A 72,089-nucleotide genomic window follows, 5' to 3' on the forward strand; every position below is an offset into this window, starting at 1 on the left:
TTCTCTGATCCAGCCACAGGAGTGGGAGCGGCTGCAGGAGCTGGAGCAGCTGCAGGGGCTGGAACGGCTGCGGGAGCTGGAGCTGGAACGGCTGCAGGATCTGTCACTAGGTTGATAGTAGCATCAATTGCAGCTCGATAGGCACAAGCCAGACCCCAGCATGCCACAGTGATTTGTGTCACTTTGGAACTGCCAGAGTCATGACACCTTTTTTTCAAGCATTCTACCAGTTTTTTAGGATTTTGCAGTTGTTCAGGGGTGAATGTCCAAAACACTGGAGGTGCCCACTGCCCTAGAAACCTGCCCATATCCTCCCACACTCCCTGCCACTCGCAAATATCCCGCCTCAAGACAGATCTCCGGATGAGATTCCTAAGTAGTTGTTTAACCTTAAACAAAACCTGAAGCGCATTCAGGAGACATAACAACAAGAACATGCTGGTCTGAGTATCCCAAGGATATTGAACATCTTGGAGAGCTACCGTAACTAGCTCGGGGGATAAGAGGGTGGTGAAGGAGGAAGGGAGAGTGAACAGGTAGGAAAAAATATCTTCCCCTGTTCCCTCCACAGATTGACTCCCTGATGAAAAAAGGCAATAGGTGTAATTGCTAATAGTTTCTGAGATATGGTTTCCGAAGTATAGAGTCGACGACAGTGCTGAGTACAAATACCAGGTTAGAGTCATGACCAGAAATCTCATCATTTCATAAGCCATCGTTACACCACACAGTACCATAACAATCTTAAACCAGGGCCCGGAAAGGATAAACAGCGCGACAGGGAGCACATACAGAAAGTAACTTGCTATAACACTCAATTTGGGAAACAGGCACAGCAGACTTGAGATTAAGGCAATCAACATTGTGACTAGCAACTATTAAGCAGGTCGAATACTTATACCAATTTTAGTTTAACACACTCTGGTCAAATCTGTCCATATCTCAACCCTTCATGCCCCACGTTGGGCGCCAAATGGACTGTTGTGGTTTAGCCCGGCTGGCAGCCAAACACCACACAGCCGTTCGCTCACCCTCCCCCCTCCCTCTCCGGGATGGGGGAGAGAAACGGGAAAGTGAAGCCTGTGAGTTGAGGTAAAGAGAGTTTATTAAGACAGGAAAAATAATAACAATAACAATAACAATAACAATAATAATAATAATAATAATAATAGTATTAATAGTAATAATGTGTACGAAATAAGCGATGCACAATGCAATTGCTCACCACCCGTTGACCGATGCCCAGCCTATCCCCGAGCAGCTGGCCCCCCGCCCACCCCGGCTAGCCACCCCTATATATTGTTCAGCATGACGTCAGATGGTATGGAATACCCCTTTGGCCAGTTTGGGTCAGCTGTCCTGGGTCTGTCCCCTCCCAGCTCCTGCTGCATCCCTAGCCTGCTCGCTAGCAGGACAGAGCGAGAAGCTGAAAAGTCCTTGGCTTGGTGTAAGCACTGCTCTACAACAATTAAAACATCAGCATGTTATCAGCGCTCTTCTCATCCTAATCCAAAACATAGCACCCTGCCAGCTACTAGGAGGAAAATTAACTCTGTCCTAACTGAAACCAGGACACTTAATCAAGTTTTCTTTCAGGGCCAGCAGGCAGAAATGCTTTTTCTATAAATGTCTTGGCATGTCTTTACGGATACACTGCCCATAAGCAATTTTCATGAGGTTTATATTCTTGTGTTGTTTCTAAATTGGGAAAAACTAGGTAAGAGAAATAAAACTAGGCTTTTAAGATAAAACTATAAAATCAATGGACCTGTATAATCCATTCAAAATAGCAAGAGAATATGGCCCAACTTTTATAGCTGTTATACTGAAAAAAATACAACTGACCCCAACAAGCTTCCTAGAGATGTATCAAGATGTTTGAGGTAAATATTTAGTCACTTTAAACACATGCAACTTCGGTAACTGGGGAAGGGCACAAATCCAAACATTGTACCTTCAAATACTGGAATCCTTTAGATTATACACAGGTTTATCTCCACCCAGCATTAGGGAACTTTTTTTTTTTCCTCCCCTCAAACATCTATATACATTTTTCATTATGTGTATATGTGTTGAAAGTACACAGATCTGGGCTTTAATATCTTTCTGGAGATTAAAATAGTTTGAGGGATTATAAGTAAATAAGAGATTTTAAATTCACTGCTAAAAAAAATAATAATAAAAAATGTGCACACCTCCTCCACCACAGTCTGCAGTTGCTTTCATAAGAGAGGTAACTCCTCACCCAGAATATACAGGCATCGTGTGTCTAGTGATGTTGAACTTCTACTTTAGCTTTTGCCTGGTCTGTGCTCTAGAAACAATGCAGGTGCCTGCAGTGGTTCTGGCAGCATTTTAATCTGCTTTATTCCAGAATTACATGTATGAAGGAAAGAAGTTCTGTCTTCCTAATCCTGATCTGACGGGCTCAGGAACAGCCTAGGACTGTTCCTTGTGGCAATAGTTTTAAACAGTCCTTTCCTGAAATATTTCTGGAGCTTTTGTGCTACTAGTAGCACTGAGATTACTAAGTAGCATCCTGGCCCAAGTTGTTCACCTCAGCATCTGATTTCTGTGATGGAGTTTTCTCATGTCAGCAGATTGTATTTAATGAACTGACCAGTTTGTATCCATTGCTATTATCAAATACATTTTGTTTCCTCTCTCATTTGTTCTCTGTCAAGAGCTAGTAAAAAGTTGTATGCTTTCATATAACTGATACATTTGTACAAGGATCACTTCTTTGTATTATGAAGTGTGGGCTGTTGCCAGTGCCACCAGCTGTGTGGTGGTCAGTGACATGATGGTACCATTATGCTTGAGCCATCCATCCGTGCATTCCCCTTGCTGGCCTGAGAAAGCACGTGCTTCACCCTCTGTGGCCTTCATGACCATGGGAGCAGGTCTGGCACTTGTGGTGCAGTCAGAAAAACAGGTCTCTTTCGTTGTCCTGCTCCAGTGGCAGTGGTCATGCCCAGGACTGCTGACAGGTACCTCCAGACAGGACCAGCACATGAGTTGCATGCATTGCTATCCCTTTTTTTTTGTTTCTTGACATTGATTTTCACCTTCATGCCTCTTCCTCCACCCCAGTCTCATTGCAGCTGAGCAACCTGCTCTGTTTATTCTTTGCGCCATTGTTTCCAGCTTTGCTGCAACCGTACTCGTATTTGGTTTTCATGATACAGTTACCTTGGTAATCTCATCCTTGTATGGAATTGCTGCTATGGTTACCTGGGTGCTGCTGGCCTTGGAAGACTGCTCCTCAAAATGTGTGGTCCCCTCCAACTATCTGTGAGGTTGAGCCGCTTCTCATCTAGCCCTCTCTTTGCCACCTGTGCCACCCAGCTGTCCCTCGCAGCAGTACCTGTAACTTTTGTCAGCTTCTCACACGGTTTTCTGTCACTTCCATCAATTTATCATGCCATGCTCTGTAGCCTTCCATGCCCTTGCCAGTTAGATGAACCTCTCTTAGAGTAGTCATTCGCCTGCAACCCTAACACTTTGGATTCTGTGTTATTAAAGAGTTTAGGTACTTAAACTTGTATGAATTCAGAGATGCTGGAGGAACTGCATTTATAGTGTAGGAACATACTATGTATTAGGTAAACAGTTGATGTTGCCACCTGTGGCTCCCAGTGAGCAAACTGTATTTCTAAAGCGTCATTACATATCAAATACCCAGAACAGTTTTTCATAAATATGTAAGTTGTAAGATGACACCCTTTGTTAAACTTCTTTTCACAGCTAAATGTTAGAGGAACCCCCTCTTTTACTGCCTTGTTGGTACCTCTTTTTCCAAAAAAGTGGGATGGGGAGCATCCTGGGATGTAGAGGTTACTGAATGCCATAGGTCTAGGAATTTGCATGGGGCAGCCGAGTGCTTCCAAGCTGCAGGAGGCAGCTGGCAGCATCTCCAGCTAGTGGAAGGATGCCTGTCTTGACAAGCACTAGCCATAGCCAGATGTTAAACAACAGAAAAATGGGAAGAGGGCCTGAAATTCAAGCACCTCTCTGAACATGTGGCAATTATACACACTCTTAAAAATAATGATGGAATTGCTGTAATCATATGTGACAACTGTGTAACCCCCACCAACTCTTATCCTTTAGAAAACAGAGCCATCTCTTACTACTGTCATTTATATTTTGACAAAAGAGATTCACTGTTATGAAAACAGCATGAATACTTAAAACAGAATGTAAGAAATGGTGATTTATGAAACTGTGCAAGAGGGGCAGTGCCCAGAAGCATTTTCTGTTCTCTATTATCAGGCATCATGGTGGTGTCTTTTCCCTTTAGCACAATGCATATCACTTGTTTGCTTTGGTTAAAAGTGAAAGAACTCAAGCCTTCATTATCCTTAGCAGTAGGCTTGCAGAAATATATCTCAGTGATTTTTTTTATGAATCTAAACTGTAATATAATATGCAATGAAGACAATGCACTTTGCAAGAAGCAACTACTAAACAAAGCAGTGAGAGTTTTCTCAAATAATGATCCCTAGAAAAGTGTAATTCTAATTGATACATTGTTCAGAATGTCAGAAGAGGTGACAAAAAATGCACATGTAATCACTCACTAGTGTAAAAAGACAGCATAATTCAGTGTTTCAGTTTAAAAACAAAACTGGTCTAGAATTATCTGCTCAAAAGATTCTTAGAAGAAAAAGTTGGTTTGCCCCAAAATAAAATTGTATGTGGAAAAACGTTTGAATTTATTATCAATAGAATTCAAAACAAAGAACTGAACTTCAAATTATTGTAACTAAATCATTATTGTTTTAATTATGCAGATGCATTCATTTTGACTGTATTTAATAAAGCATTAAACTGGATTTCCCTATCTCTTTTTACAGGTGTTGCAGCTTTGCCCTTCACCTATTCTTTCCACTACACAGGGCTACCTGGAAAACCACTTCAGACACATTTTGTCTTCCATCTGGTTCAGCTGCACAGAGCCTCATAAGAGTAACAGGACTGTTGGTGAGTTCTGGGAAGTGAAGTTGTTTCATAAATCTTTTTAAAGAAAATCAGATCTAGGAGTCTCCGGTCCTGGGAATTCCTAGGGATTTCTACAGGATGGCCTGAACCATCTAGGAATGGTTATTCCTTAGGCCAAAGACTCATGGCAAGAAAATGGGTCTGACTGAAATGACACGCCTCTGCCCTCCAATAAATAAAAAGGGAAGAAGAAACTGAAATGAGATGATCATGAGTATTCAATATATAAAATAACCATCATAACATGGGATTATCTGGCATGATCTAACCAAAAGTCCATCTTGCCCAATGTTTTATCTCTAGCACTGGTTAACAATTGATGCTCTTGAAAGCAAATGAGATTGGGGAAGTATATACAGACATTGTAAACACCCAGCTGACACAATCTGTCATGCAGAGACTTCCTAAGGAAAAACTAATCTCTTATGTTTACTAGTCTTTGATATTTTAGTTTCCATTAACTGTTTAGTCACAATATGAGTCTACATAAATTTCAACATATGTAAAATCCTGGTGCAGTAGTTTCCATAGTTTAACCATCTGTTGTTCAAAGAAAAGTCCCAGTCTGCTTTCTTTTTCCTTTTAACCCGTCTCTGAGTGTTTCTTTTAGTGTTTCATTGTATATATGAAACTGAGCAGCAATCCCTTCTTTGGATTTTCCATGCCATTCATGATTTTATAGCTATCTGTCATGATTCAATTCAGCAGTCTCTTTCTAGGCATAATCAGTGAAGACTTGTACAGTAGCACGATTGCATTATTTTTTTCTCCATTCTTTCAGAAGTCTGATTTTTTTTTTCCTGTTTACAAACTGCATTGCTTTTGTAAATGCCTGATAACCTAATGTTAAGAGACACTTCTGCAGCTCTTCATAATCAGCTTTAACTTTTAATACTGTGAAAAAGTAAGTAATAGCAATTAAAAATGTAAAAATGAAACGTTTACATTCAAAAACTTTTTACTTTTACCTTTTTCTGGGGAAAAAAATTCTATCACACTGATTTTGGAAAGACATTATGCCATTTTTTTTTTTCACAGAAAGGAAATTATGAAACTTTCTCAGCTATTATAACTAAGAAACAAGGATTATGAGATTTTTTATAATATACATATGTATGTACAGGGTGTATATATTCTATATATAAATATAGGAGGCAGGAACCCAAATGTTGAAGGATGACAAGAGCTATGAGGTCTGTCTGCACTATTATTTTATTGCGAACATATGCATTAACTAAAACTATCATTGAATCAAGTTAATAATGAGTAAATCTTATCTAAAAATAATGGATTGGAGTTTTTTTTTTTTTTAATGGGAGTGAAGAAAGGACAAATTTAATAAATCAGAATTTAAGAAATACAAAGTATTTGGATATTGGTTTTACTAATCATTTTGTCTCATTAAAATAAAATATAAACAAAAAGCCCTCAGATTAGAAATAGTTTAAATCTGTGGGTACGGATATCAGGATATATAGTTTAAAACTCATGTTTTTTCCTGATTATCTTGGTTAAATTTAGCTATTTAGGATTATGCAGAGATGTCTTGAGGTTCATTTCAGAAAGAGAAAGCATCTAAGAAGATGAGTGTGTGTTTTAGTAAATAGAAGATTTACAGTCACTGGAGGACTGACATAGAACTTGGTGACTTTTTTAATTAACTGAAAAATAGTTTCAGAAGGATTTAAATTAGGTCAGATGCATCTTTGGTATGGTATTATAAGAAAGAATAGAAAGTAATGAAAATGTAAAAGCATTATACTTTGAATTATTATAACAGAATTATTTATTTTAGAATGTTTTAAAGTCTTTCATTTTTAAAATAAATCATTGTTCATTTTGAGAAAGAATGTATTATTTAAATTGGTATTTTCTTATAAAGAGACAGTTTGCTGGTCACATTTCAGATCACATGAATCATTTTGGTGTAACCTTAAAGGTTTTAAAAACACTTTTAAAAACAGTATTTTAGCTTGGTCTGAAATAATTTCTTTTCTGCAGTTTTTTTAAGTTGCCCATCAAACTTAAAAATCCACTTTTCTCCAAACTTGTGTTGCAGTGCTAGCTGGGGGGGAAACATCTGATGAGTTTTAAAATAATAACTGCAGTATAAGTTTAAACATAGGTTCAGAGGAGATTTTAAATATTTGATTATAGATTTTATGCAATTTTCATGCTCTGAAGCCATGGTACAGATTTCTGTTTTCACATATTCTTTCTTTCATGCATCAGACATATCCATCCTGTCTTGTCATCAGTACTTTTCACAGATTCTTAGAACCCTTATTGATAATCACATTCAGATGCAGAAAGTATATAGCAGAAAGTGCAGAAACTGACAGACTGCATACCGTACTTCTCTAGATGGATAGCATATGCTGTTTGTCATTAACCAAAATAGCTGTGTTCCTTGACACCTGATGAACCATAAAGAAGATGTGGAGCTCTTCCTATATTTCATAGTCAAAAAATACCATCTTTAACATGAACATCCTTTCATTTTTTATCTTTGAATAACAATTTGCCAAAAAATATAACAATTAGCAGCTGGCTAGAATACTGCTACATGCAGGTAGAATATGAACACACAAAATTAAAAGAAAATTTTAAAAAGTATAAAGTTGCTTGAGCTAAACTTCTGACAGTATTCAGGTACATGGGAGTATTTATACTTTTCTTTCATTTCTTCCTGCAAGACCTGAAGAGGTCTATTTTAATTGCATAGAATTACATTCACAGAATTTTAAGAACTGTAAAACAAAGCTTGTAAGTAACAGAAAAGGGTATATGCATGTGAAATCTTCAAAGAATATCATATAATTTTTTTTTTATTACCTCCAAAAGCTATATGTTAATAATGGATTCTAGAGACAAAGATCATATCAGTAGTAAAGTGTTTAACTACTTGAGTTGCAACTCTATTTAGGGATTGATTTCCCTAAAATAATGTGTCCAATTTTCCCATGTATTTATTAGTGTGTCATCCAACTTCAGCCCTTGAATTTCCACTCAATTTCTATCACAGACTTTACGCTAAAGAAAAATTAAACTACCATAGCATGTTGAAATCAAGGCTTTAAAGGAGGAATGGGTATAGATACTACAGGAGCAAGACCACAATTACCAACTACATAAGAATTATATAGATGGATTTATGGTTTAGTTCGTAGATTTGGATTGGAAAATAGATACTAAATAACTAAAATTGTAAGTAAGTAATGCCAAACTTTGTTGGGGAATCTAAACTTAAAAGAACATGGCTTTTTGAAAGGTTACAGGGAATAGCTAGATAGCTGTAAGACAGTTGCCCGTATTAAATCAAAATTCTGTGTAGAGTCACGGATATTGCTCATGTTTACACAGCTTCCATCTTCACAGTCCACAGAATGAATGACATTCATTTTGGCTGCAGAGGGAAGGGACTTCAAACACTTTGAACCTTTCAAAACATCTGCCTCAGTTTGTAAGGTAAATTCAGATTCTGCCTTATAGACAAGGCCTGGAGGGATTACAGAAGTGATGTTGTGCTTCCTTTCTTCCTCATTAGTTCCTGTCTGTCCATGACCCAGACTGAGAAACTAGTTTAGAGCCGTTACAGCCAAACGTTGTAAGGTGCTTTTGCTCACCTGGTAGCTGAAGTTCACTGGTTGCCATCAACATACTAAAGCAGACTTTACAGGTTTGAACTGGATTCCCCAAGGGGGAGATGCCATATCCCTGCAAATATCTTCACTCATCAGATGACAGTAACAAAATTTGAAATTTTAATTCAATTTTAATCGAGCAAAAGGTTTGTTATATACCTTTATTAATCCAAAGACATTTTTAGAAGTATTGATTTGCAAGAATGCTTGGGTAAATATCAACGATATATTTTTCTCCTCGTTTCTTGAAAGTATATTTCCTTTTTTTCTTTCCCATTTGTGAGGCTCTGAAGTTAAAGCTGAATTAGGTATTGCATTATTTTCTTTTCTTCTGGTATTTTGGAAAATGTAATGGTGTGCATAGACATTATTCTTCATGGAAATTGTTTAGGTTTTTCTCTTAAACATATTTACCCAGTAAAAATATGTATTTTATATTAAAGTGAAATAACGCTATTGTATCTATGTATTTCAGATCAGATCATTAACTCTGTCTTACTTCACTGTTTCAAAATATACTTTTACTATTCTTTTCTTCTCCCATGTCTTTGATTATCCAAGCAGGCAGTTTCTGCTCTTAAGTAACCAAAATACTTTTGACGTAAATTGAGAGATGTACAGTTAAAGAATATATAAGTAAATGTTTTAGGGACAAAATATTCTCCTCTCTTTTTATAATTATATGAAAATCTCATTTTTTTTCCTTAAGACAAGATGGTAGCTATATGGGTACCAAAGCTACAAATTTGGTGGTACTGCAGGTACAGATGTATGGAGTACAGAGTGCTTGTCTAATCTATAACAAGTTCTTCACCAACCATTTAGTTCCTGACTGTTCACTCATATCTATGCATTTTGCTGCCACTGCACTCTGGGATATGAAACATTTAACCAAGAATTAATTCTGTCTGAAAATCTCCTCTCAGAATCTCTAGTACTGTTAAAAAAACAAAACAAAACAAAACAAAACAAAACAAAACAAAAACAACTGCAAAGAATGTTACATTTATATTTTTATTTTTTATTTTCCCACTCACATTTTTCTCCATGGAAGTGTTTAAAACCAAATCCTTTACAGATCAGCAGTTTTTCTGCTGTTGATGTCTTTTTTTTCCCTGTATTTTAAACCATTTAATGACGATATATTACATTTGAACTTATCTGTCTCCTTCTCATTCCCTAGTGTTGGATAATTGCTCATTTGTAAATTATTAGCTAACTATGCATGCAATCTGGTACATGGTAAGAAACAAGCATAACTATATTCTGTTAATAGTAATTATGTGTTTAATTTAATTTCTTATTGGCATTTCTTTTAACTATGTAGTCTATTTTTAAATGTGTTGGAATGAAGTCCAAAAAAAAGATTTTGATTTGGGAATGTTGTTTATTAAAGGTACTAATATCCTACACTAATTACTGTGGAATGAATGGTATTAGCTATTTTCATTCTAGAAGATCTGGATTCTTTGTGAACTTGGTTAATAGATGAGCCTGTAGGGACAGTTCATGTGATGAGGCCCTCAAGATGTTGATGCAGAAGATCAACTTCCACCTTTTGTGAAGTCCTGTAAGCGCTGGCAGAGATGAAAGTTAAGCACATGTGTAGGTGCTTTGCTGGACTGAGATCAAAGTACTTCGTTCCAGATATGTTGTAAAGGTCAAGGAAGACCACTTAGAACTGTGTGGCTGTACATTTACCTCCATTTCCTTGAATACATTATCTAGTCCTCAATAATAATTAGAATCCTAAACAAACAAACAAAAAACAAAAGCAAACAAACAAAAACTTGAAAACCAAACCAAACCAACCCTCTTCCCCCATCCCCCCAAAACCAACCAACCTCCAACCTAGCTTCTGACCTAGTTCATTACTGTTGTCAACACTTCATCACAGAGATCAGTGGAATGGCAATGATACCATATCCTTACAGGCAGGCTTGTGGAGCTTATGATAGAATCAGTGCTATTATCCTGCTTAACAGCAGTGTAAATAAGAGCCCTACAGAAAAAATAGCATGTTGACTAGGTTCCCTAAAAAATCAGTAGTGTGCTAACTAAAAATTATAGTCAGATTTCTTGGAATGTTTGAATCAAGGAACAGATTAAATAAGTTTCAATACCTTCAATTATTACTGCAACAGAAAATTGTCAGGGCTTATTACTGACTGGATAACAACACTGATATCTTTTCAAGTGACACGATATTTTTTACTATGAGCCAATATTTACATCATTAAGCACGTGAAAGGCTTTTATTAATTAATGAAGGAAACAATAATCTACTTTACTTGACATTGGTGAAGGAAATATGTAGGAGACTGTCATTAAAATATTGGTCCAGCTGATTTTAACCTCCAGAGCATTTTCATTTAAATGAAATCAGTATTTTACTCCTAAGCCAACGATGAATTTAAGTGCTAGGAGATTCATTTAGGATTTGTGCTTAAATATCTTTTTGGAATAAGGATTAGAAAAGTTTACAAATCTTAAATAATATAATAATTTGAAAGAGTAGTTGTTTAGGCTAAATAATGCTTAAGGAATATTATTAAAAAAAAAAAAAAACTCTATTATGACTATTATTATTATTAAGTACTATTATTTTAAAGTCTAAATACTTCTTGCAAAAAATTTAGACTATCTAGCCCATATACCATAACCAGGACAATGCTTAATATCATCACATACCTTTCATGTCTTCATAAAATTAATCAGCTAAAATCAAACCCAGACAAATAATAACAATAATAATAATAATAACACTGATAATAACAACATATTAGTTTCACAATCCATAAAGCAGCTTTTTCAGCAGTACAGTTTGAAACCACAATATGGTTAAAATCATCATGTCATCTGTCATCTTTCCTGTTTTAGAAATAAATGCTTCTATAATGCCAAGTATTTCTAATTAGAGAATAACTTAACAACTGAACACCATTATTACAATGGCATAATATGTTTGAGTAAGAAGAGCCTGTCTGAAAAACATGAACTTGCTTACTCTTAAGAGACATTTTCCCAACAAAAAACAATGAGGCTGCAAAATTTAGCTAACTTGACAAATTAGATTGGTCTTTGTGAAGAATGTTTTCCCTGGCTGCTTTAGATGTACTGTCAGAGTCCGTTTTCAACTCCAGAAATGAGCAAATAGGAAAAAAAAAAAAAAAATCTTTTTTTTTTTTTTTTGTGTGTGTGTGACAGAAAAGTAAAAAGAGAGAAGTCCATAAAGAAGCTGATCAAATTGCATTATGATTTCAGACTGTAATAAAAAGGCAGGGCTGACACAACCAAAATAGGTACATTTGCAAAAGAACAGGTACATTTGCAAAGAACCTTTGCCTTTCTTCCAAGCAGAAAGATATCTCTCAAATTCTGAAGGTATGCATATAGGCATGTTGACATTAGTAATTGGGTCAGTAGATACAAATGTCTTTGCCCAGAATGGAAAGAGAAAATTGTGAGGCCAATGGTCAGATGCCAGTATCATGTTTAATTTCCATCCAAATAAGCTAGTTTGCTGAAATTCTGTGAGTAATACAATATAGTAAATATGGTTACAAAGAGAAGAACATAGCATGAGTGCTTGTTAAAATGATATATGTAAATGTAATGATGTATTTATCTGAGCATTGCTCGAAAGAGAGAAGTTTGATGGCTAGAGTAGGCTAGTGTGTGTGTGGATGGAGTCATATGTCCCAAAGCAGCTGGCACTCAGGATTAGCTGTTCCTTAAACCTATATTTTAAATCAGTTTAGGTGTAGTCAGTTGAGATGGCCAGATGGATCTGACACACCACCAATGACGGTGGAGGAAACAGACCCATTCTGCCCTCACTTTCCCTCTTCTCCCAGCACTCCTGGGCAGGTGCTGGAAATCATAACCTAAACTCAGGCTAGTCAGTTCATTCCACCAGCAAAAAATAACCCTACAAAGAGAAGTAATCTGTGGTTTTTTTGGTTTTTTTTTTTTTGTTTTTTTGTTAAGCAGATTGACGGATTCAGTATAGGGTCATCTGTACACCAAAGGTGTTGCAAAGGAGGTGTCAGAACTATGTGGTTTGGGATTAAGCAGAACTGGAAATCCTTTGCACAGAGGCTATGGGTCCTGGTGACTCTGGATCAGTCATGAAGCTATGGAAGGCAGATGTGAAAAGAAGTGTGTTTTTTTTTTTGCAAATCTAGTCAAATTCCATTTGGTTTGTTCAGATATTCATGACCTAGATCACCATCTTATTTCCTTGAGGATGGAATCGTTTTTTTGAGCTGTTATTTTAGGGGAATTAATCTATGATCATACTCAAAAAAATTAAAAAAAAAAAAGTTTCCACATTTAATTTTCTGAAATTTTCACAAAGCCAGGATGCCCAGGACTCAAAATAATTCAGTATCTTGTACATTACTGAGTAAAAGATTTGAGACAATTTCTCTCTCTCTCTGAGAGTATTTCAATATGTATATAGAGAGATAGATATAAATTATATAGAGATACAGATAGATAGATATAGATACATCTTTTTAAGAGAGTGCTTTAAACACCCAGCTGTCAGATGTGCAGAGTTAGTGTGAGAAATCTCTATCATTGAAGCCCTTGATGACTGTTTTAAAAGATAACTTTATATACTTGAATATTCTTCCAGTCTAAGTTGAATTGCTTTCATATTCTATGCTTAGTTTTTGTTATGTCTGAATGATTGTTGTTTTTGTGTGTGTGTGCGTTTTTTCAAAGAGAAAAATGCAGTCTGTCTTTTCTTATTATTCCTTAACCTAAGGATTTTTTTTTTAGGATTCTTCTCTGATCTCCACCAGGTACTCTCAGACTACGACAGAACATCTCACATCCCTGATAGCCTTTACTTTGTGGTCTGACTGGCAAATGTCAAGACAGCTTGAAGGAATCAAATACCCTGGCAGTGGGGATATCTGGGCCTCTTGGCAAATCACAGTGCTGTGCCTGCAGTGCCATTAGCATGGAAATGTTGCAGCGGGAAGGGACCTTTGGAGGTTTATGGTCCAGCCTCCTTTTCAAAGCTGGATCAAGACTGAATTCATGCCAAGTTTCTAAGGGCTTCAGCTAGTCAGTCTTTGAAAGTCTCTAAGGATGGAGACTGTACAGCCTCACTGGGAAACCTGTTCCAATATTTGAATATTTTAACTATGGAGAAAAGTTCTGTCTTTTCAGAACCTTCCTTTGTTCAACTTCGGCCTGCTGTGCCTTGGCCTTCCACTGTGCACCACACTGGTAGACCAGCTCTTTGGTCTTGCTTGGTAGGGGCAGGCTTCCATAAGGTCCCCTCAAAGTCATCTCTTCTCCAAGCCAAACAAGGCCTGGTCTGTCAGCATCTTCTCACGGGGAAAGTACTCCAGCTCTGAACTTTTTCTAGTTCATTAATGCCTTTCCTCTACTAGGGGTCCAAAACTGGATGCAGTATCTAGATGTGGTCCCAAAAGTGATTAATAGAGGGGTATAATCCCTGTCCTCAATCTCCTGATTGTGTTTCTGTTGACATCTACTGGTATGTTGATACTCCATTTGAACAGAAGTCTAAAATACTCTATAAGACATATTACAATGTCTTATTTTGTATTTTTTTCCTGTATCTTTATGCTATCTGGTTCATTTGTGTGTGTTTTGTGTTTTTGTTGTTGGTGTTGTTGTTTGTTTGTTTTGTTTTTATCATAAACCAAAATAGCATGCTATTATTTTGCCATTAATCCAAACTACAACTTTAAATCAAACCATACTCTTGAAAAAAAAAAAAAAGTTGATCTCACCCTCTTCTGAGGTAAAAGACATCCTGTAGTTCAGTCCAACATACACTGCCATTGTCTGATCAGAAGGTGATGCTATTACGGATAGCTTATGGGAATAACATAGAAAGAAGAGCTGATGCTCATACAACGGTGTGATAATTTTGTATGATATATTTCACCCTTAAGCATCTCAAAGAGCTTTACAAATTGATTTATATTCTACACACAAGGATAATTTATTTCATCCATACATTTTTATTAGCTCTGCAGCAACATTTCAGTTTAGGACAGGAATTAAAGGCCATAGCAAATCCAAAATGCAAGGTGAACATACTTATAAAGAATCCCTCAGAGAGTTCACTTCAAACTGCTTTCTTTCAGTGCTGCACCACCAGCAAGGCATCATTCCTGAAATATTAGGCTATTGAAGGATTTACAGTCCAGATGTGAAATTGAGAGATTTAGTGTGTTCACAAAAATAGTTGTAGCTAGTATACTTATGCAAAGAGTGAATTGGGATAGTTTTTTGCAGCTTATAATTGCAATTATTTTAGAATATATATAGAATATATTTATCCAGTTTCAACACCAAATTTATTCAAAACCTTGTTCCACCAACCATTCTTCTTACTCTATATTTGTATTAACACACTGTTTTTATTTATTTTGAATAAAATAAATGTTGAGTGTCTTGGCATAAATACATAAATAGGGTATTATTTTGTTTGTTGTTGTTTTTGACTCATAATTCAGCATCCTCTCAGACCATTTACATCCATGTAAGAAATGTAAGAACTCTCCAGCTTTTTCCACAAATACGTGAAATACGTGTGGTGATTTTTTTTTTTTTTTTGGTATGTGTGTGTGTGTTTTTTTCTAAAATAGATGCCAGACATATGTCATATTTCAAGGAATTTGCATTGCTTAAATCCAAAACAAGTGACTTTTTCCTAATATCCAGCAGATAGGCTCTACTAGATAGAAGACACTGTGCCCCCAATCTTTTGAATAAAAATGCAGCCAGGAAGCTTTATTTTGGAGACGTAACATAGAGACTATATCCGTCATTAGGCTGTTATTATCTTGATGTATACTTTTTCTGATACTCAAAGGTCAAACAATAGTAGGAAGCGGAGAGAACCTGCTATCTGAGGACTGATAGCAGGACAGCATAGGGGAAAGGCTGCTTTGTTAGATTTTTGTCTTTACATGAGTTGAATTCTCATGTAGGAATATGTCTACAGGAAACTACAGAAAAAAAGTTTATAGTGAATTTCTATTGATAAGTCTATAGAGAAAAGAAGTTTATAGGAAAGATTTTTAAGTTGCTGTCAGATCACCATCTAGATATAAATATGAGTTTTCCTGCAACATTAAGAAATTTAATAATCTGCAACTTAAGAGTTTCCTGGGGAGTTGGGGGCAGGGGGGGTCATCTGTGAAATTTTTTTAGAAGTCAAAGATGGTGTTCAGATATTATCACATATCTTCCTGTACTGTCATCTTACAACTGAGATCAGAATGCTTGAACCTGAAATGAGAACAGTATCTGTAAAATTTTTCATAAATATTTCATTAACATTTTTTTACTATAAAGAAGAAAATCAATTTTTGATGTTAGAAGAAACAAGCTGATAAATTGGCAAAAATATTATAAACAACCAACGCAGTTCTTGAAGAATTATTCACTTTGTTGTCTGCAGGGAAAGAACTTCTAAAATAAATTCAAACTGGAAGGAGAAAACAAACACATCCAAAATGCAGTTTAAGAAATCACAATTTCTGTCTGCCTATTTTTTTTGATGAAGTAAGCAAATTAGTGTTTCAAAGTCTTTCACTGGAAAGCACTGCCAATACTCCTTTACTCTAATTTCTGTGTTCTTTCCGCCTTTGTTAAAAATACAGAAACTGTATGTGGCATATACCGTATGCAGAGAAATGATTATCTCCTAATTTCTATCCAGTACTCCACTGTTCATATATTAAACAGCGCTGTCAATTCTGTTTCCTCCCACATCAAGTAAGAAACAACATGTAGCAGCTAATTGGCAGCAACAATTTTGAGAAAGACTGGGCTAAAGCAGACGAGGAACCCCTCCACATGGCTCCAAAAGCTCTTCCAGGAGCACTCATCAGTTCTGTAACTGTGCTGTATGCAGCTTCTTTGCTGGATGAATACTTTGATGTCAATGGCTTGGCCCAAGTTAACCCAAATTGTTCAGGATGGATGCCTCCCTGTTTCCTGCTACATCATTTTTTTGAATCTCAACAATTTATTTTTATTTAATTTATTTTTGGTTGAAGTTTTGAATAATACCAGGTATGTTACTGCCCTTGTCAGCCACAAGGTAATTACTGCCTTCTCATGATATTTCCTTATGATGGGTACCTTATGGGATACATTTTCAGTTACCTCTTAGTCTAGGTAAAACAAGATTACCTGGGTTGTTGTCTATCATACCTTAATCAGAATGTCACACAACCTCAAATCTGTATGTCTATCACGTCTAGACAGACCACTTAACTCACTAAACTTTTTACCTCATCATTTCTAAGTCTACTTGGGCTACATTCTAAATCTTTTTGCCTAATTTATTTTTTTACAATAGTGTAAATAGGCTTTGAAATATCTTCTATTATCTTACTGGACACTTTTGAGCTAATTATTAAAGCCTTTTGTATCAACACGTTTATCTTTTGTAATGACTGACTAAATTCATGGTGAATTCTTATATTATTGTTGAGTATAATCATTGTGATACTGCAGTTATGGTACAGAAATATATAGAATAGAATTATTACTTCAACATTTGTGTATTTTAATCCATTTTTGTAACATACTGTCTTCATCTAGTGCAATGGCTTTTCTAAGATTTGTATAATCCATGATGTAATTCCAGAAATACACATAGAATGGCAAACAACCTGACATCTAGAGGTCCTGATCGACTTTGTATGTTATCCTTGATATATTCTTTTGGTGACATCTTTTTTTTTTTTTTTTTTTTTTTACCTTTGATCTATTTAAAATTATTTTCTAACTATTGTTGTCATTTCACCACTTGGTTTGGATGGATTGTTTTACAACCTTGTGAAATTGTTTATTTTTAGTATGACAGAACTTGATTTCCATTCCTTGTTCTATCCAAATGTGTATTTTTTTGTTTGTTTGTTTTTTTTGCAATTTTTCTCAGCTTCAGGAAAAAAGAAATTCATATGAATGACTGTTCATACACATAATATATATGTTACTGAATGGAACTGTCCTTTATTCACTGACGCTAAACATGGTCAAATAATAGTCCTGAGTCACTCTAAGTGAACATCAGCTTTAAAATCCAGTGACAAATTATGCTTTCATGGTGACCTCAGAAAACATCTGGATAGCTTTTTTTTTTTTTTTCAGTTTTTATTTTTCCAGTAAAGTGTTACAGTTACTGTTGATAACACTGTCACTTATTTTTTTCCTTGTAGAAAGTAGAGTGTTTTTTCAAAACACTGCTTTTTCAAAACATTTATGTTCTGATGCTGTTTTGTTAATTTCAGTTGAATTCTTACATTAGAAAAATTAATTTCTATGAATCTACTTCAGAACATATTTTCTTGGAATGTTGCCATAATTTCGTAGAATCCAGAAAAGTAACTCAGAAGTAAGAGAGACAATCAGTTTTACTCGCTGACTCATATTTTGATTGTTTTGTGAACTGCTTTGTGAGATGGTGTAACAAAAACTCGCAGTGAATTGTTACTATGTTCTTTGAAGGTAACTTTACAGAATGCTTTTGGAAATCCTTGGGATAAAGAGCTGTGCATCAACAACAGTGTTTATTTCTCTCTCTCTCTCTATTATTATTATTATTATTATTTTTAATTCTGATAATGATATTTTCTTTAGAAAACCAAAAGTGATCCTGCTTTTAATGAAATTTGAAATTCTCACCAGATGTGGCTACTGAAATCACTGGTTTCTTGCCAGTGGTAGAGGAGGGACCTGTAGTCTCTACTCCTAAGGGGTATCATTAGGGACCTTATGAATTCAGGGAAGAGAGAAACAACATGAGTGCTACGGGTTCCATTATGTGCTTTGACAGGATAATGTTTGTATCACATAATTCCTTTCTGATATCTTTCAGTCTGGGTTTAAAAAAAGGAAAATATCTGTTACTTAGAAGGTAGACATAGAAATGGAGGCTTGGTTCTGAACGGCCAACATTTACCTCATGCAGCCATTAGCTCTGAAATTGTAGGCTAATTACAGCAAAATTACTATTCTTAGTCTACAAAGTAGAATCTTTCATGTCTATGTATTTGTGCAGTAGGTTGTATATGCTGGCAGTTGACAAAAATAACAGCAATTTCAGTTGCTGGTGTTGTCAGCAAGGCTTGTAAGCAGCCGCTTAGAGCAGGATCCACACAGCAGTGCTGAGGTCGGGTAGATACCAGAATGCAGCTGCCTGAGTTTAATCTGCCCATAGTGGTAATACCCATCATTATGAACCTGCCAGAGGCTATTTAATAGTTAAGACCTTGGAGAGTCATCTAGTGTGAAATCTTCTGAAACAGGTCAGTGCTGCTTAATACAATGTGCAACAGTTCAGAGGAAAGGCAGTCCCTTGTATTCAATCCAAAAACAAACTCTTTGCTCTTCTGGAAGCCAGAAACAGTTTTCTTTTTGCAGGACTTCAACGTAATAATAATAATAATAATAATAATAATAATAATAATAATAATAATAGATTAATCAACTTTTGTGTAACATCAGAATACAAGACATGACTGCACTGTAATTGTTCCTAGCTTGCTAGGATACAATACTTGAAAAAAACAGCATGCTAGAACTTTTTTCTTAACAACCAGTTTTCACAGGATTAAGACAGCTAAACAAACAATAGTGAATCAAATGTAATTCATTATCTCCTGTAAATTTTGTTTTGATGTTTTATCTAACATTGTCTTTCTTCGGATTCATAAGATCTGTTTGGAGTTTATACTGCTGCAGTGGGGAACAAGATGCTGTGGATTTAATTGGGTGGTTTTATAAAGGTGGGGAAAGTACAGCAATTAAAAATAACAAATCTGTGACAGCAACAAACCTGTGACAGTTAATAATTAAAAAATAAAAGATAAAATAAAATAAATGATTATTTTTACTTGAGGAAAATTGGTTACCTCTTTGAGTATCTGAGTTGTCTGACTCAGCATGCTGTTAATTTAAAAAACAAACAAACAAACAAAACCCTTCAATTTCCTTTTAATGCTGAAGACCTATATAGCTTTGGACAACAGTGCTAATGAAAGGAAAGTCAAGAGTATACAAACATTCTCCATATTAATATGACAGTCAATTTCACCAAACTTTGCATACCAGTTTACCCTTTATCTGCAAGAAAGTTTAGGGATTGATTTGACACTTCATTTTCTGTATTTATCACCCACAAATTAAATTCCTGCAGAGAATTCAAAACTTCCCTCATGGGAAATGTTATTATCACAAAGATATAAACACAGTAAATATAAGTGGTTTTCTAATCTGCCTTATAAAGGCAAGCAGACAGGTAGTCATCTAAGAGAGAAATATTTTATCGTTTAATGTTCAGAGCTACATTCCATGTGTAATATCAGCAAACACTGACACAATTCCATAAACTACTAAGCTAAAAATAATGTCTATGTGCACTACTTAAAAATGTCCTATAAATTTTATTTTAATCATAGGTACAGCAGATTTTTTCCTAATCATTGTTAATAGTGATGAAACCAAATATAAATACAGCAATGATTCCTAAAAGAAACTGCATGTTATCAGCAAGACAGCTGTGCTTTTTATTAATCAGCTTCCCATCATCTCACCCCCAAAGCACCCTATATAAGCAAGTTAAATTACGATCAGGCTATCTGAAAACAGTCACTATAAATAATTCTTTTCAATTAATCTCTTTTTAAACTATAACATAACATATCACAACTAAAAACATTTTGATGAGTGTACAAGTATTTCTTATTTCTCAACCTTTGACACTTTAATAGGCTTACTTTGCTATGAATTAATCACAACCCTTTTTCTTTAGACGGGATATCAAGCAAAAACAGAGTTGGATATGCCTGTATGAAAGTTTCAGCTGCATAAATGGTCACAATAAGAGCACTGGGGCCAGGACAGGAATATGAGTAATGGATATTTTGTCCTCTGAGCATACGTTAACATCATCAGGATTAATTTGATGAAGGACATAAATTTATTTTAAGCTCTTCAAGATGTCTGGAGTTGCTTTAAAGACAATTATTTGTCTGTGGTTTTACGTGGGTTTCCACCATCAGCAATGTAAGGAGAACTCACACAGGCACCTGAAGCAGCCCAGCCACCGCAGAATGCAACCTGGCATAAGCTGATTTATTTTGCTTCTCAGAATAATGACACGTAATCATAGAAAAGGCACTTTCTTTAGTGCTGACTATGGAACTTCACTACCATAAGGAAAAAATATAAGCATTATTCCCAATGCCACTCTATTATTCTTTCCCTTATATCCTCATATCTTCCAGCTGCTTACTGTAAAGTACTTCTCCATTGGGAATTAAAACCAAAATATAAGATCATCCTGAACAGTTTTGCTACTTATGCAGGCTATTTGTCTTTTGTTTTAATGAGCTTTTTATCTGATCACTTACATTTTTGAAGCTTTTATTAGTCTTTGGGACCTTCGTCTCAAAAAATCAGTTACACTTAACAAAGTTGGTTCTTGAAGCAATGTTGATCTAAGACTGTACATTGAAATTCATCTAACCTCAGAGCTAAATCAAATAACTTTCTGTTTCTTTTGTACTAACAAACTTTTGCCACTGTCAAGCACGTATGCTATCTGTGTATATAAGGGCTCAGTAGCAACATCTATTCTCTCATGTTTCTCTCATTCGGTTTTATTAGGATTTTCTCAGAGGTTGAATGTGGGGTAATGTCAGACCTTACTCTGATGGTTAAGGAAGAGAGCCGAGGGTTACATCTGGCTAGTTGTCTTTTAAGCAGGGCTTCTTGAGGTTGTCAGCAATATTCTTCCAGCAGTTCACCCAGTCTTCTGAACTGAGCTTAACCCTTATGTGTCACTAGCATGTCTCACATGCAGGGTCCTTCCATTGTCAGGTTTTCTCAGTGGTTTCTTTTGGTCTCTTGGCCACTCCTTTTCATTGTGGGTACTAGTTGTTGGAAGTAATATGCTTGAAATCACATCACATCACAAAAGCAGGCAGAGCAGCCAACTGTGACTTGCTGTTATTGACTATTTCTTCTGAAATGCCCAGATAAAAAAAAAATGCCTTTTAACTGCTGAACTTTTTAATGACCTCTTGACTTGCAGTTCCAAAGAGAAGTGAAAAATCTACAGAACTACAAAGTAGTCTGTGGCAATCAAAAAGGTTTATGAAACTCAAAGAGCTATTTATCACTGTAAAATAATTTTGTGGGTATGTGGATTTGCATCACTTTTGCAGTTTATGTGCTGCTATCTTGTGTTTACCATCCACTGCTTTCTGGGTTGTGGTCCAAGACTTTGTGACTCCCCAGTGCTTCTCCCTGTTTTCAGTATGTCTTTGTGTGGGATTGTAACAAGATTGTATCATCAGCTATGCTAAATCTATTTTAAGGAAGGGGTAAAGCTTTTCTTTACGAAACTAGTAATTATAAGGCTCCTTCCTTAGGGTTCTTTTATTATCCATGAAGTACTAATAGATCAGAAGCAAGTCAATTGAAGTACATGAAGAAACATGCTTCCTGGTGGTATCCTTGCAATCACTGAGGAAAGACAGAATTTACTCTTCCTCTTCTTCCTACTTTGACCCAAATTCCGCTTTGTTACATTCTCTTTCAGGCAGATGGGCATGTATAACTCTCATCAGGTTGCTGTGCTACTGCTTTATGATATATTAACATAGAAGATAAAGGCAGAGAGGATTCTTTAGAGCTAATCATGATCTGCCAAATTCAGGGCAGAAAACAGAATGTGAGTCTGTTCCTCCTGCAAAAGTTTACTGATGAGACTGCAGTGTCTTGAAGAAGCTGGGAATAGATGCCATCAGGGATAGAGAAAAGTCATTCACCTTCATCTCTGTAGGATTATTTTTTAGTTTTGGTTTCTGATTTATTTATTTATATATTTTATGGGCATAGAAATTCAATTTGCCACTGTTATCTGTGAAAAGGTCTTGCAGAAAGGCAAACCAAGTACTTTTTCTTTATCCTTTGTCTGCTGAATGGTTTGAATCTCAGCATGTGTCAAAATACAGCCTTGCGAGGCTTGCAAACTCAGCAAAATTGAGATAGAACACATTATCCCTGACTTGCAAATCCTTACTATTATTGTTTTTTTTTTTTTGTTTTTTTTTTTTTGCTATTTTTATTCCTGTTGTTACTGTTATTACTATTATTTTCCCCTCCTATAGTTTCTTATTTCCCATACCTCCTACTGAGGAGGTGACGGATCATCTGCCTCTGAAGGTAACAACACAGCTATGCAAAACAGCTTAGCCCATGGAGGCTGCAAGGATTCTGTCAGGTACATCGTATCATACAGTTGTGATCCTCCATTCCCCAAATGTTGTTTTCACTAACTTCTCCCATTATGCATTTCAGAAATAATTAAACCTTTTAAATACATTTATAGAAGACCTGAGTTCAATCTCATTACTTGCTCAGAGAAGAAAATGCTGTTTTTGTAATCTTTGTGAGGAAAAGCAATTTTCACTTTGTCATTACTAAACAGTGATCAAGCTAAAAGATGAAGAAAATTTGCTAATAAATGTAGTAATTCAGCTGAGTAACTACAGTTACTCGGTTTTATTTGTTTCCATTTTAACTTTTTTGTTATATAAATAAAAAGATGAAATGCTCTGAAAGACACCGTGCTTTTTTGTTTACTGTTGTTAGCAGCAAATGGATGGCAGAGAACACTTTGATTTTGTTTCCACAGTGACACATTTACAGACAGCTACTATCTGGAGCAAGTATGAAAATCTTTCAAGGAAGTGATTAGGTAACAGCCAGGAACACAGAAGTGTGTGGTAACCATACCGTCCAAAAGTTTGTAAATGCATATAAAAGATGTCTAGATTAGACAGGTCTGCAGAATACACTTTAATGCACCTTTTGCAATGATGCTAAGGCATGCAGTAAAAGATCAAAATTCATAACTAAAATACTGTAGGAAAGAGAGAGGAAATACCTTGAATGTTACCAACATCCTGAATTCTTGCAATGACAGGACATTTGCCAAATAAAGCTCCTATTTGATCTCAAAAAGTGGAACACGTCCTGTGCCACACAGGCTAAAAACTTACCGTTAATCATACCTCGTAGGGGTTAGAAATTCAGTTCTAAACTTATTCATTATCATTGTATGTTTCTGTATATTATTGAAGGGTCTATTTAATCACATGGTTATATTATCTTTATTTTTTACCTCAGTAATGCCTAGTCAACTTCCATTTGACTAGGCTAAACAAAGCAAGGTCTTTCCATGTCTCCTTGTGGAGTACCTAAATCATTCCCACAATTAACCTTGGGAAACATCTCCATCCACAATAACTTTAATGAATACCTGCTAGGTATTTTGCTGTCCTTACCAATAACACGTAATTTATTGCATCCTTGGATAACATCGATCTGCATCACAATGGTGACTAGCTGGCCAATACCTCCATGCCTTTCTCACCAGGAAGGAAGATCCCTTTCCTTTTTTTTTTTTTTTTTTTCATAGTTTTTTTTTTTGTCTTTTCATAGTTCTTTTGGAGCTAATATTATCTGTCGTAAAATTATTCAACAGAATAAGCTATTCTTGAGATCTTGAACTATATTCTGCTAGTGATTGACAAGATATGTGATTTTGTATCATGAATAAATATGTCACTAAAATTTGTGTGACATTGATGAATACACCAAGAAATTAAAAAAAGAAAAAGAGAAAAAAAAAAGGAAAAAAAAAGATTTTTTTTCTTTACACAAACCATGAACTTAAACCTCTTATTGAATTATTTTAAAATAAATGATCAGAATTCTTAGCACTAATAGAACATAGCTCTGGAAGGATATCACAAAGATAGGCAAGTATAATTAACCTGTATTTGATGGTAAAGAAAAAGAAGTCAGAGAGAAAAATAATGAGTCCAGCTTTATACAGGACATCAGTGCTGAAGCTGGGCACATAATAAAGACCCTGGAAAATTGTTCCTTCATGTAAAAATGTCCTCACGGATGGTATGACAGAACACTCAAAACTTGTAACGCAATATAATTGATACTCTGGTTTTAGAACTATTGCTGAATTAAGCAAGATTCCATTTCTAGGTCTGTGCAGCCTTCCATGATGTGTGGGAAATCAATTGCTTTCTGCCTCAGTTTCCCAACTGAAAATAATGACAGGAATTGCTTCTGGTTATGGTTCCAGGGTAATTTAGAGGACACATTTGGGACTGGGTGTCTTACGTACTTTGCACTGTAGAAACACATCACATCTGGCAGGTAAACACAGTGCCCCATGGAAATGCCTGTAAACCTGGGTCAGACTATCGTCCCGTTCTGTAGCCAGGGCTCTCTGGACAGCTTTCACCTCATGTGCTATATAACTACAACCCCTTTTTAGGTGTTCAGATTTTGTAAAATTGGCCCTTTTGATTAAAAACATAACTTTTCTATAGAAAGCAGTCTTCCTGAAAATGGGTTTTGACAGAAAATATGTAGGACTGCAGCTGTCAACTTAAAATCTTTTTAAGAATTATCCTTCTTTCCGTCTTAATGCCAAATTTAACTCCATCTCAATAAAGCACATCTTGAATGTAGCATGCCACAAGTCGATTAATTAATTTTTCATAGGTTCATAGGCATTCCTACAATGTCCTGTCTTGAGAAGGGAAGGTACCAATTAACTCTTTCTTACAAGCCTCTGAATGGGAAACTAAGTAATTCTGTTGCAATTTTCATTATTTCCTATGTTATAACTAACATGTCAATAGCAGTATTCTGCAGAGGTATTTCAAGGATTTTTAACAAATGGGTGACATATGTTCAAGGTCAAATCTTGTCATTCTAATACTCCTTTTGAAAATGTTGAATTAATTAATTATATCGAACTAAGAAATCAGCTTGACCATTGTTTAGCCAGAAGAATAAATTCATGTTTACTGATTTTACATGCTGTTTTCTAGAGGAATAAAAGACAGCTAACATTAAAGTAAAGGAAAAAATATAGCTGACAGCCTGTTAGTCTTCAATCCATTTTTTTTTCTCAAGTGAATCAGCATAAAATTACTTAAGGAGGTGTTTTGCTAAAACTCATGATGTAGTAAGACAGCATATTGAATACTCTGCACATTTCTATTTGTTAGGTCACTTACTGATGCAAAACAATTGACTTCATGTTGTCACTCAATCCTAGTTACTACTCAAGTAATGATGAATAATTTTGTTGTTACTATTCTCTGTGTGCCATAAAAACACTGGAACGAAGTCATGGTTGAGGTTTCATTTCATTCCATTGCATTTATTCAGTTAAAATGAAGCTCTCATCTCATTTGTGAAATTTAAAGTAAACATTGATCATAAACAAAGTATTAAAGGGACCTTTAGGATAAAATTTTACTTTATGATTATTTCATGTAGTTTAGGCATTTGTGGGACTGATGCAAAATCTACTGCAACTAATGAACTGAATCCCATAGATATAAATGGTTTCTAGAACAGACCCTGAAAACGGTTAAATTGCATCCCTTAAATTCTCTAGAAGTTAAATGATTTACAAGATCCATAATTTATAAATGACTACATTTTAACATTTCATACATATGTAGTTTAAATCTACAAAGTTAAGAAAAAATTCTGGTTACAGTGACATTCATGTCACCTCCCCGCCAATCCCCATGTTTTACATAAGATAGCTCTTATTTAAAAAGTCATAATAGAGGTCATATACATTAAGTAATGCTTTTTTATTTATTAGAAATAAATAGAAATACAGAATTTGTTAGAAATACAGAAATAAAAACTTGTGGGATTAAAGCAAACAGAAATTGAAGCTAGGATTTCATTTCTTAACGGTAATTAACTGCTATTCATGTAACACTTCTGATAACAAGAAATAATAATTTTTACAGTTGTTATTTTAATATATATAATTAATTCCAGTGAATTCAGTCATAAAGCTGTGTAATTGTTACCATTGCTTAAAGAAATACAATTTGTATTTACAGAATATACAGTGTTTGAAGGAACGTGAGTATTAAGTCTAAAAGCAACTATCATTTTGGTTTAGTTGGGAGGAGGATTCACATTTAGTCATAGGATCATAGAATCATAGAATGGTGTGGGTTGGAAGGGACCTTAAAGATCATCAAATTCCAATGCCACTGCCATGGGCAGGGACACATCCCACCAGACCAGGTTGCTCAAAAGCTCCATGCAGCCTGGCCCTGAACACCTCCGGGGATGTTCAGCATACAGCTAAACATGTCCAGCATACAACTAAAATGTCCAGCATACAGCTAAACAAAAACGTCATACAATGGGTGAGCTATTGGCTGACAGGCAGGGCTCAAAGGGTTGTGCTGAATGGGGCCGCATCAGGATGGTAGACGGTCACTACTGGGGTCCCCCAAGGCTCCATTTTAGGGCCAGTCCTCTTCAATGTTTTTATAAATGATTTGGATGTAGGACTAGAAGGTGTTTTGAGCAAATTTACTGATGACACCAAACTTGGAGGAGTTGTTGACTCTGTTGAGGGTGGAAAAGATCTGGACAGATTGGAGAGCTGGGCAATCATCAACTGCATGAAGTTTAACAAAAGCAAGTGCTGGGTCCTGCACCTGGGATGGGGCAACCATGGCTATATGTACAGACTGGGCGACGAGATGCTGGAGAGCAGCCCCACAGAGAGCGGTCTGGGGGTTGTGGTTGACAGCAAGTTGAATATGAGCCAGCAGTGTGCCCTAGCAGCCAGGAGGGCCAACCGTATCCTGAGGTGCATCAAGCACGGCATTTCTAGTCGGTCAAGGGAAGTGATTGTCCCCCTCTACTCTGCGCTGGTGCGGCCTCACCTCAAGTACTGTGTGCAGTTCTGGGCACCACAGTACAAAAAGGATGTGAAACTGTTGGAGAGTGTCCAGAGGAGGGCAACGGAGATGGTGAAGGGCCTAGAGGGGCAGATGTATGAGGAGTGGCTGAGGTCACTTGGCCTGTTCAGCCTGGAAAACAGGAAGCTGAGGGGGGACCTCATCACAGTCTACAGCTTTCCCGCGAGGGGGAGTGGAGGGGCAGGCGCCGATCGATTATCTTCAGTGACCAGTGGTAGGACCCAAGGGAATGGTGTCAAACTGTGGCAGGGGAGATTCAGGCTAGACATCAGGAAGAGGTTCTTCACCAAGAGGGTTGTCACACACTGGGACAGGCTCCCAAGGGAAGTAGTCACGGCACCAAGCCTGTCTGAATTTAAGAAACGATTGGACTGTGCACTTAGTCATATGGTCTGAATTTTTGGGTAGACCTGTGTGGTGCCAGAAGTTGGACTCGATGATCCTTGTGGGTCCCTTCCAACTCGGGATATTCTATGATTCTATGACTCTATGATTTCCTTGAACACCCCAAGGGATGGTGACTAGACCGCTTCCCTGGGCAACCCGTTCCAATGCCTGACCACTATTTCTGAGAAAAAATATCTCCTAATTGTTTTAATTGTTGAAGAGTAGTGCTCTTTGTTCAATTCTTTGTTTTAATTGTTGAAGAGTAGGGGCATGACGTTTCCCTTTTTCCACTCACCAGGGACACTGCTCGCCTGCCAGGACTTTTCAAATATGATGGAGAGAGGCTTGGCAACTACATAAGCCAGTTCCCTCAGGACCCTGGGATTCATATCATCAGGTCCCATAGACTTGTACCTGTTTAGATTCATCAGGTGGTCTCAAACCTGCTCTTCGCTTACAGTGGGTGGGACTTTGATCCCCCAGCCTCCATCTACAGGTTCAGGGAAATGAAAGACTTGGGAAGCCTGTGTACCAGTGCAGATGGAGGCAAAGAAGTTGTTGAATACCTCAGCCTTCTCCATGTCTGTCGTTACCAATCACTCAGATATAGAAACTCACTCCTATATAAGAAATTAGCCACCTATAATCGCTTACACACTACTATTTTCACCCCTCAGTCTATTTTCACAAATGTTAAAGGTGCATGGTGGCCCTCGGGGACCCCTCCTATTACTCCAGCACAGCAGCCCGAAGGAAGCTGAGTCCTCTCTTGTGCTCTTCCTCGAGGCTCTGTGCAGAAGGGATGCCACCTCTCACACAAGGGCTGGGGGATGGGAAAGGAGCACTCACACAACCCCTAAGAATCGGCAACAGAGTTCTTTATTGCCAGGACACCTCACAGGTGAGCCTGCGGGATGTCCATGGTGTTTGGCGTCTCCAAGCTAATGCTTGGGATAGAGCCTGAGCGACGAGTAGGGAGCTCGGTGAGCACTCCTGCGATGCTGTTGGTGCGCTCTGATGGCAGAGAGTGAAGACATGCTGGGGTAGTCACAGGTCTGATCTGGCCGAGGTGGATCCACTTCCATTGGTTCCTCCACATCCTCTGGTGGATCCACCTCCATGGGCTCCACGGTGTTTGGCAGAAGGATAAGCCACTCCTTGCCTGGGACTGCCCAAATGGGATGCCTTCCATCCAGAATGTTTTCAGGCCAGGGTGCTGAACCAGGGGGTCGTCCAGGTCCACCCCTAGATCCCATGCCAATGTCTGGTTGATTTGCATTTGTGGGTTTGACGCTGCCGTCTGGTTTACGTCCATAGTTGGGTCCCACACTGTGTTCTGGACTACGGGCACGGCTCTGCTCCACGTGGCTGTCTGCCTGACGCTCCTGCCTTCGCCCCATGCCACTGTTGTGCCAATAGGAAGGCCCAGGTCCCCTGTTGATGTATGGTTGAGGGGGCGGCCTGTTCCCCGTGTCGTTGCAGTGCCAATAGTACCGCTTACAAGTGTCTGTGAGCTGCGCACCAGAGGTCCCCTGAGCACTGGTGTCAGTTGTGCTGCAGGTGCTATCCGTCTGCCCATGACACTTCTCCTTCTCGTTAGATGCCCTCCTTCTCAGTGCTTCTTTGGACTGCATCACTGTCCTCTGACACCGAGAAGGGCTGCCGCTCACCTTGCTGCTTCGGCTCTTCTTACTGCCACACAAGTTGGCTGTCAGAGTGCCTAGAAGCTCAGCAAATGGTGGGACAGCTGCAGGGGGACCTATTTTATAGGGCCCAGAGCAAAGGCAGGGCAGTGGTGGCCACTGTGACCTCAGCAAGCCTCTGTGATGGAGTGGCCCATGCATGGCAAAAGGCAGTTGTGTTGGGAGCGGCCTGGAAGATGCCCTCACATGGAAGAACGAGGAGGGTTGGGGGGGCTGAGGGCCCCTTTTCTGGGGCTTGCTCCCCTGGGCCATTTGGCTTGCCAGAGAGAAATGCTGCCCCTTGGCCATAGGACTGCCCTCCACCTCCCATCCTGTGCCCTGGGTCTATTTTTGTCACTGGTTTTTATGTAATTTCATTCTATACTTTATGGAAAAGAAGCAAGGTGCATCTTCGGCCCTAATTCCCATGTGTGCTTTGTGCTCTGTGTGAAGAATTTCTTCCTCACATCACATCTAATCTAAATCTCCCATCCATTTGTTCAAAGCCATTATTCCTTTTTCCATCGCTACACTCCCTGATAGAGTCCCTCTCCAGCTTTCTTTTAGGCCACTTTTATGGATTAGGTTAGGTGGCAAAACTGCAGGACCTTGCAAATTGCAGCCTTATCTACCTTGTTCCATGTGTTCCACATGACCTTTTCCAGCTTAGGCTCTAGCCTCTGATCGGTGTAACATAGAATCATAGAAACATTAAGGTTGGAAAAGACCTCCAAGATCATCTGGTCCAACCATCGCCCTGTCACCTATGTCAACCACTAAACCATGTCCCTAAGCACCAGGCCCAACCTTTCCTTGAACACCCCTGGGGATGGTGACTCCACCACTTCCTTGGGCAACCCCTTCCAATGCCTGACCACTCTTTCTGAGAAGAAATGTCTCCTATTTGTTTTAATTGTTGAAGAGCAGTGCTTACACTGAGTCAAGGACTTTTCAGCTTCTCATACTGCCCTGCCAGCAAGGAGGCTGCAGGTGCAGGAGGAGCTGGGAGGGGACAGAAACAGCACAGGTGACCCCAACTGACCAAAGGGATATTCCATACCATGTGTTGTGGTGTGTCCAGGTTTCGGCGAGGATAGAGTTAAATATCAGAAAAATAAAAACTGAGTAATTACGATAAAACAAAACAGTGATAGATGGATAGCATACATAGCTGATGGAGGTAGGGATAAAAAGTGAATGTAAAACAAATAGTGAGAAGCATAATTGCAAAAATGATAACACAATAAAATATTGGAATTGTTACCTGTTACCAGTTGGAATAGTCACCACTGTGGCAGGCTCCAGCGTAGCCTTGTCATGATCATCTTGGGCACTTTTATTCAGGAAAGTGCTTTACTTTTTTAATTCAGTATTGCATTAGTTCCCCCATAATGATTTGGCCAGACACCACTCAGCTCTAGAGCAGCACATGCTGCTGCTGACCAAGAACCAGGAACTGCTTGGAACATGATCTCTCACTATTTACACCCACTCAGCTTTGGGTGTAAAATAACCTCACAGGTGCCGTGAGAAGAGACGAGTCAAGGATCCATTCACTTCCTTGCCTATGTATAGTCAAACTGAGACAAGCAGCCCTTCAGAGCTTGCTCTTTCGCTCTTCATCTCTTTCTGTTCTGCCAACCACAAGACAGCAACACTACTGAGGTTTTTCCAAAGCCTTTTGTTTTGACGTGGAAGTGAAACTCCTACATCAAATGAACTTCACCTATAGTTACCATGAGGATTTGTTACAGGTTGTTTTGTTGTTGTTGTTGTTTTTATTTGTTTGTTTGATGAGCTGGTCTTCTCAAAGACTCTGTGTCATATGGACTCTAAATGTGTAATACAGACATTTGTGCAACCAAAGCCTCAGTTCTAGCCTCAGTGATGGGATTTTTATAAGAGCTGGATCATAGAATCATAGAATGATAGAAAAATTAAGGTTGGAAAAGACCTTCAAGACCATCTGGTCCAACCATCACCCTACTACCAATGTCACCCACTAAACCATGTCCCTACACATCAGGTCCAACCTTTCCTTGGCTACTAAGATGGTGAAGGGCCTAGAGGGGAAGACGTACGAGGAGCGGCTGAGGTCACTTGGCCTGTTCAGCCTGGAAAACAGGAAGCTGAGGGGGGACCTCATCACAGTCTACAGCTTTCCCGTGAGGGGGAGTGGAGGGGCAGGCGCCGATCTATTCTCTTTAGTGACCAGTGATAGGACCCAAGGGAATGGTGTCAAACTGTGGCAGGGGAGGTTCAGGCTAGACATCAGGAAGAGGTTCTTCACCAAGAGGGTTGTCGCGCACTGGGACAGGCTTCCAAGGGAAGTAGTCACTGCACCAAGCTTGTCGGAGTTTAAGAAGCTTTTAGACCGTGCACCTAGTCACATGGCTTGAATTTTTGGGTAGACCTGTGTGGTGCCAGGAGTTGGACTCGATGATCCTTGTGGGTCCCTTCCAACTCGGGATATTCTATGATTCTATGGGGCATCCACAGTTTCTCTGGGCAGCCTGTTCCATCCGGTGCCTCACCTGCCTCTGTGTGAAGAATTTCTTCCTAATGTCTAATCTAAATCTTCTCACTTTTTGTTTAAAACCATTACTCCTTGTCCTATCCGTACAGTCCCTGACAAAGAGTCCCTTTTGAGTCATTTACCTCGAGTGTGACCATCCAGCCAATTCCTTACCCATTGAGTGGTCTATCCATCAGATCCATGTCTTTCCAATTTAGAGACAAAGATATCATGGACAATGCTTTGGACAAGTCCAGGTAGATGTCAGTTGCTCTTCCCCATCCACCAATGCTGTAAACCCATGGTAGAAGGCCATTAGATTTGCCAGGCACAGTCTGCCCTTAGTGAAGCCATATTGGCTATCACCAATCACCTCTTTGTTTTCCGTGTGCCTTAGCATAGTTTCCAGGAGGATCTGCTCCATGATCTTGCCAGGCACAGAGGTGAGACTGAATGGCCTGTAGTTCCCCAGGTCTTCCTTTTCTCCCTTTTTTAAACATGGTCATTATGTTTCCCCTCTTCCAGTAGGTAGAACTTCACCAGGCTGCCACGACTTCTCAAATAATAGATAGTAGCATAGCAACTTCATCCACCAGTTCCCTCAGGACCCGTGGATGTATTTCATCAGGTCCCTTGGACTTGTGCACCTCCAAGTTCCTTAGATGGTCTCAAACATTCTTCTCTATTCCCTTGTGTGATTCTGACCATAAGAGAGTAGCAGGAGGCATTATCACCTTCTAATCCTTTCTTCCTCTGGTAAACTTGCATATGGCTTTAACTGCCCTCTGACATAACACATATACAATAATTTGTGTTAGCAAGTTTATCTTGTTTTCTCTTCACCCTTGGAAAGAGATCTTTAATGTTCTGGAAAAAAAAAAAAAAAAAAAAAAAAAGAACACAAAGGAAGATATTATGGCCTGGAATCTGACTGTAATATTTCACAAATTAAGTCCAATTAGTCAAGAATAGGTTTTGAGGATTTTAGTGGAAATTACATTGTTTTATATTTTATCACACAATTTAACAAACTGAGATTACATTTGTACAAGAGAAAGGTATTTTAAAAAAACTTTTAAAATCTACTCTCTTTACTTTATAGGGTTACTTAAAAAATCAAAATGTGACATTATTGAAAGGCAATTTCTTTCTTTTGGTCTTGTTTTGGATATTTACCTTAGTAGAACACGTGGTAGAAAAGAAAAGGTTATTGTTCATTTACAATTATTCCTTGTAAATTAAAAGAATAAAAGAGCCTATATTTTATTCTTGATAGTGACATCATTCAGAGCAAAAACTAAGTGGAGTTAATAATAGCAGCAAGTGATTTCAGGAAGTAAATCATGACTCAGAAATACGAAATATCATGAGATCAAAGTCTCAGAAGGACCTAGGAACCTCATGGTTCGTTTAGCTAGAAGAAAATTGATTTTCAGTGTGTCATAGGACTGCAACTCAAAAACATAGTTTGAAAGCTGATATGGTTTCACAATCTGTGGAATTTTAACATCCTAACGGCCATTAAAATCTCTGTCCTGCTGACTATGTCTCAATAAGGAATAATGATGGACTTTGTGAAAAGCATGGGTTAAACAGATGGAGTATCAATACATTAGGGTCACATATGAGTCTTTGTGTTTTGGCCTTTATTATACAGTTTTAGTAATTGTGAAAAGTTTACTACCTTCCATATAAAGAAAGGGTGAATTAAGTACTTAGGGAGCCTGAATGCTGCCACACCACCAAGACTAAGGAAAAGTTTCCAAAGAGAAAGCTCTGCTCAGGTGGGAGCATGATCTGCGAGGATTACAGATCTCTAGATAGTATCTTGATGAAGAATAGTGTCAGTCCTAGCCATCAAATCCATATGAAGAATGTGTATAGAGAAGGGAAAGACAGTAATGGGAATGATATATATATATATATATATTTGCTGGCATCTCTGGATACCTGTATGGATATAAAGAAGTAAAGAAAAGGTGAGTCAGAAAAGACTTAAAGTTTCCTAACAGTAATTATAACAGACAGCTGTCTAAAATAAGCAGCCAACCAGTGAGCATTTATATGTGAAATAAGTGGCCCAGAGCACTTCCTTGAGGAGATGCTGACACTCCTGCATTCTTCACAGATTGTGGAGGATGTGAAGTATCTCACTTCTACCCCTTTGGTCCAATATAATTCAGCAGTAGGGACTGAACAGTGACTTCAAGGTATATCTTGTTGCATTTGAAATAGAGCTATTGTGACACACCAGCCTTCTGGACAGTGACCTGTTTCTTTGTTTTTCTATTTCAGCTATCACTACTTTTGCATAAAAAAAGTATCTTGAAAGTATGTTGCTGTGAGTCATATTCCAAATGCTGGAAGAATGGTGATGGCACTAGTGAAATCCAGAACTGAAGCTGCAGTGCTCTCAAGGTAACAGCTTCATAGAAATTAGGGGGATAAAATAAAAGCTGGTTTGGAATTGGAGATGTGACCGGGTACTGTGCAGAGATAAGATTGACCCTGAATCAGCAGGGGATTTCAGTTTTCATTGAGGCAGCCTGTGGACATTATTCCTGAAGGATTAGTTCATTCACTTGCATAGATAATATATGCACCTGAAAATAACTCAGGTGAGTCTTGAGGTAGATGTGGAAGGGCAATCCCAGGTTCACTGGGCTCCTACCATAGCCAAGAAAATTAAAATGGAGGAAAGAAGGGAAGAAGAAAAAAAGGGAAGAAGAAAGAGGAGATTGTGAACAAAACCATTATGGATTACAAGTGATATGCTCCCTCACACCTCCAGAAACACCTTATGAGGAAAAGCAAACATTTCAAACAAACATCATAGCAGAGCTTTTCTCTGAGACTTTTTGATTTTCTTCATTTTTCTAATATCATTTTGCTAATGTTTTCAGCATTAAGAAGCAAACATCAAATATTGATTTAAAACATGATCATATTGAAAACTTTTTTTTTTTCATTCAGAGCCATTTGTTTCAATAAAATTTCAGAATTTTCTTGAGACATTTCATTCTCTAGTCAGCTCTTTAAAATAATATGAAATGGTTAAAGGACAACATCAGCGCTGCCTCCTTTAAAGTACTAAAATGCAATCCATTCATAAATAATTTAGTTATATAGTACAATATCTATAAGAAGGTTTTTCTAACTCTTCTCCCCAGTATATATAGGCAAAAAAAAGTTATAGAAATTGTTACAGAAAATCTTCCTTTTAATTCTGGTATAGAAATCATCAGATATAAATGAAAGAAGGTCTCTAGGCTCAGTCAATAGACCAGAATTTAAACTGAGATTATTGATACCTCAGCTGTTGGGTGAATTTTAGCTTTTTTTTGTTAGTTTTATTTTAAAGCAAAAGTTCTGTTTTATAGTATTCCATGTAGGAAAATAGGTAAAAAGATTTTATTAAACAACTATATTCCTCCTAAAAGGAACAGTATATTTGTGAATGCTGTAACAGGTATTTCTACTAAATCTTTGTGTTGACTTATTATACATGGACTTGAGTGTAGCAGAGAAAATAAACTTTCTGTAATGTCATTAACTGTTATGATTTATATTAACATTACCTCTCTCAATGGAATACAGTTTTGAAACTGCATTGAACAACTAATTAGTGTTGCAAATGGCACAACCAAGCCTTAGTAATGAGAAGAACAATTATTAAGGAAAACTTTTATTTAGTTTACTAAAATATAACCTCCTATTTATAAACTCAGGAACAAAAGCAGCTTGTCAGCTTCCCAATCCCAAAATCAAAAACAGCAGAAGGTTTTATAGGATCATACAATAACTGATCTGCAGAGAGAATTGACTGCTTTTTATACCAGTACACAAATATCTACGTAAGCAAGGAATAATAATTAAGAGAAAAGTCCTTTACTCATATTGGGTCTCTTTCATATTGCACGTATTACTGCTGCAATTTTCTGATTTTTTTTTGTTCTTGGAGGCACAGATTACTGTTTCTTCTGTACATAACAGAACTTGACAGTAATGGGAAATACATGTAAATTCTCCTGAGCTCTACCTGCAAAAGTACAGTGGCTCTCTTCTTGCTGGCTTCAGCTGGAATTGGACAGATGAGCTAATGTTGGCAAGATGTAGCAAGACAAAGATATCCCTTTAATTAAGAATAAAATATATAGAAATATGTTGCTCACTACTCAAAGACAAAGAGAGTAGCTCAGCCACTACCCAGTGTGCAAAGAGTGCAGTGAGATGTACCATGAGAAAGAAGCACCAACCCAGCAATTAGAGTTAGAAGATATGTACAGAAATGGTGAACCCGTTGTTATGTACTTGGCTGCATGTCTCACTAGCCCCCAGTCTTTCATGCTGCCACATCACTGAACCTCTCCCCGTGGGAAGGAGTGGTCATGTCCTTCAGATTGGCCTTTCTGTCAGGGCTGTGCAAGCACTGCTGTTGATTTGAATGTGTGCAATAGGTCTGGTGCTTCCCAGCTTTGCTGTTTGTCACCAGATCAGCTGCTGTGCCTACCTGGTAAATCAGACTACAGCTGGCATCTGGCTGCATTTAAGAAGTACAAGGAACAGGCCAATGAACTGTTTGGTTGATGTACAAACTGCCTGTTTAGGATAGGAAACTCACAAAAAAAGTAAGAATTACAAATAGAAATACAATGTTGCTCTTTTTTCTTAGCCATGTAGACATACCGAATATGAAAAAAAATACAGTATTTTCAATGTGTTCATCTGAAGAAAAGAAGTTGCAATACAGTGGCAATCTGAAAGAAATCTGTACTCATCAGTGCGTGAAATAGACTGCACTTTACTAAAACGGATTTTAAAAGTACTTTCAATTAACATCCCTTTTACAAGTCCATCAATTAATTTTGTAACTCTGGAGTAACATTTTCAAATGTTTTACAATTATCTTCTTCCCTGATAAGTTATATAGAGGAAGCAGTAAAATTTTCTGAAATACGATGCTTCAAATAATCTGAAGCACCTGTCTTCAGAACAGCTCAACCTGAATGTTCTCATTTGAACTAAGTTAGTAACTTTACTTTAGTGACACTGGAGGTGCAAACAGTAGTAGAAGATGAAAGTACTTCATCTGATTATTTTTTTTTAAAGCTGATGACATCCTTCTGAATACTGTGCTTCATTCTCCCTGTTTAAAAATGAAAAAATACATACCTTCATCACAACTTTGTTGTGAGATCAAGTGTCTAGTGAGCTACATGTAAATGCAGAACACTGCAAATGATACATACCATTATTATTGTAAACATATGCCTAGATTTCTTTACAAAGCATGAAATGTATTACACAGAAAATGAGTTATAATTTATTGTATATTTGACTTTAGCAATGTGAACATATTTTCTGAAATTGCACTTAAGAACCAATATTCTCCATTTATTCAACTGGATGCTAATTTACTTGACTAATGACTCTTCAAAAGTTGGCAGATGGTTTTTTTTTTTAGCCATGCTTTAAGTTAGGTCTGACATTCAGTCATGAAATACCAAAAACAAACAAACAAACAAACAACAACAACAACAAAAAGCTGAATGATTTCAGATCACATAAACAGTTACTTATCAGATAGCAAGTGAAACTTTTTCAATAAGCCAAGCTGTCCACATATGCATTTATTCATAAAATTCAAAACTGTCTTAACAGATAAACCTTTCTCCATACCCATATTCATCCTGTGTTCTCAGCAAGTCTGGAAACAGACAGAGACTTGATCTTTAAATTCCAACTCTTTTAATAGACCTGAGAGTAGTACTTGTCATAAGATAACATACGAAGAAATATATGATAACCATCAGAGCAATGCCAATGTGAGAAAAAGATGATGTGTGCTTTTCTGTAGGTAAAAGTCAAAAGAAATAGTTTAATTCCAAAGCAGACAAAATCCACCATTTTGACATTATCTTGATCACAATAAAATAAGGTTATATTCAGAAACTTATAAAAACTAAAGTAATTTTTATAATAGCAACTAACCCCATGCCACTAAATCTGTTCATATAGAGGATCTATTTGGAGATACTTCAAGCCTCCCTTGAAGCATCTATCTTAATGGGTAAATTCCCTAATGTTTAAAAACAATCTTCACATTCCTTTTTGAGTATCTACTATATCTTATTATATTTCTTTGCGACCTTACCTAGCATCCACATCATTCTCAGCATCTGCATACATTTTTTATCATTGCATCATACTGCTTTTCTTTTTCATACCTCTATTGCATCGTTCTCTTATTTATTCGTTGGATTACATCAGTGGCCTTAATGCTTTTTATCTGCTGAGGATGTCTCACCTGCCCCTCACCCCAGAGAGCAACTGCTTAGGATGCTTGGTGCCCACGGCAGTGAGTACCTCCATGCTTGGTGTCCCCAGTTACACACCCTTTGGATCTCATATTTAAAGTAACACTGTTTTCCTCTGTTGAAGGCCGAGTGTCCTTGGGATAGTCTTCTTCAGTTCTGGTGGTTTCAGTTAATGTTTGGGACTCAGAAGTATAAGGGAATAAAAATTAGATTTTGGAAGGAGACACATTTTGAGAAACTCCACACCCCAGTTTGGACTAGCTCCTCCGTGTCTGCCATTTATACCCTGTCTTTGCCCTGGCTTCTTGTGGTAAGGTTTTATCTGAAAAAAAAAACAGGTTGATATGCTTGCACATTAGTAGGAAAGACAACTACCACATGTTGGAAAAACTCTGAAGCAGTTTCTGTTCAATTTTGATTGTTGTGGAACAAAAATCAACTAGAGTGTGTATACATAATGTGATCAATGAAGTGAAAACAGCGGACACCATGAAATGTTTAGTGTATTTCTTTGATTTGCGATATTACAGTTTGCCTATGCAGACAAGTTAGTGAAAATTAATGAATATAAATTAGAGCATAAATTTACAGGGTTCTCAATATTTGGCGCTGCTTGGCTGGAAAATTCTGCTGCATACTACAAGGATCTTTTTTGTGAAGCCACTTATGCCACTTGCAAAGTAAGGCATAATACCCCATGGGTAGGAAGCACTGAGTGTTTACAGGTGAAGTTAATAAGAAGTGATGACTGTGCTATAAATTTACACCCTAGATTGCTGTAAATGGTCTTCTCTGTGTAGGAAAATCCCTAGAGAGACAGTACAATTGTCCATTATCATCTATAGTTGCAAAATGTGTTAAAAGCTGTCATTCAAGAATTATATATGCCAAGTTTAAATTAATTAGATCCAAGGCAAAGAAAATGACTGCTGTGAAAAGAGAGCATGATGAGTGACCTTTCTAAGTGGAAACAAAATTGTTTAATTGAATGTTTCAGTAAAGTTTTTTTTTTCTTTTTTTCTTTTTCCTGTCAAATCACAGGAGTTATAGAGCAGCTTCAGAAGACTATAGTGTGTGTGGATGCAATGTCATTTCCTGATCTTTACAAAATCTAATTTTCTTCCTGTCTGTCAGAAAACAGCAGAGACAGGTGGGGTGTGTGTGTGACTTATTTATTTATTAGTGTGTTGTTTTTTTTTTTTAATAGTTTTGGTGAGTTATGTATTTTTACATTTGGTTTAGATGGATAGGAAGTATTTCAAAGAGAAAGAGTGTCTTAATAGTTTTAAATATAGGTAGAGGAATTGTTTAAGATAAAAGAAAATAGCTAATTGCTAGGGGAATCTAAGGCTGTTTTCATGGATTTTTCTTTTGACAATGCTTTACTCTGTCAGACAGACAAATCTTTGCCCATTGCTGGTGGATAAAAGAGACAGAGACAAAATTGTTCGAGTAGTTCTGTCTGCTCCGAGTTGTATACATTATTGATAGTCATAAAAGATATTTTTATCCCCTTTTCTATCCCAATTTGAGTCACAAATCTGTGCTTCTTTACACAACAGACTTTTGAATATATCCTGAAAATGTCTCTGGGTAGACAGATGAACCTAACTAAAGCTTCATCAACTTCCTTGAGCACTTCTCCATGGTCAGTAGGAGATTGGAGCCTGAGGCAGAGTACTTGTACGTGGGAGAAATTCCTGTAATATTGTATCTGATTTATTACCAATTCTGTTGGGGAGTGTGTGGTGTGTGGAGAAGGAAAGAAAAGGACAAATAATGAACTTCTGGTTTACATGTTGTTTTGTGTTTTCAATGTGATTCAGTAGGAATTATTCTAAACTGCAGGCTTTTAACTTTACAACAAGCTTTGATTTAGAAAAAACTGCTTTTAGACACTGAAAATATTTATCAGCTTGTTCTGAGTTTAAGTTTCAACAATACGTAAGAATTTCATAATGAAATTAAAGAAGAGAATGGTCATGTATAGTACATACTTCTTTTGCCTTTACTTTATCCTAAATATTTTCTCATTTTAAGTAATCAGTGACTGTCTTTCCCTGGATATCTCAATATTACTTTCATATGACTTTAGTCAGCTGATGCTGACAGAACAACCCATTTTTTTTTCCTTTTGTAGTAGGAACTGCTTCTTAACTCTTGGTTCTACTTTTTTCACTATATGCAATTCTGTGCTGTCAGCAAGTTTAAGGTTTTCCAAGCTGAATTGTCTGTTCAGGTGATTTATGAAGATTATAAATAAAGGCCTAAATACTTAAAGAAATTCCATCTATGACACAATTCCTTGTAATAAGATTATAGTTCTTTTATCCACCTGCATAAACTGTTATGCCTGCTCTGGTGCTAAAGTATGTGTTTTTGAAGCTTATCTGGAACATACTTTTCTGCACAAGGGAGAAACTGATCACTGAAATAACATTTTATATTATAACGTCTTCCATCTGTGCAGAATATGCTTCTGTATATCACCTGCTCACTCACCTCCATTGAAGTGTGCTAGTCTTCAGAGGCTCCTAGAAATGAAATCTAACCTTTTTTTCACCCACTTTGTACTGCAAAGGCTGGATGGCAGACAGCATATAAATAGCACTTGAAGAAATAACTTAAGCTGTTGAACATTACCGAACTAGAGAGTGAATAAAGCATGTGGTCAGATCTTTATCTTGTATTGACAGGTAGAATCCCAGTCAGAGTTCTTCAGGGAAAACATTATTTCTTAATGTTAACTTGCTCACAAGTAAACTCTTATCTCCATGCAAGTGGTTTTGCAACTCCTTGCTCTTAGAGAGGTTTTTGCTGCTAAAATGATCGTTCTTGCTGTTTTCAAATCTCCCTCTCCTTAAAAAATGGTGGGCAGAGAGCAAGATGCAGACTCTTTTGACTGCAGCACCACACTTCTAAGCAGACCTTTTCCTTCTGTTCATCTTCTGTAGCATGATGCAACGGATTGGGAAAGCCAGGTGCCAAGAAGGCACCTGTTCAGTTCAGGGGTGAGGATGTTCTGTAAGTCATTGGCACAATTAATGTGATTTGCAATCTGCTTGTTTTTGGATCTGCCATCGCTTAAAAATAGGGATCTAAGGAGCATGACTCAAGATTGAGCCATGGACTTGGTGAGCAGTGCTTACTGGGACAAGAGGAGTCTCCATTTGATTATGCTTCTGGAGCAAGGTGCAAGAAGAGGACTAAATATGATTCAAACACTTCTCAGGTATGTGAATAAAATGTAGTAATAGAGAGAGATCACTCACTGGATTAAAATGAACATGTTTTAGTAATGAAAACATCCTTTGTGGAGCCCTGGATATGCTGCTTGAGCCATTTTATGGTATGACTTGCTTAAATTTAGTTCAGCTGCTGCAGGTTCCAAGTATTTTCTGGAGTGACTTTGCAGCAGAGTAACAGTTCAGTGTAGTACCAATCATTAAAAAACTAGCCTGCAGAAATCACAGATGAAATATATGGAATTATACATAATTATATCACTAACATTTATTTCCCCTAACTACACTGTTTGACCTTCATTCAAATCATCAGTAAATTGAAAATTTTGGAATTTCTAAGCCGAACTGGAAAGGAGAACATGTTGTGATATTTTAGCTCAGCAAAAAGATGAAGGATTGTGAGGTAATACTAGGTATTAGGCTAAGAGGTTATCATTTTCTTTCATATCCTACTTCAGATATGAAGATAAAGCCTTTTGTTCCACTCAGGGTGTTTCAATTTAAAAATAAATAAATAAATAGGAAAAATGTCCAGTTATAAAGTGATTAATATGAGAAGATTGTTTAAAAGGTAGTGCCACTTTATAGCTGTCACATTGAGAGAACAATAATTACAAATCTTGATTATTCATTAGGAAATAAATGTATATATTTGATAAATTAATTTTTCTATTTCTTGCTATATATGTGGCTTGGTAGCAAAGAAATACAACTGTATAGACCACGGTAATATAAAAATAAATGCTAATGCAATTCTGACTGAAGTAATCTGTGTCATCAGGAAGAATGATATCCTAAAATTCTAATTAGGCTAATTAGAGCTTTTGAGTATGGATTAAAGTAGATAAAATAATTATAAATTAAGTGGTAATTGGGCCCTGTATCATCTTAACCTAATCTAATAAGTAGCAGTCTTTAAAAAAAAATCCATAATTCTTAAAAATATAATAATAATGTTCATAAAATAGTTGTAACTTTACATGATGTGCTTCAGCACTTCCTTGTTCAAGCACACCAGGACAAGACTTCTAGCCTAATCCTTCCAAGTTAAGAGCTGAGATGTTTATCTGAATTGCATATACCTTGTGAACTCCTGCTCTTCCAATATGCTTTGCAGCAGAAGTTTTCTAAACTGTTTGCAGCTCATAGTGATAAAATTCTCAATACTCTCCTCAGAGATGACACAACTTCACGCCTTACCTTTGTTGCAGACCTCAGCTGTGCACCCTTTTATTTTTTTTAATGGAACGAAGTTTGATGAATTTGGAATATGTGGATTGTGTGTAGAAATTACTTGCAATATTGATAAACTCTACCAGGTAGATGCCTTGGTAAAAATGTAATTTACATCAAGGACAGATACTTTCATATATCTGAAGTGTATATGAGAATCAAGATCTCCCAGAATTGTTCTCATGATTTCTTACATAAAAAGTCCTGTTTTCTTCAGGTTCATCTGAAAGTAAATAATTGTTTTCTTAGGAAAGAATTAAAAATTGGAAGCAATCAATACTTTCTTTTTCACCTAATGGAAATTCAATTATGAGATCTTATGTATGAGCTAATGTTCCCCAGAGTATTATCTAGGATTGGTTGTGGATTGTCAGAACACAGCGTAGATCAATGAATTGGGAATATGAATGAGGAAGATAAACATTTGTTTCTTCACTTAGCACTTCCAAAATTCATGAACTTCCCCTCCTTCTTCTGTTTTGAATTTTGTCAAGGAGTTCATGAATCAGCTGGGAGTCAGCAAAACATTAGCATTAATGAGTTCATTTCCACACAAATTGGCTCATTATCATGCTGACTTCCAGTGTTTTGTGACAGTCATGAACTCAGTCCTCCTGCAAGGAGGTTTCACTCAGAAGAATGGGAGGAGGGAAGAGGGAGTTTTAAAATAAAAATAAGTTTTTTTTTTTTACAGGCATAAAATTGTATCAGTTCATTGATGCAGCAAGCCCTGTGGTTTCTCTATAGTTAGTTTTAAAAAACTCCAATTACAATATGTGCTTGTTTCATTTGTCGAAATGTACTCATTCTGCCTGGTAGCTGGTGAAAACTAATATCTAGAATCTGAGTTTGAAAATTACATAAAGGAGATCTAATTTCAATTTTGTAGCAATATATTTGACCCTAATTATTCTAATTCCATGGAAGTGCATTCAAATGAATTGTACATTCTGGGAAACATATTTTTTGTAGTACCCAAACAACCTTCCAACTGTTCTCTCATTATCTGATGCATATTAACTTCAGAATACTTGCTGGTTTGCGTAATACCATATTTGTGCCATAACTATCAGATTAATGATACCACTGGTCATTCTGGCTTTATCAGAAACAATGCTTGAATGTGAAGCTGCTGGTAATCTTTTTGAGTAAGACATTATGCTCGTTTCCCTTCAGACAAGTGATTTGGTCCTTAATCCGTTTGAAATTCATTGTGATTATGCCCAGCAGGTTTATGAACTGTATTACAGTCCTAGACCTGCAGGTTTCGTTGTCCCATAAGGGCTGGTAAGATGAAGTAGGTATGGTTTATTCCATTATCCCAATTGGATCCTTAATGCAGATGCAGATTAGTCAGCCTCCTTCTTCATGTCAGTTCTGGAATGGAATCTGACCCAAGATTACAGTTGTCTCTTTATATCCTTTACCTTCACTATAGGTCAGGTCTGTGGGTACGAGTAGTTCTTTTTTCCAGGCATAAAGACTGTCTAAAGACTAATCAGATTTGCATTAATTACCACTAGCTATGACCACAGCAGTGCAACTGCACTTTAATAACTTTGAAAAAATCTGTGTCCATAATATACATCACATGTTAATGTAATATTCTTTGACATTTCTGTCCTTCCAAAGTCTTCTATCTGTCACAATATAATAAATCCATGTTCTTTAGTACTTATATTTCCAATATGTATTTTTCTCTGAGTGAAGTTCTTTGACCTCTTTTGCACAAGATGTCAAACTGAAAAGTGTTTTTTATGCTCTTTAAATCAGCGATAAATATTTATCTGTCAGTTTTAGACTCCAGATGCTTATGATTTTGGAATATCTGTTTAAAAAGGTCCTCTTGGAATCTGATATTTGTTCAGATTTTAAGTATTTGTATTGTAATGCATAAAATGCACCTATTGTATTAGGTGCTATGCAAGGCTGTGCCATCCAAGAGTTAGCTTAATTCATGTTGTCACATTTTCTTTCCCCCTTTTCTTTCTTTCTTTCCCCCTTTTCTTTCTTTCTTTCCCCCTTTTCTTTCTTTCTTTCCCCCTTTTCTTTCTTTTCTTTCCCCCTTTTCTTTCTTTTCTTTCCCCCTTTTCTTTCTTTTCTTTCCCCCTTTTCTTTCTTTTCTTTCCCCCTTTTCTTTCTTTTCTTTCCCCCTTTTCTTTCTTTTCTTTCTTCCTCTCCCCTTTTTTTCCTTTTTTTTTGGGGGGGTGGGGGTGTGTGAGGATTTTTTTTTACTGTTTTTCCTTCTTGAGTGGTTGAACATTTCTTTCAGTAGATATACCCTGTCTGAAATCTTGGCTTTGATTTTTAGTAATACCTCTTATGTTTATATAAGTTGCAAAGGATTTTGTCCAGAAGCATTCTTTGGTTCCTGTGGATTAACCTGAAGAAAACCCTTTTTTTTTTTTTTTTTTTTTCCCTCTCTTTTCATTTCTTTGTCATTACAGGCTTTGGTTCTCTGATATTTTAAATTTTCAGCTAATTCTATACATTTAGTCAGCATCCTTGAAGACAGAGTCAATGTCTCCCAATATTATGGACCTGGAGCTTTCTATTGCATAAGCATGGGTGGTTGGAATGTGTTGACCTTTCTCTCAGAAAGAGTTATTTCCATTTCAGTGAGTTGCACTGCAGGTTAAAATATTTTTCTGATTAAAACTGAGACCCACTGCATCCCTGCAAATGTTCTATGATTAACCCTTATGGTCTTTAGCAGGCATGGACATTCACCTATAGTTTACAATTGCCATAGCCCAGTCATAAATAACATTCTTAAAAAATGTTCAACAATGAAGAGAGATTCTCTACAAATTGACTGGTAAGCAGTCATGCAAAATCTGCATTCTTAGATCTGTATCAAATTCAGCAAATCTACAAGGGCATTCAGTTTTTGATTTAATTGATAGAGCACTTTCAGTAATTCTGCTTTTTACTTCAGTATCTAAATAAATATGAATAGATGACTAATTCAAGGGGATATTTTGTAAAAATAATTAAATATACCCTCTCTGTGCAAAATAAATTATATGCTGGGTAGACCATAACAAAATATTACCAAAAGAGATCGGGTAAGCATGTCTATCTACACACATACATACATTGTTCTGTCCTAATTGCAATGTTTGAGAATTACTGTTGTTCCCCATTTATTAGTGAAGATAGAAAAGGAAATGTTAGTAATTGATTTAACTTGTCGATGGCACAAAATTATTAATCCTTCCTCTAAATTTGATTGTTTGGCTTTAAGCAGGTGAAGTTTTATGTTTGCAAAGATTTGCAATTTGGAGGCAAAAAGCGTTGTATCGATTTATTAGGTAGAGATCTCTGAAGAGGAGTCCTCCAAAAATGTGACCTCAGATGATCGTGTATCAGGCCATTCAGGAAAACCAATAGCAGTAACACACAAATCCATCCTGGAATTTTCTTTGGGCAGAAAGATCGATAATTTTAAATGAGACTCTTATTGTAAGAGGATGTTGAAAAATGTGAAAGATGTTATTGAAAATAAAATAGCTTTTATCTGGTAACAAATTGTTATAAGTTACCTTTTTGGCATTGTTGCCAGAAACTCATGTAACAGTATATAACAGATGTCGATGTATAAATTGGGCAAAGAATATTTCATTCTGCCTTGCGAATAAAAAAAAAAATTAAAAATGATGTTTTGCAGTAGCTTAATTCAAGCATAAAACTGCATTTTGCAATCAGTAAGTATGGCTATATTTAACGTTCTTTAAAATACCAAGAAATAATGTTTACTTAGTGCAATTAATGTAAGAGGAACAGGGTCAGCCCAATTGCTACAGAAACCTGTTTCTGGGTTTATGTATTCAAATTACAAAGCCGTGTATACCTGTTTACAGCAGAGTGAACGTTAGAGATCCATTTGGAGTCAACTGCTGATGTTCCAAGCTGGGAAGTGTCCCCCTGCACACACCACACCGTGGGATGCTAAGGCCCTAGGAAGACCCATTCCAACCGTCATCAGCAGAGGAGGTGCACTTTGCAGCATGCACTGCAGTCATCGTAACCTTGCCAGGGCACGGGGCTAGCGCGTGCTGTGCAGACCCCTTTTGGCCAGTGCTTTACAGTGCTGTGGCCTCTGGCTGGAGAGTGGCGTGCCCATTTCTTGTTTCGAAGTGCACGCGGGTGAACTGATACCTGGGAAATTCTCTGTAGAGTCCTGCAGTTTTAATGTAGCCCAAACTAGAAAATGTTTGGAGCTTAGTCTCACATAAGCTCAGGCATATGATATGCAGACAGATAAACCCACTGAAACAGATTAGGCTCTGCCTGTTCAGTGGAGGTTTTAGGCTTCTCAGCTGCACCTGGATATTCTATACAGCACTTTCAGCCAATTGAATTCATACAAAATCAAGTACCCCAAAAACGGGCATGGAGGTGGACTATACTTAGAAAATAAACCTGTAGGTAAAAGCTATAATAAGGCCCTTTTAGGGAAAATAATTGTTTTTGATGCATTTTTTAGTGCTACTGTTTGGTCATCGCCTTTCTGCCTCGCCTATGTACTGTATCTCTAAAGACATAGTACGCTGATTAGTCTTTCTCTAATTTTGAGGTCATAATGTGTGCTTTGCTTTTACAATTAGACTGTTTTGATGGTGTTAATTGTCAGAGTTTTCTGGAGAATTCAACCTCTGTATAATTAGAAAAACAAGTTACCAGATTTTCTTAAGAGGTCGTCATAAATAAGCATTTAAATTTAAATTAGAATAAACCTGCACAGATTCTGAACCTTCTGGAAAAACAGTCTCACTCCTGATGATTGAGAGAGGTTCTCTGGCCTTGTGAAGCCCAGGATGCTGGTACTGTTATGCTTTGTAAGCAACAGGAGGCACATTCAGCATGCACTGTTTGTCAGAAAGTGTGAGCTCTGCAGCGTCTTAACACAAATTGAGCCAAAGAGCCCCAAGCCTTGAAGGGAAAGTGTCATAACGAATAAGCTGCTCATCCCACAGGACAAAGCAACTGTGAGAAAGAGGAAATAACTCCTGTAAATGTAGAACAGGAAAGTGGTGAAACAGTGGGAGACCAATTAATTTCAGAAGGCAGCTGATGACATTTTAGAACTGATTAAAAAGAAAATTATGAGAAGAGCAGAAGAAAACTGAAAAACAGAAAACAGAAAGATAAAATGTATTAAATCAAAAGAGATCTCAAGGGAGAAAAAATATAATGAAGAAAATGCTTTGAAAACTTACTAAGGCATTTTTCTTCCCATATTATAAACGATAAAGAGATAAGTAAACATATTTACTTCAGTGTCAGCTTATACAGAAGTAAAAGTGAAAAAAACAACAACAAAATAGAAACTCACCATACATAATGCTTTCCAAGAAATACAAGTTAAGTCCTGATAAGAAACAGGAGATGTTGAAGGAACCATCTTCGTGGCTGCATGAAGCAAACATATGTGAAAACGCTTAAAATAAGCAAGTGGAGTGGCCAGGAGCAGTGCAGAGGATGTAAGTGTGTGTACGTGTGTCTGTGTGTGTTCAGGCGGCCATGCATGAACAAGGGCAAATTGGAAATGGTCTGGGTACTCATACTTACCACAAAACATTTTTCACATAGAATATGTCACTGCCCCCAACACATTGAAAGAGGCATCAATTGAGTATTTTGGATTTTCATTGAGTCGTTCTCTCAACACTATTTTCTCCATAAATCTGAAGTACTGGTCTGTGTCCCGTTCTAATAGCTATGACAATAAATGAGTCCTTCTATAAATGCACTGGTTCATCCCACTTCTTCTGGGGCAAGTTGAAGGATGTTGACAAAAGTGCTCTGAGTGTGGGGGACAGTTTGGATAAGTCTTCACTCTGAGGCTCACTACAGCTCTGCACTTCTGTTTTTACACATGGGAAGAAGGAAAAGGTTTCATGGAGTTTCCAGGCTTGTAGAAGGCAGTGTTTCATTGATCTGTCACATGGTGAATGAGCAACAGATTTGAAACAGTGATCTGAAAAACTGCAAAATACAGCTGTGTCTTATTGAAGGATTAGGGTGTGATGTTGATCTCCACACTCCTGTCTTAACAGTTCTGATTTTATGGCACAAGCCTGTAGTGTTCATACCTCTTTCTCTTTTCTTTTTTTTTAACCCCATCCTCTTCTAGTCTTATCCAAATAATTCCTTCCATCTTTCCTTCCTTCATTTGGAAGGAAAAAACATTAGTTCTTGCTCTACTAAGTGTTGTTCTTGTGTTGCCTTCTTATATTCTCATTTCTCCACTTAAAAAGCAGTGTTTCAGGCTTGTATTGAATCTTTAGTGAGGCCAGTCTGAAATGGAATTTAATATTTTCCCACTGAATATATAATAAATGCTAAGGAAAATATGGATGGCAGCATTATAGGAAAACGGGTCCAAACAGAGAACTTAAAGGAAAGTTGATGAGAAGTTTAGCTACTGGGTGGTTTGCATGAATATCACAGTGGTGATGATAACATCTTTTGTGAATGTTTGTCGTGTTCCCTTCTCAGCCAGCTCCCCCCACCCCCCCATCTTCCAGACATATGACTGACATAAGAGAGGAAGACTCTCTGATAGGGAGACTTATTTAGCTAGAGATAATTGATTTAACTTGCATAATAGAATTTCTTTTCACAGGCCCTAGCAGTGCAAAAAGTACTCACAGTCCATTCACAGAGAGAATGAGATTCAGAGAGGGAAGAGAGAAGAATAAATAACATTCTTCAATTCCTATCTCCCAGTGAAGCAAAGAATGAAGCTCTTTGCTAAGGATCCAAGGCATTCTTTACTGGTAACATACAGGCAAAAAATCCCACCCTCTGGGGGATTTTTTTTCTGCAAAGATGTCAGAGTTTTGTTTGTATTTTTGTATGTTTTTTTTTTTCTCTCTCCACTTTATTTCACATCTGGCCAGATAAATTCCTCCCTCTCCCCTCTTTTTTTCTCTGACACATGAAATTCTGGCCGTCTATGAAATCAGGGGATACCTAAACAGATGATGCAATTTTATGATTGTTAGTTTTTAACCCTTCTTCTGACGCATCAGAAGGTTTCATAAGATAAGTTGAAACCAAGCTTATCTTAATCAAATCGCACCCACTGGAAGAGCATCAGGCAACAGGGGTATCTCCCTCTTCCCATCGTACTTTCCATCTGTAGCTGCTGAAGAAGACTTCTGTGGAATGTGCAGTTGTGGGTTTGGTTCATTAGAATGTGTTTGGAGAGACAGATAAACCAGTGCTGTTGTTCTCATCAGGTGCTAGGTCTAAGACAAACGTAAGAGAACAAATATGATGACTTATAGCAAGAGGTGATAGATTGTTCAGCTTTTCAAGGGTTGAACCAGAGCCAGGCTCAGAGAACAACCTTCCTCTGCAAGACAAAGTTGTCAAGAGCATGGGTCAGCCCAGCAATGGAGGCAGAGATCAAGTATGTGGTTGGTCTTCCAGTGTTTTCAGAAATGAGCCCTGCTGTCAAAGTGGAGGAGGAAGGAGGAGGGCTGTGGAGTTTTGCAGTGAGCCCCCTGCCATGTGTCTCTTGAGAGATGTGTAGGAGAGGCACAGGAGGCAGGGCTGAAACTGTCCTGCTCTTGGTAGGGAGCCTCCAGGCTGAGGAACACCAGGAGGAGGTGTGTACATGCTTTCTGCCTGTGCACAGCACAGCTTCCTAATCAGTGGAAGGCCTCTTACTTCCCACTTGTGTCCCATGTGTCTGGTATTTTTCTTAGGGCCTCGTGGAGTGCCTCACACACTGGGATTTGTTTTCTCCCTTTGTTATGGTCCTTGCATGTATTGCTGTTTCAAAGATGGTAAGTATTGTCTTCTTATTATCTCAGGCAAATGTTAAAAGGGAAAGGATGCCTTTAAAGGAGAGAATATCTCCACCTTTTTCAGAGCCAGACTGCAGAAACCTTCCTGCGCTGATAAGCTCTTGCTCTGGCTGTCATGTTGCCCAAAACAGAGGCCTAAGTGAAGGGTGAAGTGGAGAAGGTCTGCAAATGCCAGCCCTGCCTGTCCCTGGGCATGATGCATCTTGCTCCTGGGTGTGTTTCCTGACTCCCTGCTTGTGGCTTTGCCTTTTGAGGCAGGGTTGGTCCATGCTCCCCAGCCGAGGTGCTCTTGCAGCAAAGGGCAGTGCTTCTAAGTTTGCATGAGGCAGGCAAGAGGGATGTCTTTGCCTGGCACATGGCGTCTCCATGGTGTGGTGAAAATGGGGAAGGTATTGGCAGCTTCACTGAGGAACTCTGTTGACTGAGGAAGCAAGGAAGTATGCATGCCCTGTGTTGCCCATCTCTGATAGTCTAGGTGCTGCAGTTTGGACATTGGACTACAAAGCTTGTGATGGATCAGACCACACTTGGAGGGGACCGTCTGAATGAAGGAAGAAGGTGAGAAACATTTCAGGTGTGTCAGCACCCATGGGATCGCAGATTGTCAGGATCCCAGCACATCACCAGGGAACTCTGGGAGACAGCTGGATGAACAGAGGATGGGGTCTGACATGGGAGGACCTCTACTCTGCAGAGAGCCAAGGACAGTGCAGGCTGTGGCCATCCAAAGGTGAGAGTGGAGCTGGAGCTTTGTGCCCCCACCCTCTGCCCCTTTGAAGGATGCCTGAAGAGAGTGCAGGAAGGACACAGGATGAAGGGAAGAAGACCCCCAACTGCAAGCAACAGCTGATGGCCAGCAGAAGCAGATCCCAAGGGATGTAACTTGGATGAAGGGACAGACATTCCTTATAATGAAAGTCATCACTCAGAATCCTGGTCAAAGCACCCACATGCATTCATATTATATCATTTTACTTTCTATCTAAACTACTACTTTCCTATAATCTCAGAGTGGCTTAAGGATGGGCTCTGTCCTTTTTGTGGTCTTGCCTTTCTTAGTCAATGATCTGGATTCAAGCCAGGGTTTGTGTTGGCAAACCTCAGCATTCACCGTGAGACTCCATCACCCTTTCTTTTTTCTACTCCTGTTTGTCTCTCTTTCTCTAATAAAAATCCTGAAATGCCCAATTGATTGTTTTGGATGGCTTCCAGATACTGAACTTTCAAGTGCTCTATAGTGTATCAAGGGCTTTACATTTTGTGGGAAAATTGAAAGTGGTCTGCCATCCAGGACTTTCCAGCTCATACTCATGAGTCCAGAAACAAAAGCACTGAATTCCAAGTCACTCAGTGCAAACATTGAAATCAATTTTGTCACTCAGTTACTTGCTAAAGATGTCTGCAGATGAAATTAATCTACAGCTAAAAATACAATTTTATAAAGTGAAATAAACTGAGTCAAAATTAAAGTAAAAGAATATTAAAAGCAAGGCATTATTTTTCCCATTTCCTTTACTAAAGCATTCCAGAAGCCTTTATCCTTCTCTTGCATTATTGTCAGAGAATACTACGTACTGTCACACTTGACTAGAATTTGGACCTTCAAATTAATAGAAAGCAAAAATGTTGGAAGATTAACCTGCAAGTCAGAAACAACAACATACACAACAGATACTGGATTTAAAGGGCCTAAATTTGATCTGCTCTTGCAACAGCTACTTTCAAGATTATCGGTGGTCCTATGAATGGGTTGCTGTAAAATGAGCTCATATTTGAGCATGCGTTTGATGGCTATTTCAAGACTTTTTTTCATCCCCTTGCTTTGGACCCTCATGATGTATTTGTGGCTTTTGTTCATTTGAATGACCTTTGCCTGATCGCAGAAGCACCACCTGAGTTAACCATGGTTAACCTCCAGACATTGGTTTGCCTCTGTGCATGACTGGTCTCTCCTCTGATTTCTGCTTGTAAACCTCAACCTTAAATCTGTTTTATAAGTTTCTCATCAGTAGCTGAAGTATAATTTTTCAGTAATAACATCAGTAACGTCACTAGTGTAGTGACTGTTTTTTTTTTTGTATGCTAAGTAGTAGGTACTCAGACACTGCAAATGGGGTTTTATCACTCAAGCAACCTTGCTGGGACTTGACTTTCAAAAACTTCAAAGCATGAAAACAGTGAAATTACATATATCCTTTATATTCCTTTCTTCTCTACTCTATTCTCCATTAATTTCCATCAGGATTGCAAGAAACTAAACTAAAATATTAATCATTGCAAACACAAAAAATCAGATTTATTTATTACAGCAGATAGAAGTTGTGGAAGATTAAAAGGGTTGAATGCTTTTGATTCAGATTTTCACAAGCTCTTTTAAAGTGTACCTGAACTTGAATAATCTCTTTGTTAATTTCTTCTCATTAAACTTCTAGAGAGAAAATACTGTTTTGTTTTTAATACAGGGTATATTCTGCTTTTACACGGGCCTCTGAAATTCTGCTGACCTAGCTTACTTAGTTTCACTACTATTCTACATTTCATGCAATATGCAGAAAGAACTACTTTGGGGTGTGATAAGATGTAAACTCTTCTTTGTGTGAGATGGGCCTGCATTGGCGAGAGCTTTGAATCTGACCTTGTGGCTCTTCCCTGAAATGAGCACATCAATATATGACAAGAACTTTTTAAACTCTGGAGCTAGATCTTATGAAATCTCAAGCTGCAGGAAAACCCAGATGACTGGAAAAGAAAGCTGGTGATATTTTCCTCCTCAATGGTGCCCAGCAACAGCCTTTATAAAGAACTGGATGAAAATATTAATGACAAACATGAACAACTGCATACCCTTTCCAACATGCCCTGTTCTCCCTTTTCTCCTGTGGGAAGTTCTGCCTGTACTTCTTCAGTATGATTTACTTTCCTATTTAATTCTACAGAGTATTTCCCAAACAAATTTCTTTATTGCTTCTTCTATAATGTAGACAATAAAGCATTTGACATTGCATTTAGAAATTGCATACACAAGAACATGTGTTGCAAGAACATGTGCGAATTCACTCGAATGTACAGACTAGTGCTAATGATAGTAATCTGTGTTATATCATGACCACCAAATATACCATTTCTGATATAATTCAGTTCCAAAGAGAATGGATGCACAGAATGATGCTTACACGTAGTATCCATTTACTGCAAAGAGTTTGCTAAAGGCAGCTATTTCCATTAATGACTAGATCTTTTATTCAGAAAGGCAGCTTGGTTTCTGGAGTCCCCAGTGTTTTTCAGACACTCTAAGCAAACATTTTCTGAATTTCTAACTGTTCATATGAGGTACTGTTTCCTGAAAGAGCCCAAGCCTTATTGCCTTACATTTGTGTCTGATAATTCATCCTCTTCAAGCTTTGTATAAAGCTCCTGTTATTCCTGCTGATGTTTCCCTAGATTACTGTGTTTCAGACTGGTGCTAAAAAATAGTTTGCAATGAGGGCATTCAAATAGATACATGAAAATGGCATGAGAGAAATCCCCAAGGAGCAGTGACCCAGAAAAAGAGCTTGCTTTTTCAGCTACACAGAGTCCATGCAGCTTTTCTGTCCCCTTTTTCAGTTTCTGAATTTTAGCGGAAGCTACAAATGCAAAGTCAGGCAGGCTATTCACAACTGTGGCGTGCTTTGACCATCTTTATTGCTTGCTTGTTGAGAAACTGCACAGTATAAAACCGAATTTTTCTCTGTTAGATAAGTCCCTGTATCCAAAAATGGTGTTATAAAGCTGATCATTGTCAAAAGATTCTTCCTTCGAGAGTTTGAAGGGCAACTGCAATATGTCACCCCTCTGGACAACAGCAAACATCCCAGGGAAATTCTGATTTCCAACAAATCTTCCAAATTTCTGTTTTTCTGCTCTGCCCCATAGGAGCAAAAGGCTTAGGTAAGTGCTTACGGCAGGATCACATCCTACTTGTTAAACCCTTAAAGAAAGGACACTATAGAAATTCTTACCTTTTTTTTCTACACAAGAAAAGCTGTTGGTTTCAAAACTACATGTATTTCAAATGGCAGGCTCTGCACATAGTATTTTGTTTTTGTTCACACTGTACTTGTCTAACATACTGTGACATCCAAGTGTGCTAAACTATGGTCTTGTTATTGCAAAATCATAGTGGGGGAAGTAGGAATGGAGGAGCTGTTAAGAACAGCTCATCTTTGTGGCAAACAATGATTTGGGGTACCTTTACATACAGTAGAAATTTTCAGTTTTCTGTAAGTGTATGTACTTATTTACCTACTTCTCTGTTAACTAACAATAACCTTGAAGCTACATCTAAAGCAAATCATTTCAGTGTAGGCATTTGGGACACAGAAAACCAGGGAGAAGCTTTTCTTTAGAAAGGGGGGAAGCAATTACTTCTTCTGTGCTTTAGTAGAAAAGCAGTCTTTGAGATGACAAAAAACAGAGAGAAATGTCTTCAGGCAGTTTTTAAATATAAGCAGGAGAAAAAAAAGGCTTTCATTAGGAATGACAAAATATTATGAAAATTGTGAATCAATCCATCACTATAAATTGAAAATACTGCATTTGTAATGAGAAGAGAATACTGCATTGCCAATTCTCTCTTAACTTAGTCCACAACTTTAAGCAGGCATGACATTTTGACAATACTTCTCAACAGCATTCTTCATTTTGCTGAAAAAATATAAATGAAAATTTTTCTTGCATTTCTTTCAGTCAGCTTATTTATTTATTTATTTATTTTGTGTGTGTCTGTATCTGTGTGTCTGTGTGTGTGTGCGTGTTGGCTCATTGGTGTCTCTTGTGAAGATGAGATTTATCTTATCTGCTTGTGCTCACCAGTGAATCAACAAAAACTGCTGAGATTATAGTAAAAGCATAAGCTATCAAGAGTCTTTCAGACACAAGAATCTGTGTAGAAGAGTTGCAAAGAAATTTGACCTACTTCACTGCAAGCTTTCGAAACCTGATCGTCTTTCTTTATTGAATACTGTTTACCTGTTCTGAAGCAGTTGTTGATTTCTAGACCTTCGTGATCTGGGTTTGCATAGGGATTCCTCACATCACTAAGTGTGAAATGGGGCCTTGATGAATGGAGGCATGAATGCCTAACTACTCCTCTGATCGTTCCTCCAGCTGTAAATACCTCATTTTCTGATAGTACTGATACTTACACTTCATTTTAAGAACTTTTGTAGTGTCCATGAAAATTCACTTTATCCAAATATTTCTTGTTGCAGGTTAAAAAGATGAAAATTTATTTAATTTTCTCCCTTTTACAGTGCTTTCTGGTACCTGTAACTACTGCTATTGACTATAATGGGTGTCTGTAGGGAGAATAAAATACTGCTGTAGCTGTACTTTGTCTAAACCTGACATAACCAAAGCTGCAGAAACAACTTCAGATATAAAGCAAGTATAGAAAATGGAACTCAGCTCATCTGAATTCATTAGTTTGTGCTAGATGTCTAAATTTAAGTTGGTTATATAGAATCCTAGCAAGGAGAGAGAGGAACTTTCAGAGGTACCACCTAGCCACAAACAGAAAGAACAACTCTGGCTGTATTAGATTTTCCTCCATAGGAAGGAGGAAATACCTAACTTTTAAATTATAAAGTTAGATGAACTTAGCAGACCCTGGCTTACCCTGGCAGACAATATTGACATCAATAGTTTTTGTTTTGTTCTTGGTGTTTGTTTGTTGTTAACTGACTTTTATTTTATTTAAGAACTGTGATATTTTCTGGACATCAGTTATTTTTTAATCAGTGTCTGAAAAAGAGATACATGGAACAGAAAAGAAAAGTATGGCATATATACTTTAGTGTTTTACATGTGTATAAAGGCAAATGGCTATAGAATACTCACTACCACTTCTATAATACAAAATTTTGCACTTTTTTCTAATACTAAGTGAATAGTAATAATGACAATGTTAGGTAGAAGTGTATCTGGTAAAGATACATAAAATATGCAATTAGGAAGAGGATGTATAATTTATTTAATAATATTTTCTAAGAAAAGTGCAATCTTTGAAGAGGTGATGAATATTTCATAATCCACAATAACATCTAACTAAACTCTGTAGCTTGGTTACACAGCTATCATTTTGACTGAAACAAAATACATTCTTTATTTTAGGTGTAATTCTACTTCAGGTTTCTCTGAAAGTAGCACAGAGCAACATCGATAACAAATCAAGTTATGGTAAAAAATACATGCACTTTCTCCATTCCTACAAACTGAATACATCAGCAATTTTAGAGCCCCCTCATATACAGTTCTAATATCCCCAGCTGTGAAAAACAACTGCTGTAAATCTACATATGGAAAGCTATTGAAATATATCACTAGAATCTGCCACATCTTTGAGGGTCAAGAAGCTTCAGTGCTGGATTTCCAGCTCAGTCTTCAATAATGCCTCAGTATTCAGTTCTGTTAGGGAAAGCTTTGAGTTTGGCATAAGTAGTGAGGGTAAGAACTTAATTTCACCAAAATCTATGGCAAAAATCCTCTAAATTTTTCTGGTGAAAGACTTCACCTGTGGTTTTCTACACACTAACTCAGATTTTCAGTGGAAAGAAATATTCATAGCTTAGGGGAATTTTGTCCCACTTGGGAAACTACCCTAAAAGAGTATGCCTGGGTTTTCTAAAGAACAGTGCTTGCAAACTCTGACATCACTTTGTTGATTTTAATGACTTGTAAATTATATTGGCTTAAATACAGAAAGAGTTCCTGGAAGAGTTGTCTGAGTGGCAGATGAGCACTCCTCATCTGAGTGGGAAAACTGAAAGTGTTCTGCTCTGCTGCCTCATGCACATGATCGCTGAGCTAACACATCAAGGTTGAGATTTGAGCTCCCTGGGAACACAGAAATTAATTGTTAGGCAGCCACCTGTTAGAAACATTTGTATACAGAATTCAGTTCTGAGTTCAAGACTATTTAATGCAGTACATTACATACATATTCAATGCTTATTGATATGAGAAAGTCAAACTCGTAAAGCAGAATTGCTAATGTGGAGCTTCATTTTTTATATTATTTCCAGTGGAAATGATGGTGAAAACCTGAAGTATCATGCAAAAGTTGCATGGAGTAAAAAAGAAAGTTTGCGTGAGAAAGACAAACTGGATCAAAAATACATGCTTTTCAACAACTTACCACAATCTATGAAATATCTAAAGCAAATGAGACACATAAAAATTTTGTAGAAAGGTCTGAAATTTAGTCGTGTTTCTTTGGCTTGAAATCAGAATTAAACCATCACATTAAAATAAGCATTTTCAAGTCAAATCTTTTTCACTGAGTAAATATGTAATTTCATAACAGGAAACAGCGCAGGGAAGGCTGATTCTGACTGCACATGGGATGCTGACAAATGCACACTATAAACAAATTGTGTGGAAAATAATGAAAGTAGAGTAAGATTTCTGTCATTATTAATAGTAATATCTAGGCAAAAATAATCAGAAACTGATTTTGGTTGTTGTTGTTTTCCTTTCAGTTTCAATGGGAACTTCAGAACTGTTTGCTCACTGAATTCTTCCGACCTGTGTTGAAGTAAAGCAAGTTCAGATTACCATCTTCCACATTTTTCAACATCCTATCCAGTTAACGTGACACTATTTGTAAGTAATAGACAGTTGAAGCCTGACTTCAACTGATGTTGTTACTGCTTCTTATTCCATCAGCTACAGTAGTCATAATTAAACAGAAGTGTGAAATAACAGTAAGTTTAGTTAGTGGGGAGACAGGCTAGATAATGAGTAAAAACTGGGAGGTTTCATCACCTCCAAACCTCTGCAATATGTTCCTTATTCTGTGCAACATAATTGTTGTTCCTCTTATTTGAGGATACTGTGGAACCATACCAGGAAACTGGATTCTGTCCAAGATCAGAAAAGATCCAAGTTGAAACACTGAAGTCACAGGCATCTTACATGTTTATTCAATTTATGAGATTTTCAGAGCTAACAAACATAAAATCAGTTTTGTTATTCAGTTGATTAGATGTGTAAATAAGCACAGAGTCACAGCAGGAAAGGTAGATCTTATTCACACACACACACACAAAATAAAATAATAATAATAATAAAATGTCCTTTCATTATTCCTTCTGTAGCAGAAAAGGGATTTTTTCATGTTTCACATATACACATTTTTGATTTTGTTTTAGTACAATTTCTCGTGTGAATTTTAAGCTTGGAAAGAGCTAATGCATGGTCCAAAATTTCAAGATCTTCCATTTCAAGAGAGAGAAATGATTCTTTGGTAACACTTCTATGCATTTTGAAACTCATTCTACAATGCCCTTAGTTCCAAATCAGTCAGCTTTCGTTTGGTGATAGGCATTGTGATGTAGGAATTGACTCATCTCTCCTATCAAGTGGTTCACAGCCACACAACTACCATGATGTTACCAGGTGAGGGACAGCTTGTGCTACTGTTGACAGCATTAACTGGGAAGTTTCAGTGTAACAGCCCTGCTTTCCATCGTCACTCCACTGTAGCACCTTTGCTCATAACTGGTATTGTTTCCTTTTAAATGGTGAGAAAATGCAAAAGAGTCTGTTACATTAAGATCTACTTGGGTCATGAAAAATCAGAAATTGCAGCAATAAGATATCTGTCTGAACTTTCTGCTTCTTTATTGGCTACTTATGGCAGATACTTCAAAAGGTAACAGAGAACCTGTGCACATACTTTGTGTTGCCTGGGCTTTCCTTTGCTGTTTAATTGTATACTTTCATGGGGTAGAAGTTGTCATATGATGATGTGAGGGATGGACTAAGGAAAGAAAGAAAAAAAATAGGAAGGTACTGAATAGAAAGATCTGGTGAATGAGCTGTTGTGTCAGCAAGAAGCAGTAATACAGCACAGTATCTAAAAATGGGAAATCGGTACAATGAAACAATTTCTGAAGAGAAAATATTATTATTAAAACAAAATGGGTATTGGCAGTTAAAATTGAAGCTTTTGTCTGTTAGGAAATCTGCACTATGCAACATACATTCATACAGCATAAGAATTTTACAATGAATGAACTGCATTTTTTGCCAGCATCTTTGCAGACCTGTGAGTTGCTGATATTGACCATCTGAGACTGAAATGCTGCAGATGGCCTAATGCAGATAAAATACAGGTGCACCGAACAGCATACAGTCTAAACAGCATCCTCCCAATAAAAGAAACACAATTATGCTGTTCCAGCATAATTTTCACAAAAATTTTTCAGCCTTGAATATTTCTTGTGGGGCTTTTTCTTTTCAGGAATATGTGCTTCTAGAATGGACAGGTATGTGCCATACCTGTAATACAGTCAATGTAGCTGCAGAACTCTGTACATTTTGTTGATATCCTAGTAAGAAATACCTCGCCGCTTGTTGAGATACAGATTTGCATACAGATAGCTTAGTTGCTTAGTGACCTAGTTATTTCTCTTGCCTAGTCTTTACTTACTCAGATGATCAAAACAATTGCTTGAGGAGGGAGAAACTCAGGCAAAATCAATCTAGCTTTGAAGAAATCAGATTCAAGTCTGTGAGAGACTCTGGATATAATGAGGTAAATGTAATAGTAAATATCACAAAAGGCCTAACTTCATTCTCTAATATTAGGGGAAAGCTTAGAGAGCATTTGCTGTTAGTAGTATTGCATTTGCTTGAAAAAGCAGGTAAATGGCCTGTAGACATATTACAGCCATGTTGTACACCCCTAAAAAGTCAAAACCCAAACTTGCACTTTGTTTTTACTTCAGAGGAATCTTCCTAAATTTAAACTGTAGAAGATAACGTGTTTCTTACCAGCATTTTGAATCTGACCCAGCTGTGAGCTTTCAGTGAGAGAGATCTCAACCCTACCTCCCTACATACATTCCTACCCCTTCCCTGGTACTTAATCTGGGGTTTATGTACCTATTGACTAGAGGAGCCTGTCCCATAACTTATAAAAATCATGTAAATGATTTGCTTCACATTCCGTTAAAACACTTTTAAGCACCCGATTGTGCCATATACTTTTCCCTTTCTAACTGTAGATTCTTATTTGGCAGTGACTGGCTCCACCCCTGTCTGCCTTCCAGTAGCTGAATCTCTGACACAATATCATCGTCTTTGTCCCATCTGATAAGTGTGGGCTCAGGTAGTCTCTTACCGCAGGTTCCTGTACACCTGCTATCAGGATTGTAAGACAAAGCCCTCTTCAGGTCACAATTAGCTTGTCATTTACCTCAGTAGAGTTTTCACGAAAGAACTAACAGGGAATTTGCTTTACAGAGTATTTGCTCAGTCTTCTGAGCACTCTGGGTACACATGAATGAAATTCTAAAGTTCAGCTTGGTATGCCATAAAATCCCCAAACATAACAAAAAAGTTGTTGAGTATCATAGAAATCTCTTTCAATTTAACTTTCAACAGATTTCGTGCCCTTCATCCTCTTTTTCCCTCTGAACTGAAAAAGCTGAGCTTTTTCTTTATTTTTTCCTATTACCATCTGCTTTTTGATGTCTTTAATTTTTGCAAGAAAAATCAAACCAAATATAAACAGAAAATGTTGAAAAGAAGCATTCATTTTCCTTCACTAAAATAAATGTATTTATTTTCCCGATTTGAAAATTAAGACACAAAATATTTTTAGTTCCTTCTCTTTTTTTCTTTTTCTTTTTCCCTATTGGAATTGATAGTAAACTGAGATTTCAATGAGTCACATAGCTCTAGGCTTAAGTTCTTTCTTATGAAGCTTTTATGTTCATTAGGAGATATTAGTTCCCTACTGTATGTTAATCCTTCTCCTGCCACTTCAGTGAAAGAGAATCTCTCATCTTCAATCTTCCTAGGATGGTATGCTAATCTGTCTGTCATCAGCCCTACATACATGTTCAATGCATTTCTGAGATGGGTACAGCTGTAGCTAAGACATATGCATTCAGTCAACAGGGGAAAGGCTTTTTTTTTTTTTCAAATTATAAGCTTTTTTTTTTTTTTTCTTATGACAGAGCCTTTTTTGACCTATTTTACTTTGCTTTGACGTTTTTCATTGTTAACAGTGAAGTTTAAAAGGTATAAGCATTTGCTTCATTTTAGATAAATGTTTGAAAGTATGAATGTGTTCAGATGTTCAGGTACTTTGATAACTGTCTGCTTTATAACTACTAAAATGAAGCAACAGACTTTGTTTGGAGAGTTCCAGTAATTTCTTTATGCAGCTTTACCAAAAGTTTAAGCAAAATACCCGAGTGCATAGTGGACTTTGGTTTACCCAGTCCAAAGCACCACCTCAAGTGATTTGGGGAAATAAAAACCTAAATAACTGCATGTCAGGAGACTGGACATTAGTAGAACAAAGGAACTTGTGAACTAGATGAGATGTAGATAATGGAAGATAATATAAATCTGGGAGCATATCACAGAAAAGAGGATCATCAGAGTTACACAGATAGTAGCTGAAAAAAAATGGAAAAAGAGAGGATGGGACATTAAACTGTAGCTTTTCAAAACTCAAAGAGTGGAGAAAGCTATTCATTGTTGATTTGTTGTGTTTTTTTTTTTTGTTTGTTTTGTTTTATTTTGTTTTTTTGTTTTTGGCAGGCAGAGGGGAAGGCAGGAGAGAGGTTGTTTTTTTAAGCCATTTCATCAGTCTCTTGACATCATGCCTTCAACATTTTAATATTTTCTCTTGATTCTTGAAAAGTCTGCAGTTACCATTTTCCATTAGGGGGAGAATTTTAATTATTTTGGATGTCAGATATCTCAATTGACTTCCAGTTGATAAGCGAAACATATTAGAAATTTAATCAACCTGTAAAAATTGGAGTGAATTCATAGAGGTTGTCTGCCACTACTGGCCATTCTAGGACATCCATCCAGCTACAGCTCCTTGTCTAGTGGGTGTTCTGGGGTGTTATAGTGTATTGGTTTCAGAGCTGTGATGGAGTTTTAAAACAGCAGTGGTTAAACATTTTGTTGCTCCACCCCCACCCCCGTTAAAAAAATCATCATAATCTGGAGGGGGAAAAATTATCCTAGAATCTCAGCCTGGGTGACCATTCTACTTATACTCAGTGTAAGTAAATTTTAGCTTCAAGGTAGGTGAAGTATCTTACCCCAATTGCCAGTGTGATATTAATACTGTCTTTTTTTTTTTTTCTTGTGCACCTCTTTTACATTTATTTTTTTCCACAGGATACATATTTTTCTAAGAAATTAATCTGTTTTTTTCACATCTGGCTGCTGAGCCAAAGCTCAAGTCCTACTGTAAAGATTATGTGGCAGGTCATATTATTCTCTCTGCTTCAACAAAAATTAATTTTAGTAAGATAGGGTAGGGAAAATAGCTTTTGTTTTTCTAATCAGCTTAGCTATGAAGTATTTTTGAGACCTATTTTTGAGTACCCATATGAAGAGCAAGGGCTGAGTTGTGTGGTTAATTTTAATTTTAAAATGGGCAGAAATCACCAGGACATAATCAGTGTGGTTTTTCATATATAAACGTCTGAACTACTGTCCTCCTTCCTCTTTGTCTCACTGCTGCATCTATGCCATTTCACTTTGCAGAAACAGCTCTTGGGAATGATCTTTCCAAGGACGTAGTGAGTCTAGGTCAAGTTCATATTGTGTAATATTCTTTTATATTCTTGTATATATGCTCTATTCTTGTAATATTCTTGTGTAATATTCTCTGTGGTAGCATCAGTTCTTCAGCTGAAATATGGGTTGGATTTGGTGCTCTTTGTTTAATGAGCATCTTTGTAGCACAGTTTATAAAGTGATTTATTGCCTGAGATGACTGCTGTAACGTGTGCTTTGTTCGCTAATGACTCAGTTGTGTTTTATCCCAGCTTAGCCTTAGGAAGGAGGAAAGCTCTGTCTCCCTATATCTGCCTGAAGGCAGAACTGAGATGCCTATTGGAGAGCTGCTAGGAGTGTATGGGAGCTCTTCTCAGTGCTATTTCAAGAAAAGAGACACAGTGTCTGTTCCATCTTTCCATGGTCTGTTCCATCTTTCAAAGCAGAGCTGGCAGGACAGAGGTGGGTGGGTCTGGCACATTATAGGATGTTTGAACTGGGCATTCCTCCATGGCATCTTATAAACATCCAGATGTCAAATAGGATGTTCTCACAACAACACAGATCCACTGCTAGTCTCCTTGAAGACAATAGGGATTGTACTATGGACTTCAGTTAGGTCAAGATCACATCAGTGCTATTTTATGTTCTGGTGTTACTTGAAGGAAATAGAAGAATTCTTTCTGAAATGCTGTGTGCTTCCTCCAATAAGAAACATAAACACACTGAAAAGAATTGTAGCTCTTATGGCATATACAAGAAGTATGCAAGAATGAACAAAAGAAAAGGGAACTGCAATTTGCAGCATCCTTGCCTTTTCCAAGAAGCAACGTCTTCATAGAGTGCTGTCCTTGCTCACTGCTGATAGCTTGTTAGCTTTTGTAGTTGAGTATCTTAAAACTTCTCTGCTGTCTTTCATTTCTCCTACCATTCTGTTATCAAAGGAAAAAAAATGTTAAAGCTTAGAATACTAGAGATAAACATATATTTGTAATTAATGTATATACTAACAGTCTGAAAATGAGTGACATTGACAGAAATAATATGTATAATACTTCAGAATTGGCGGCAACCGATCTCTTCTTACTTCCATTTCTTTTCTCCCAATTTCCCTTGAAAATGATTGCTGGAGCCTCATCACTCGCAAGCAAAGAATGTTTCACTATTCTTAGTGTGTTGCATAAATACTTTTTCTTTGCAAGGCTTTGCATTCTGTGCAATGAAGACTCTAATTCTTTTAAGTTTTCAGATGTGATTCCTCTACCTTGCAGAATATCTTCATATGTTACTTTGTGTCTTTGCCATTTTCCTATCTTCATTTTAGTTATCACAGTTCTAGAATTCATAGAATCCTGCAACTTCTTCTCTTATTTCTATGCAAATAACATGTATCTTAATAGCATAGTACAAATGTATGTCTGTAGTGCAGGAAACACCAATGATCTGTAACACAGCTGTTAATAGCATCACAGAAAGCCACTTGGTACAATGCAAGTTTGAATTTTCTGCATTGTTGCAGAAGGATTTGTGGTACCCTAGCATGCGGTATTGGGCTTCATATTCTTTAACTAGAAAACATAATTATAATATTAAGATTTAAAAATAGTTTCTTAAAAGTCTATCATTTGAACTTTCACTCTGCACATACGCTATGATGCATCCTCTCCTAGATTCCAATATTAAGTTCAAACTTCATATGTGTTACTGCAGCACTTTCAATACAGAAATCATTAGAAATGAATATCAGTTGATAGAACGTCTTTTCCCAGAGCTGGGGAGAGCGGAACAAAGGATTTTGGTCACATGCATTCAAATTTCTCTGCTCAACACAGTAAGAATAGGAACGAGAGGCTGTGCTGACAGTGACCGCTGGCAGGGGACTGGCAAGTCTGCACTGACCTCCACAGTCCTCTGGGTACTGCTGGCTGTAAGGCACTGCTAAATGTTGTAGGAAGCACTGTAGGAACACGACTGGAATGCCTTTTCTACAGGCTGACACCAGAGGTTGACATGTCTTATCCATAGTACTTCACACAGTCAGTCACCTCGCTGCTTCTTCTCAACTCTTCTGATTCCCCTTGCCAAGGACTGACCCAGCAAACCAAAGGGAAGCTCACCAGCTGGGCTCCAACACAGGTAACATAGAAACGAGCCCTAAAAGTGGCTTAGCGTTATCAGAAGATGTATGAGCACATACCAAGTAAATGGATCTACCTCAGTAATTACATGCGAAAGAATATAAGGATATATACCAAGCATTTCATTAAACAACAAAGTAATTTCTCCTTTACACTTCTTGAATCCCTAAAAGGTTTTGAACAGGTGCATTATGTTATGTTTATTACACATAAGTGTTTAAATAATGTGTATTCCATTTTGTAGTACTAGCAAGGTCTTCTCTTGGCAGTTGCTAAATGTAAATAACAATACATAGTGACATTGCTCAACCCCTGCCCCCCCCCCCTTTCCCCCCCCCCTTTTTTTTTTCCAATAGAATCCACAATCAAGCGTGGGGCAACTTAGCAGCAATTAAAACTTAGTCTCCTGAGACAAACCTAAATGCGCATGAAAATTAGGTGAGGCCCTAAGGTTATGGCAGTTTAAAAGTACAGCCCATTATTATGCTTAAGGGTGGCCTACTTACCACACTCGTTATTTGTCTTCCCTAACCTGATATCGCATTGTGTTTACGTAACTTACTAGCTCTCTGCCCCACGGTTCTGTGAATGCTCGCTCTGTTTTTGTTTTCCTGCCCATAATCTAGTCTTTCAGTGTTTCCCAGCCAATTTTCACTGTATTTTCATAGTACTCTGCTGTCATTTCCCCACAGGTATTGGAGATCATTAACAGCTTTGCTGATGGCTGAGCTCTGAATAGGGACTATGCAAGTGTTCACGTGGATTGACAGTGTAATGTGCTACCTCACTGCATACCAGGATGTCCATGCGGATAGGTATTGTAACTTATCATCCCTATTTGCACATGTATTAACTGAAATCATATATGTTTTTGTACTGTGCGTAACTTGTAAAAGAGCTACAGGTGTCTCTGCATTATAAGGCACTCTTTGCCAACTTCAAAAGTTTTGACTGACTTGTCTAAAGACTGCAAGACCTCTGAGGGTCATTTTTCCCTCCCTGTCAAAGAGGATTCGAAGTGTCTCCCCACAACACACATATATCTTACTAATGAGTCCAGAATTACCTCAGAAGAGATTTACTCCCAAGGTCACTAAACTTTATTTATGCCTCCAGTTGCCTCTAGGAACTCTACTGCAGTTCTTAAACAACAAATTTATTCCCAGTACCCAGCAGGGTCATCAGCAGTGGTAACTGACGAACCATCTGTCAATCACAGGGGCATTTTCGGAGGGCCCTTTTTGCCATGTACTGAGTCTTCAGGCAGCCATATACAACTTCAAAGTATAAAGTTGTCATTTTTTGGGGTGTCACACATTGACAATAGCTAGCATTAATAAGCTACTAGTCTGAGTACTGACATGCTTGTTACCATGATAAGGCATTCAGTGAGTCATTTCAGGCAGCCAGTAGTTAGTCAGATAGGAAGGTATCCGATGCTCCCCAAAATGGGGCTTCAGAGGCATGGAGTTGTCTTGTACCCTTGTTTTTCCTTTTTTTTTTTTTTTTCTCTCGTCATCAGTCCTTGTGTAGACACCTATTCCTTACTCAAATCTTACTTGTGTGTACCATTATATTGCATGGCAATACTCAAATGTACTTTCTCACAAAACAGTTGCCTCAGAATCTTCAGCCATAGTTATGCAGCTGTGCCACCGCAAAGTTAGGACTTTGCTTTCCCTAGAATAGGGCATTGCAGACTGATGTCTCACCATCTTTTGGGCAGTTGTGTGTGTGCATGTGTGTCTGAACCCCTATATCCATGGCACAATGCATGACTGGATCCTCTGAAGCAAGTCAGAATAATTTTTAAACATTCCTGAGAATAATTATTGTCCTTGATTTGTTTCCTTTCTGCCTACACAATTTGTGGTATCATTAGACTCTCTTAAAAGTAATATGTCTTTTGAGCTTAAATTTGCTGTTCTGTTGAAGGAAAGCAGAATTTGTGGGAACACTGATTTTGACGAAGTTCCCAGCAGGAAAGTTTTTGAAGTCTAGCTGGGTCTTATGGTCACTTTCAGAAATAAGAGAATGATTAAAAGGTCCAGAAAATTGGCTCACTTCAAAACAAAAATGTACCTGACACAGTTTTGATGTGGAAGAATGACATAGTATGCCACCTCAAAATTTCTCACAGAATTAAATTGTCATTCTCCAGCCAGCTCTAGCCCATAATACTTCACTAGAATAAAAAAAAAAATGTTTTATACTGCAACGATATATGGTTTCTTCTGGAAAATCTATAGAAATCTTTCTGTAAATTCCCTGCATTTTCCTCCATTTCTCTTCCTTTAAAGTTCATTTGAAAGACTATTTGTCTCAGGTAATGTATTCTTTCTCTTTCTACAGCACTGAGGCTCCTCCAAGTCTTTACCATACTTATCCACAGAGTGTGGTGGTTTCACCCTGGTGGACAGCTGAACTCCACCACAACCGCTCTCTCACTCCCCCTCCTCAAAGGTAGAGGGGGGGGGAAGAAAGTATGATGTGAAAGAAAAAAGGCTGGTGGGTAGATATAAGGATAATCTATGTGCAGGATAAGGATAAATTGAGCGCGGAGCACAGCACTGCACAGATTGCTGTGGGTAAAGTTAACTCCATCTCAGCCAGCCCCTCCATAAAGAGGAAGAAGGAATCGGGTGCACAAAAAATCTACAAAAATTGCAATGGTTTGGTTGTGTTACACTTTCACAACTATTGTTATGCAGAACATTCTTTCTTTCTTTCCTTTTCTTTTTGCATGCCCATCAGCCTCTCTCCACAGTAGTGTGATATCTCCCTGCACAGGGTAGAAACTTTTCAGAAAAGGACTTTTGTCCAGCTTCTGCCTCTAGAGTGGGGATTGTCTATATCTAAGACGTACCCACAACAGTGTTCAGCATGAGTAACAATCATATTTAACTAATCCTGCACTTCTGTGGATTCCCATTATCTCAGACTTTGCTCTCAAGTAGCAGTCATGGATGGGTTCAGAGATTTGTTTGCCAGGACCTCAACAAGCTGGAGGAACCGGCCTACCACAGGGACCTCATGAACTTCAGCAAACACAAATCCAAAGTCCTGTACCTCAGACAGAAAATCTCTGTATCATCTGAGGACCTCATCAATAGGCTGCAGCTGTGCAAAGAAAAGGATCTGGGAGTTTGGAGGGACAAATGGAATGCGAATAAGCAGTGCTTCCTTGCAGCAGTGACTGCAATAACAAGTAAATAGCTGCCTGGACAAGGCTTAGTGTTATGCATGGCCTTCACTGAAATCATCTAATCCTCAGCTCTGACCCCTGTAAGATTATATTAAATGTAGGCTGGCTAATGAAGCTATGGATTTCAGGAAGACAGCCATTTTCACAGAATCACAGAATCATCTAGGTTGGAAGAGACCTCCAAGATCACCTAGTCCAACCTCTGACCTAACACTAACAAGTCCTCCACTAAACCATATCACTAAGCTCTAAATCTAAACATCTTTTATGAAGACCTCCATGGATGGTGACTCAACCACTTCCCTGGGCAGGAAGTGCGGCATTGGAAAATGCTTAATAACCCTTTCAGTAAAGCAGTCGCTCCTAATATCCAACCTAAACCTCACCTGGCACATGGGAGAACAGACAAATCCCCACCTCACTACAGCCTCCTTTAAGGTATTTATAGAGTGCGATGTCGCCCCTGAGCCTCCTCTTCTCCAGGCTGAACAATCCCAGCTCCCTCAGCCGCTCCTCATAAGACTTGTTCTCCAGACCCCTCACCAGCTTCGTTGCCCTTCCCTGGACTTGCTCAAGCACCTTGATATCCTTCTTGTAGAGAGGGGCCCAAAACTGAACACAGTACTTGAGGTGCGGCCTCACCAGAGCCGAGTACAGGGGGACAATCACCTCCCTAGCCCTGCTGGCCACACTGCTTCTTATACAAGCCAGGATGCTGTTGGCCTTCTTGGCCACCTGAGCACACTGCTGGCTCATATTCAGCTGACTATCAGCCAATACTCCCAGGTCCTTCTCTGCCAGGCAGCTTTCCAACCACTCATCTACCAGCCTGTAGCGCTGCTTGGGGTTGTTGTGCCCCAGATGCAGGACCCAGCACTTGGCCTTGTTGAACTTCATACACTTAGCTTCAGCCTATTGGTCCAGCCTATGGCTCCTGCAGAGCCTTCCTACCCTCGAGCAGATCGACACATACACCTAACTTGGTGTCGTCTGCGAACTTACTGAGAGTGCACTCGATCCCCTCATCCAGATCATCGATAAAGATATTAAAGAGAACTGGTCCTAGTACTGAGCCCTGGGGGACTCCACTAGTGACCAGCCTCCAACTGGATTTAACTCCATTCACCACCACTCTTTGGGCCCGGCTATCCAGCCAGTTTTTAACCCATCAAAGTATACGCCAGTCCAAGCCATGAGTGTGGAAGTATTTTGCATCAGGCACCAAGTTGCAGAACCAGCCGTAGTGGAATGAGAATATACAGTCCAGAGACAGCAGGGTGAGGATTAAAACTAAACAAAACAACAACAACAATGGGTGGTATAAGGAAGGTATGCGTCGTGGTTTTGACTAGGGCAGAGTTAGTTTTCTTTGCAGAGGGTCGTATGATGGCTGTGTTTTGGATTTTTGGTGAAAATAGTGGTGATAACACACTGATGTTTTAGTTGTTGCAGAGCAATGTTTGCATAGAGCCAAGGACTTTTCAGGTCCTCATGCTGCCCTGCCAGTGAGGGAGCTGGGGGTGCACCAGGTCCTGGGAGGGGACTCAGTCAGGACAGCTGGCCCAGACTGGCCCAAGGGATGTCCCACACCGTGTAGTGTCATGTTCAGCAATAACGGGTGGGGGAAAGAAGGGTGGGGGAGGGGGGTGGGGTTGATTGCTGGGGGAGACATTCAGAGTGATAGCATTTGTCTTCCCAAGAAACCATTACACGTGGTGAGCCCTGCTTTCCTGGACGTGGCTGAACACCTTACTCTGATATATCAGGTCTGAGATGGGGTGACTTTTCATTTATGAGCTGACAATACTTCATCACCATGAAAAGAAGAGAATGTTTTGCATGGTCCTGTGCAGCCCATTCCTTGTGCAAGGGATATAACTGAAATTCTGGAGGTTCTAAATGTAGAAATTGAGTAGAAGTTTGCATCCATTGTATAGATTCACTCACTTCTTCTAAGATGCACAGGGCTTTAGAGATGGAGAGTCGGGTGCTGCTACATGCAAACTATAGTTGTTCTGGTTAGGAGAAGCTGAAATACTGTTGTGCTTGGAGCTGGGAGCATGTGTCTGAAGTGCTTACTGGAATGCCCTCACCCTCTAATAGGCACATCTTGAGGAAAATTAATATGCACTAAAACATGTATGACTTTGTCTTTGCAAAGAGATGGCATACATATATAAAAACACAAGCAATAGGTGAAGCACAAGAGTCTCTTTCTGACCCTCTTAAGGCCATTAGTGAAAACCTGACCCAGAGAGTATATTAGAAGTTTCTGACTTTCCCTACCGGAAGAAGCTGCAAAATATCATTATTACGTGTGTGCTCCAGAGGCTGGTTGCTGACATCTTGCAGCACTTGCCAAAGCTGAAACAAAGAATATGTGAGCTGATGAGAAAGAGAGGAGAAGTAAACTTTTGAAGCAGTTAAATTGCACTCTTTAATATATATATTGTTATTAAATAAAAATAGGAGAGAGCTGCAATTCATTACTGGAATAGTAGTGAAAATGAAATATTACGTAAAACTAGAGCATGTTTTCCAGCCTGAAATTTCCTATATGTTCAGAGGCAGATGAAAATTTTCTTGTTTAAAAACAAAGTTTTCAAAAGTAAACAAACATGAAGCCCAGCTGTATCTGAAAAAAAGAATTTACAGTGAAGATTTCAACTTTATCAGACTTGGTCAACAGGATTCTTGCATAATCAGGTTTATGAATGATTCAGGGAAAGTTGTACAAGCTACTGTGCATTTATAAACCTCTCCATTGTAATATTGGCTGCTGTAGCTCCAGCAGGAAAAAAAAATCGATTTCTTTAATTAATGTACTAAGTGCCTTTCTCTATTTAAGGCTGTACTTAGGTTATTTAAGTTGCTCCAAAGTTTAGACAGAAGATAGCAGAGCTTTGTACCGCTTATATTTTCACATTTTAGGCAGTCTGTAATTCAATGATTATTAGCATATACAGTCCTGATTTGTCTGAGGGAGGACAGAAGGGTTAGATCTACATACTATGATGCAGAGCCAAGCATAATAATAGTAAGTGCTCTTAGTTAGGACTGGAACTTGTGTAGTCTCTCCTGGTACGTATCTACGTCATACCTGAGATTGGAATGCTATCCAGGTTTGCATTTCTGTGACTAACAGGCTTTCAGTTGCTATCCCTTTCACTCTGTACTCAGCATCTCACAGACCTCTGGCTATGACTGACAAGCAGCAGAAGCAGTAAGGCTGGTTACTGCCTGTTGTTGCTTTACTTTGGGGTATGGCTTTCTCATCCTTCAGGAGATCAATTATTCTTTGGTGAAAACAAATAGAAACAATGGTGACCAATGCAGGGATCATTCAATGCCCAACTTAAGCTGTTCCTGTAGTTTCCAGATCTTGCTTACTTTATGCTTATTTTATATTTTGCTAAGAAAAACACTTGATCTCATACTGATACAAATGTTT

General features: G+C 37.8%; 2 long non-coding RNA genes across 3 annotated transcripts in view; both read left to right on the top strand.

Moving 5' to 3' along the window:
• Positions 1 to 8,464, top strand: part of LOC121066125 — a 9,276-nt gene extending 812 nt beyond the window's left edge. Inside the window, exons 2-3 of one of the 2 annotated variants that reach the window (XR_005817529.1) lie at positions 4,860 to 4,986; positions 8,383 to 8,464. This is a non-coding gene — a long non-coding RNA (uncharacterized LOC121066125). Of the gene's footprint in view, positions 1 to 4,859; positions 4,987 to 5,785; positions 5,869 to 8,382 lie in introns of those variants that run through there. The other variant, XR_005817530.1, reaches the window with a different exon arrangement.
• Positions 8,465 to 39,385: 30,921 nt separating this feature from the next.
• On the top strand, positions 39,386 to 53,477 carry LOC121065615. Its single transcript, XR_005817196.1, has 4 exons — positions 39,386 to 39,565; positions 41,370 to 41,426; positions 41,510 to 41,647; positions 53,179 to 53,477. It is a non-coding gene; the product is annotated as an uncharacterized LOC121065615 (long non-coding RNA).
• Positions 53,478 to 72,089: the final 18,612 nt, after the last annotated feature.

This window comes from Cygnus olor, chromosome 2 (genome assembly GCF_009769625.2).
Source record: "Cygnus olor isolate bCygOlo1 chromosome 2, bCygOlo1.pri.v2, whole genome shotgun sequence".
Lineage (NCBI taxonomy): Eukaryota > Metazoa > Chordata > Aves > Anseriformes > Anatidae > Cygnus > Cygnus olor.